The sequence below is a fragment of the Micropterus salmoides genome, unplaced genomic scaffold, assembly GCF_014851395.1.
Source record: "Micropterus salmoides isolate LMB-PRFRI ecotype aquatic unplaced genomic scaffold, ASM1485139v1 Ms_hic_scaffold_13, whole genome shotgun sequence".
In the NCBI taxonomy this organism is placed as follows: domain Eukaryota; kingdom Metazoa; phylum Chordata; class Actinopteri; order Centrarchiformes; family Centrarchidae; genus Micropterus; species Micropterus salmoides.
This window is the reverse complement of record NW_024040374.1, coordinates 28487372-28559460: the sequence shown is the minus strand read 5'-3', so window position 1 is coordinate 28559460 and position 72089 is coordinate 28487372. Positions and strand designations below refer to the sequence as shown.

General features: G+C 39.6%; 1 protein-coding gene across 2 annotated transcripts; it reads left to right on the top strand.

Moving 5' to 3' along the window:
- The first annotated feature begins 13992 nt into the window (after positions 1 to 13992).
- znf644b (zinc finger protein 644b) lies at positions 13993 to 49595 on the top strand. 2 transcript variants are annotated; one of them, XM_038716754.1, is made up of 7 exons: positions 13993 to 14260; positions 21733 to 21777; positions 35984 to 38689; positions 40575 to 41153; positions 43216 to 43329; positions 43643 to 43739; positions 47038 to 49595. In XM_038716754.1, the coding sequence occupies exons 3-7, from the start codon at positions 35998 to 36000 to the stop codon at positions 47213 to 47215; spliced, it is 3660 nt and encodes a 1219-aa protein (XP_038572682.1). In that variant the 5' UTR covers positions 13993 to 14260; positions 21733 to 21777; positions 35984 to 35997; the 3' UTR covers positions 47216 to 49595. The 2 variants fall into 2 exon arrangements, with proteins under 2 accessions (XP_038572682.1, XP_038572683.1); XM_038716755.1 differs by lacking the exon at positions 43643 to 43739 and having other exon boundaries at positions 47038 to 47141.
- Positions 49596 to 72089: the final 22494 nt, after the last annotated feature.

The window sequence follows — 72089 nt, the reverse complement described above, 5'->3', positions numbered from 1 at the left end:
GTTGTTCAGCATTTTCCAACAATAAGGGGAATTTACAGGCGTGCTAACACCTCAGCGCTGGTATAAATCAGACGTGGATATGATGCAGAGCAGAGCGTCGTGACCTTGCGGTAAGAGCTACTAGACACACAGACAGTGTTTGAGTCGATCTGCTAATGTATTACCCAGCTGGACCCACCCCCTCTCACTTATTATGGAGGTCTTGTGTAAGTGGCCCTGGAAGGCTGGTCTTATCAGAATAGCTAATGTGAAGTCTTTTTGACTGAACAAAAATGGTTTTATATATCAGATTTTATGTTGTTATTTATTAAAGTTAGTATATATAAAAATTTTACGTTTCAATTGTTATCTTCTGATGGCTTACTTTTTTGACTGTAGAAAAATTTGAGAATTCTGGTAAAAACTGGTGCAGTCTGTGTTAGTTTTAGCCCAGTTCTTTTCCTTTTCTATCTGCCACAATGTCATTTATTATACTATCACTGGACGGTGTCAAAATAAGACATTTTCAAATCCTACATAATGGTTGTAATAATAAATCATGCCAATGCATTTCCATTTGTTATTGTTTATTTACTAGTGTGTATAAAGTGTATAAATTTAATGGGCTATTGGCAGGACTATTTGGCCCTAATGGAAAGTCATATTCATAAACATGTGCATAATCACCAAAAATAAGAACTGTGTTTTGTTACCTTCGAATGAGCCCTTTAAATCTACAGAGGGAGCAGGACCTCTTCCACTTACATAATCAAATCAGAAGTCCTGCCTATAGTCGACTGATAGTCGAATCATGTGTATTGTTGTGCATGGCGATTGCGAACCAAAGCTTAACTGAGGCTTATTGTTGACCTCTCTCTCTCTCTCTCTCTCTCTCTCACCCCTGCCATTCACCAGTCTTGTGCAGAGTTTTTGGCGTGCTGCACAATTGCATGCATGTTGCGGTTCCTCGCGGGTCTATTCCAAGTAGCGGCTATTTAAAAACGATATAATATTCTTTGTGTGGTTCAGCAATGGTGATAAATTATGTCCCGCGAGGTGCGGACAACTCAGCACAACACTGGTGAAGCTGCTCAGTCTCTTCAGCAAGTGTTCCTCCTGCCACACACACACACACACACACACACACACACACACACATATGCTACGCCTAAACATGCCACTGACGATCCAGGGTTAGAGTTACAATTTTGGATTTATTTATGTACTTTAAAAACATTTATTGGAAGTTTTTTTTTCTTTTTACTTGTTTATTTACAGCATTAAACACTGAAATGTATATTGTAATAGGCTGTTTATTAACTTTTTTGGAGAAAACTGGTCGTTCAATGTAAAATCAGACTTTGAGCTTCCCCATATCGCCAAAATGGCACGATCCTTGTGTCATTGGGAAGCTTCGACTGTGAGATTGACAGTCGAATCAGGCTCTGCCCATAGAAGCATTGAATCTTCGACTATTCAGGGTCAGCCCTAGACTCAACAGTGATTTCTTTTTGCACAATCCCCAACCTTGACCATGAGTACAACTATAGTTGGTCAGGAAAGCATTTAAAAAACTGAAGTTTATTTATGTGACATAATTATTCAGAGAGCTCAGAAGGGTTTATGTTTGCCCACCCACGCTTATATGCTCGCGTCACAAGAAATATTTTAGGCCCAAGCTGACTTTTTCTTCAGCTAGATCCACTCACTGGCACAACATTCATCCATGAAATGTGTAATTCTCCTTGTAAAGTTGCCTGTGTTACAAACCCGCAACATCCCATCATGTGGAAAAAAGTCTAACCTTGTAAAATGTTCCATCGCCACTGCCAGTCCAGTATACGATAGCATTCATTTTTAAATATTTCAAATTGTCCTTTACTGGTGCTGCTCAGGACTTAAATGCGAGAACATGGATGAGACAACCTGTTAATTCCACTGACACCTGGATTCTTAATTTAGACGCGTAATGTGATCTTGGTACTCTCCTGCAAATTTGTACATGAAAACATTTAGTACTATTTGTGCAAAACTCAAATGGATATGATTATGTTTCATGTGGCTATTATTGAATTATTAACTCCATTACCATTGTGGAAGTAAAGCTGTGCTTCCTGCTATGATGTCTGTCTCCAGATGCTGCGGTAAAGCAGTAAAACGTTATTACAGCCACTTTGGGTTTAATTTGAATGTCCTACCTTGCCACCCCCAAGATATTTTTCTTGGTCTCAACATTATTTCAGTCTTTTGTTTTTCTTTGTATTATAAATAATTGTTGTACACTGGCCAATGCACTGGTATACCTCATCAATCACTGCGTCCCGCCGTTAACAAGAATAAAGATATAATAATAATAATACTGAAAAGGTACCTTATATCAAGTTGGCATGGTTAGCTAATATATCGGATAATCAAACAACAACCTACTACGGATTAAATAAAAATCTAAAGAAGTTTAGAATTTACCAGCATGTGAACTTCGTTTGGCCCACACTGACATTTCCTGATAGTGTGGGCCTCCAGATTGATGTATGTACTGTATGATGTGTACTTGAGAATTCAAAGCAGCCCTTTGAGGCAACACACAGAGCTGCAAATGCGGAACTATAGAGCGGTGGGCTCTGTTGTCATCGGGGACATGGCCAGTCCACTTTGATATGTCAGGTTCACTGCTGTTCCATTGGGGTGTCTGTAGTTCCTTAAAGAGCTCAATCAGTGCCCTGCAGGAGCCGAATGTATCACTCCTTCTCTTCATCTCTTGCTCTGCTGGTGATCCAGAGACTTCAGTGGTCAGTTACTCACAGATGCAAAGTTTCTTTCATGGACGGTATCAAACATTCAGCAACTATCCCCCATATTCCATCCAATCCATATGAACTAAATTTTTTTTCACTGATGTGAGACTTTGTTGTGACATTGGTCCTAAAAAGTAGGTGTCCCCTTTAACTTTCTTTACTTTTCACAGTTTTTACTTTTTGAATTCATGTACAGAAAGAAATGTTTTGATGTGCATGCTGCACATAATTAATCTCTGCAGAAACTACAGACCCCTAATAATTCACCCCTAAGGCTTAAAAAAATCTGCTGGGATGAAAAGCGATTTTTTTTTGTTTTTTTTTGGATAGCAATCCTTTTTTTGCCAGCCTCTGTGTTATTTGCAGGCCTGAAGGGTATTGAGCTAAGAAAAGAAAATAGTAGAAAGATGCTATCTGTATATGGCGGTCAGATCCTGAAATAAATAGGCTTTTAGTTGATGTATTTAAGTGGGACCCTCACATCATGCCAGTTTAACCCAGGTCTGCATCACAGACGGCAGCCTCATTATAGCATCTGTGGTGCCAAGGAAATTAGTGTGTTGTTTAAAAAGGCAGGCTGCATGCTTATGGTGGGCTCAGAGCGGATAGGGACCTTCTTTGCATGGTTAATGACGCTAGTGTCGCTTGTGTGGTAGCTGGGCCACACCAAATCTTCATTCCCAAGAGTAAGCATAATCACATGGGCAATCGTTAACATTCAGGCTCTGTTGTGATCAAAACTGTGGCGTACACACAAAAAGCTCTCCCTGCTCTTATAAAGCATATTTAGACCATTAGATAAGCCACAACTGATAATTAGGCAGTTGGCTGGCTCTCCCACACACATTTTCCTGAACCTGGTTCAAATTTTAAATACAATCTTTGCACGGAGCGAGCAATGGGCTGCCTTATCAAACGCTTTAAGTCGTGATAGCTGCTAAAAATGTTGATTTTTTCTATGTCTATGTGGGTAATTAATCCTGACACACTGTAAATTGTGCAATTGTTATTGAGTTTCTTTGTGTGCTGTGCATGTGTAGACCATCTTATCTGAGCCAGATGTTTCCAGGTTGAGGCCATTTTAGTTTGTGTAACTTAAAGGGTGTTAAGTAAAGGAAATTACATCAGCTGTCTTCAGTATCACAGATATACTACTGTCATATGCATCCTCACATCCAGCCCAGTAAACAGGAAATTGCTCAAGAGAATAACAAATCATTTTAATGAGCTCCATGAGTTGCAGAAAACTAAACAAAGGTGCATTGTTTTATCATTCCACAACTCACTGGGAAAAATGAATTGTTTGAACAAAATAATATCCAAAGAAAAGCATTTCTGTTTATAAGTTGTGTTTTTTGTGAATGGGGCATCTGTTGTAGGGAGCTTTCATGGCTTTGAAACAGTATAGTATTTTCCCAGACTGTTCCTCTTCTGGAAGCTGTGGTCTACCTGCTGTCCGGCAGCCACCTGCTCTTCCCTACAGAGCAGCAAAACATCTGGGACCTGGAGGGACTTGGCTGCCTGGTGTAAGCCCAGTGAGCAGACACCAAATCATAGAGGGGGGAGGGAGAAAAAATATGGAGAAATAAGGAGGGACTCACAGATGTTGCATTGCAGATTAATGTTAATAATCCTACTGCAAGGGCAGGGGGGAAAAATGCTCAGTGATCCAGATGTGTGGAGGAATCGACTCCCAGGGGAAAACTCCTGTCTTCTCTAGACGGGACGGAGAGAAATAATTCATCCTCCCATGAATGCTGCAGTCTCTGCTTGCATTGTGTTTGGGCCAAAGGGTCGTCGTGGAAGTTATAGTGCTCAGCCTCAGATAAACCTGGCTGTCACCTCCGTCCATCCAGTGTCACCTTATAAAAAGAGATGGGGACAAAGTAAAGGAAATACCTGCCATTCCAACTTCCAGCATGCTTTTTGCCTTTCTAAACCCACTGGAGCAACTACAAAAGTGTAAGGAAGAGATTTGTGTGTTATTCTGCTCTTATTGTTGGCATGTCTTTAGGATATAAGTTGGTTTGCATCAATGGTATATTATAGCTTTTAACAATGCAGTACAGTGTGGATACAGACTTTTTATTGAGATGAGCATCTGGCACTATTAACACACACTCAAGTCTGCAGTGTAGTTCATACACTTCACTGATGAACCACACAATTGTAGATTAACATTAGGCTTTATTATCATAGATAGTTTTAAAGTCATGTTGACACTTCTGTCCTTATTCAAACGCTCCCTCTCTGTCACTCCTGCATGAACTCTGTCTCTCTCTCTCTGTGCTGCAAGTCTACATCACACTTTTCCATCAATTGATGGTGTTACTAATGCCTAGTTTTAGGGGTGCTGAAGGGGTTGCAGCACCCCTTCTTCTTGTGTCCATGTCTATTCACATTGAGTGAAATAAGTAGGCCTAGTTAAAAGTGGGCGAATTATTCAATTCTTGCATGTCAGTTGGGGCCCCTTGGAGAGTGGGCCCCGTTTCAGTTGAAACACGGCTAAGGCTGCCTCTGCAAAGACCACATCATTAACTAACTGTTTTAGTTTGTGGGGAAACAGAATATGTTTTTTAAACGTTTACTACCATTTTCTACTAGCACATTCACTGTATTTCTCCACACCTGTGGAAATCCTGGATGCTATCATAGATTAGGCTAACGTCAGTGGCTCTGTCCTGCTGTTTACTGGATTTGGGCAAATAGCAACTCCAGCCAATCTTACCCAAAATCATATTACATTTTGGGTTAGTCCTCATGTCCTCATCCTAAAAGCCCTTTTCACCTGCTACATTGAAAGTTAAGTTTCATTTGATATGAACAAGCAGCGTTATGTAAGCTATAACAGGGTTGTGTCTGAAGGAAATAACAGTCTAAATAATATCTCTACACAGCAATACAAGAATAGGCGCCGTTTCTTTTTTTCCACATGTATTCTACATGGATCATTAGCTTGTAAAAATGCTGGGACATGCAGCTTTTGGCTAAAGTCTTTTAGCATTATATCATGTATGTAGCCTTTATGTCCAAATGTAAAACTCCCTCTACTGGAATAAAAACAAGTCAGCTGGAAAGATTAAAAAGACAGCCGGAGATAGCACTGTGAAGTAACTCACTGAGCGTTAGCTTAATTAGCTAACTAGCTATATCTAATAAAATCTGCCAACGACAGTCAGTCTGCTTATTTTCTCTTGTTGAAATCAAGGACACATTATTTTTTATAAAAAACACTAAGAATTTTGAGTGGCACATTTGTCACCCTTAACACAGTAAACTGATAATCGTGCTGTGTTCGAATGAAAAGCTTGACAGGTGTAGGGAGATTCTGGCACAATGTTTTTGACAGCTCAAGCCACCAACATGATCAACACACTAAATGTTACTGGAGTAGAATTTCAGAGACTTGGAGAATCTATGACACGCACTCTATCCTGGGTTTGATGTTTATGTTATTCTGGATATGAAGTTTACATGGAACATGAGATGCCAGGTTATTCATATCTGTATACATGATTCTGCAGCTCTCCAGGTTTCTGATAATCTGTGCACAGTTGTGTCTTGATTTCTCACTGTGTCAGCCACTATGTTCTGTACCAACGAAGAATGTTCAGAAACCTGGATATGGTGTTTACATGTACAACACATAACTGGGACACTCCAAAAAGCAGATCAGAACAAGGCTACTAGTGTGCATGTAAATGCCAAGGATCACTGAAGTTGTACTGGAGACTTGTGCTGGCTTGACACTTCATTAGGACACTTTTTGTTGTTTTTTAACCCGTCTTTAACCCGTCTATGTCCATACGATGGTTGCAACTTCCTCCAACTACTCCAAGGGCCAGCTAGGAGGAATCTTTCCACCGAATCCTGGCTGCAAACCAGGGTTTCCATTCAGTCAGTTATGCTTGGTATACCTCCAATAAAGAAGTGGCATCATTCAACACCTAAAATTATCTAATAATTCTAGACTACAGCTGGTGGTCACTATTCAACAGCTTAATGAAGCTCAGGGAGGTCAGGGAGGAGCATGGCTCAGTTTCCAACACAAACAAACACACGTCCTGTTTATTGATCATTTAAGACTGTTCATTATAATGGGGCAGTGAAGCCATTACTTGTTCTTGCTTGCCCATAAAACCCCTTAGGATTACAGATGGCACAAAGTGTAGTTTCTGCCGCTGCCTAAGATGTGTTCATTGGCACTGCAGAGGGCCACGGTAACACTCTGTAGAGGCGGAAAAGGTTTGTGCTGGATAAGAACCAGCAGAGAGGGTTGCGCAACATTAGGCTGAGCTCACCCTGCGCAATATCTGGAGAGGGGAGAGGCCAAGGCAGCAGACAAACCATCAGAGTGAAGCTAGGAGAGGAATGGAAGGGAAGAGGGCCCAAGCGGACCAAGAGGATGACTGGTCCAAATCCTCTTTTAATAAGAGGTGATGATTGGAGTGTAACTCAGATTTGTTGTAGAGACTTAGTCAGAATAAGCTGAAACTAGGGCTCCAAGTGTGTATAAATGTGTACATGAGAATAGGAGTGATTATCAGGAGGTGAAACTGTCACAGTGAGCTCATTTTCAAGACAAACTGGAATAAGATAACGCACACAACATCATATTTCTCTTTGAAGTTGATGTGCTGAGGTCAGTTACACTATACAACTGTGTCATCACAAGGGAACTCAGGAGTGCCGACCCAATTCTTTGTAGCTGCACACACACATGCTTGCCAGATGCACATACAGTACACTGTATATGGCATACATTTGCACATGCATACATTAAACCAACAGACTTGTGCACCATATGAACTGCTGCAAGTGTGCACAGAGATCATTCAGAGATGCAGAAGTTATTGCATATTATACACTGTCTGTTAACTACATGTTAAAAGTTTTATACATAATTAATGCAGCATTATTAATGACAAAAATAACATGGCGTCACATTTTGCTCCAGGCTCCTCTATGCATCTTGTTGTGAAGATAACCATTGACTGGAAGCATAGCAGAGTGAAGTCAATCTGCAGTACCCTCTAGTGGACATATAATGCCATTAGAGCCTACAGCAGGATAACTGAAAATGCCTCAGCTGCTTAATTCAGTAAATCATGCACCATAACAAATAGCATTATCAGAATGATTTTAATTATAAGTATAACACAACACCAAGGATTACATCTGCTGATGACAAAAGAGAGGTTAAAAGTGTGTATATATTTGTATTAGTGTACATGTTGTAGTGTATGAATGTGTTCATATACATCTGTCGCATTGCTCTTAAAAAAATATATTTTTTAAACTTTTTCTAAAAGGGGCAGGAGGAAATTCTAGTGTTTATATTTAGAGTGAGTTAGAAATATGTGCTTGAAAAATAATTTACCCAATCTTCATTATATCATTAAAAACTGTCATTATATTTGGTCAGACTTTTTTCCAGATTCTTTACACATCACAAATTTGGTAAGAAAAGAACCAAGCCAAAAGAATTTTAATCTGGTCAAACAAAAATGGTCAAGTATAACATTTTATTTCCAAAATTCAATAGGGCAGTTCTTCGTTTAAACTGTTCTTTGAATTCATGCACACAGTGTACTAAGTCTCTGACTGAAATGCAAAAACAAAATGATGCAGTATGCTTTGAGATACATCTGAACTTGGTTGAACCCCTCCAGCACAGATGGACACTTCTGCAGTGAGAGGGATGAGTGCGTGGAGGACTGCAGACTGCGACCCGGAGCCAAAGTCTGCATTCCACAGCAGTACAGTACAGTCCGGAGAACTGCAGCACATTTATTACAGCAGCTGATGTACAGGAAGCTGCTTGGCTCGTTGCGCACGCTCACCGTGTCAAAGTGTTGGCCGAGGCCGCAGTGCAAAAAAGCACGTCATATGTTGCCACGGTCCTGATAAAAACAAGTGAAACTCCTGCACCACTACTGTCTGGAACACCAAAGAATGAATCTATGATACTGAAATTGACATGGAGCAGACAGCTGGATGCCAACATATTTATCCAACTGGGATGGGATTTCACAGAAAAGATGATGACTATGAACAACTTGCAGCCTCTACACTGTGAGATCAGAGTGCAAAGAGAGTCACTTCACTGTGGATCCAACTTTTCTGCTGGGGGAATCATTAAAACAGTCCCATTGCTTGATTTCCCCTATGGCAGTGTGGCCCTTATATCCAATTGTTTCTCAATTAAATTCAAAACGTTACAGCATGCAAGTGCAACTGTAAATAATCCAGCTGCATGAAAGCTCAAAGACTGTCAATCAATTATCCCATTAGTGAAAAACTTTACAAGAGGGCCCACACTGGCCTTATTTGTCTTTTGTGATTACTAACTCAAGCAGACTAGCATGTTCCAAAGGGCCACATTCTGTGAAGGACTCATCTGGTCTATCTGAGCCAGCGGCCCATGATAACAAGGCGGATGGGGGGATCCCACCATAACCTCACTCTTACCCAAAGCAGCATCTTCTATTTTTTTGTGCAAAAGCATTAACTTAACAACAGAGCCAGGGTCATCCACTATTCTCTTTATAGAGCAATCACGGGAGGCCAAATAGACTTATTGAAATAATGAGCATGCTCATACAACATCTGACACAGACTCACAAGATTTTTCTCTTGCTTTGAAGAGAACAAACACATCGGTGAAACTTTAAGCATTCTCTTTACTTCTCTTCCTCAGATATGTTGTGAAAAGAAAACAAATATCATCGCAGACTCCAAAGCACTTCTCGTCTCCAGTGTACAAAACTAATCAGTCTGTGTTACTTGCCCAAGGTCTTCCCATTTTTCATTAGCAGTGTTCAGCCCGCACAGTGAGGCAACATGAAAGAGAAAGCAGAGTGCTCAAAAGATGGCTTCGTCTTTGCAGTTTATGTCAATCTCGCTTGCTTTAGCGTGTTTACAGAAAGATCAATTCCCAGACTCCAAGGGCCAACATTGTCAAAAATGAATAATTTAATAATGATAACCTTAAACTTTCTGTCTTGCCATAATTGCCTCTGTAATATTCTTCCTGGGTTTTTTTCTGTGCCAAATAGACATGACTGGAATCAAAGTAGTGCTGCTTGTTTATTTCATAGTGGTGACAAAAAACTGTTTTTTAAATTATGTTGACCTTCAGCTGTTTGGAAAGGAGGCTTGCAAAGCTTTTTCCTGTGAAGCCCTGATGTCTTCCAATCTATTCTAATGTCTACGCAGACTTTGCTGGTTGATTCTTAAGCATTTTAAATGAATACAAAGTTCACACAGATTAGTTTAGTCCTCGCCCCCCTACTTAGCCCTTTCAGTCTGCCACCCCAGTGAGGCCAGCAGCCCAGCACCATACTACTCTGTTATATCCATTCCACAACTGAGAACTGTTTAAGATCTTGCATAAGCATTAGGATGTGCATATCTGCGCTCCACATGGCTCATCAATGAATTATGGTCCACTGCTCTCCAAAAGATACCACAGATCTGCTTAGCCGATGAAAAATTACATCAACATCAAAGAAGTCCTCTTAAAAGAGCAAGTTTAGAAGAATTAATATTTGATAATGCTGAAACCCTGCATAAGCACACAGGCAATGAGTGCCTGATAATCTCTTAAGAATATTAAAAGGCCTAATATGCCATATTTACTGATATTAAGGATTAAAACAGCATATAATATGCGTTTAAAAATCGTTTTGCATATCAAAATACAATTTGTGAGCTTTGATTTAATGGTAGTTAATAAGACTGATTTCAAAAGGCATACCAGGAATGGACACAGCAGGCCTCCATCTGCCACCTTGTGGTGCTTTTATACTACTGCAAGGATGAAAAGAAGATGGGGTGGATGGAGTACTACTCAACAAGCTTAATGTCTGGTGGAGCTTTAACAAGTCTGAGAAAAAACCTTGATAACATCATCATGGTTATTTCTGTGTGGGCTTGGACACTACAGATTTGCACGTTACAAACTGGGTGTGTGGTGTTTGAAAACCAGGAGCATGTACCAGGAAGTGAGACCCAAAAGTCAGTATATTTTAAGAGTGGACCTTTGCTGGTTTGATTTTAACAATACTCTTTTCAATACTTACCACATTACTAACTGGAGAACCACTTCAAGAATCTATAGGCTACCATTTGAATACACAAAATTGAGTTATTTTGAATTTATGATCATTAGCATGTGATTATAGCAACAATATATTGATTTGGTTTTAAACCAAAACCAATACTGTAGAAATAAAGTACTATATTTTTCTTATCTTGGTAAGGACTTCAGTGGTAAAATACTGTATAAATATACCATACCAAAGTTCAATTTTGCATTTTTATAATTCTTTATACTTCTACTTTGCTACATCTCAAAGGGAAATATTGTACTTTTTACACCATTACATTTATTCGACAGTTTTAGTTACTTCGCAGGTTATGATTCTACATACAAAACCATTTCTAAACTATGATGCATTGTTAAAGATAAAATTACAACATAACATACAAACATTTGTTACAATTCACTCCCTCACAACCAGCTACAATACTGAAATGCTGCTTACTGTACAAACATACATAATGCATAAATAATCATCAAATAATATGATACATATTATTACAACACTGACAGGGGGCAGGGGGCATTCTCCTGCATAATTAATAATTTAAATACATTTTGCTGATACTTATCTACTTTTACTCATAATAGACTGTTTATATTTTCGCAGTGGTGGTCTCTAAAATGTACTAGTTCTTTGCTAGGTTTAGAATACACTATTTCACAGATTAAACTCGGCCTGTCATCTGGAATAGCTGCATCTTGTGTGTTTTATATAGGGTAGCATTGGGCAACACTCCTCTGCTGACTTTAAAGTCTATGACCACAGGTGACTTGATATGCTTAGGGATTATTTGCTTTTGAAAGAAAAATTTTCTGTCATCTTTTTAAGTGACAGATAAATCATGTTTTTACAGAAAGTATCAGGCTTTTTTTCTGGTAAGAAATGCTGACATGTCACAGTAGCAAAAGCACAGGTGTAAATAATGTATTAATAAAAAAGTGCTCAGCTAGTGCAGTTAATTTATAATAGAAAAAAATAATTTTGAATAGTGAAGAGTGGTCAGGTGCTGACCTTGAATTCAAACCGAAGTCCGATAAAGTCTTCGTTAGTGAGCCGTTTCACCTGTGCGACTGGAGAGAGAGAGGCTATGAATTGCTACATCTGAGTTAGTGAACTCAGTAATTCCTCACACTGTCTTGTGCCCTGTGATTTAAACTGGTTCTCTGCCTCTCTTTGTTAACTAGCTTCAGTATAATGATGTAGTTTTCTGTGATGTTCCAACACCATAGCTGGAGGCAGGAGTTTAGTCAGCAGCGTGCAGGATCAAGAAAAAAAAGTGAGCCACTGAAAATGGAGAAAAATGGCTTGCAGTACCCCAAGGTAGGAAATAAATTGCAGACGATAACTAGTGAAGCGAGGCACAAACAGCATAATAAATTGTTCGAGATTTTTGCTCTCATTTTGCACCGCAAAATCAAACTTTGGAATGCACAGTTGGCAGGCCATTAAAAGAATTACTTCATGCTCTGAAAACAGAGGGTTTGTGTCAATCCCTATATCTCACACAAAAAGACAACACAGTCCTTGGAATTGCTTTGTGTTTTCTGCCATCTAGGTGGGTACGGTGATAAGTTGAGATCAGTGAGGCAAGCACAAATATAGTAAGTGACTTGGAAATAGCTTTGAAAGAAATATATCTCTGTTGAATAAGGAACTAAACCTGGAGTTAATACACACTGGCACGGAGAAGATAAATATTTATGCACAAATATTTATGTCTTACAGTTTCTCAATATTTTAATATTAATGATTAATGATCTGCATTCCACACATTTAATAATTTAGCAAAAATAAATAAGTCATATTTTACCCACTTTATAAATATTCAAGAGATTTTGAGACATTTTTGTTGTCTGCAGATTATTTCTTGTTGATAATAGCAATCACTGGAGCAATGTACATTCAAAGATGTGTTAGTTGTTTGCTTAATCCAATCAATATTTTATATGTCTATGAATTTGAGAATTACCACTCCAATCAACCACTGCAGACACCACACACAGACTATGTTTTTCTCAGTGCGACAAACAAAGACATATACACAATAAAAGTCTGTTATGGTTAGGAATATCTGCTTTCACCTTATTGTGTTTTATGCAGAATAATAATAACAAGGTATATAGTTGCATTTAATTGCAATGTAATTCAATGCATCAGGCTTCCAGTTTCCAGTTAATTTAACCTTTGATAAAAAACAATCATCCAATCATGATCCACATATTTTAGATGTCTTATAAAATTATGAAAGGGACAATCAGAAATGAAGTTATCCAGAAAGCTTGTTTTCCCGGATAGTTCGATGGGAAGCATGTTAAGTAAGGGTTAGGATTAGGGTTAGGGTTCAAAGCAACTACCAGCAACATTAAAAGAAATGATCATTGCAAAGCACCTGCTTTAAAAACACATCAATGATAACATGATGGACATTATAAATATAAATGATTTCCACCCCCCTGACTCATGAGGTTTGAAATGCCTGATGGTTTTCCTGTGGAATCATGGGGAAAAGGGAAAAGTCAAGGAAAAACATGCAACACCATTAATAATGCATTTTCAGCATGTATTCTGCATCATTATCCTACAATTTAAATGAGGGTTAAAGCTCACTGCTTTACTTGTACACGAGCAATTGAACATTAAATATACAACACTAGCATATATTCACCAGTGAAACTTTCATTACAACCATTTTCAAATGTAGTTCATGGTCACATAAGACATTTTTAACCATTTCTGTCCGGTCCGGCTTGTAGTCCAACTTCTTGTTAAACTGTGGATGGCACTCTTGTGGTTTGTTAAACCCAGAAGAGAGCAACAGAGCAACTATACACTCAAGCCAAAATGTTCCCTGTTTACAGTAATGTGGGTTGCAATAGTAGGCCTATTTTATTTGTATAATAAATATATTTTTTGTCTGTTTACCACTATGACAGTGATTACACTAAGTATGTGTCTCTGTCAGAAAGGCTAAATGTTTTGATATAATATAAAGCAGCAGTCAGTTCAAGGTCATGCGCTAGGTATACCCAAACTTTAAAACATGTTTTGTCATCACATTCTGTTCTTCAGTTTCAAATTTGGGTACATATTATATATATATATAATGTCGCTCTAGTATTGTAGGTTAGTTATTAAGGTGAGCTGGTCCAAATGTATCGTTTCGTCGGACAGGCGGGGAGCCAAACTGGACATAAGGGGGTCGGTGTGCAGTCAGGGTGACGCTCATTTCTCTACCTCCGCCGTGAACATCCTTCTCCTCTGGTCGAGAGTGCAACCTGCGTGATTTTAAAGCAAAATGGCGACAGTCTAAGAGAGGGGAAGACGAGCAACGGTGTCAAGTGCAATGACAAGCTTGAGGACATGAGTCGTCGTCCTGAGGTAGGTGTTGCAGCCTGCTGTGCAGTTTGCTGTGCGCAGGGATACGCCGTAGCCAGGTGTGGTCATCACTCAGCTATGTGTCGCTGTCGTGGGTCGCTGTGAAGGTATAAACCGCTGCAGGGACTGAATACTAAACTGTGAAAGGGTTGGCTAGAGTCACCTCAACTTAAATTGGTGCGCTGTGAGAACATAAAGTATTTGTCCGAGATATTGTAGATGCGGTTTTCTCTTTGTGGCTCAGCCTGTGTGACGAGCAGCTAGCTGACTGTCGCATAGCCTGTCAAAACAAAGTCACGGATGCGAGAGGTAGCTCTTCGCAATCCAGTGTTTGTTTGTACTGAAGAGGGCAAGAGAAGAAAGAGCTGTTTACTACTCTGAAGACCAGATACAGCTCTTTGTTACAGCGGTCATTTTTGTAGGATGAAAACCATTTGACGCAGAGCTACAGTGTTGCGTGTAAACTTTGTTTCTCAAGTTATGTATCTCTGCTTTCCCTTACTGAATTTAAGTGGCCATTTAAAAACGTGTAGTGATTATTGCAGTGAGGCGAATGCAACGTGTGGTAGTGGGGGTAATTTGTATGGAAGTTCATAAACGCCAAAAGTATTGCCAGTGGCCTGTAAAACAACAGTCACTTAAGTCAAAATTATTTAGTACTGCAGGAAGACGATGCCAACTGCAGAACAAGGACAGAAAAACATGACAAGCATCTAAGCACATTTTAACATAATGAAAGCGTGGACTTGATGAAAATATAAACACATATAATCTTGAGGAAGTTCTTAAGGCAAAATACTTATACACCTCCCATGATATGTCTGTATATGTATATTATACAACAAAGTGAGTGAACAGAAGAAAAATCTAAATCCAATATTTGGTGTCATCATCCTTTGCTTTCAAAACAGCATCAATTCATCTAGGTAAGACTGAGCACAGCAACAAGACACAAGTTATACTGCATCAGAAATGTCTCTCCCAGGCAGACATTTCATGGCAGACAGGGGTTTCCAGATGGGCTGTCCAAGCTCTTTTGAAGAAGCGCAAAGAAACCAGCAACATTAAGGATTGTAGACGCAGTGGCCGGCCATGGAAACTTACTGCGGCAGATGAAAGGCAATGCCATCAGCTCAGAACTGGCAGTGGGACCCTGGTAAACCCATCTAGTATTGGAGAAGTCTGGTCAGAAGTGTCCTTAATGTAAGGCTGCGGTTAAAAAGTCTTTTTTTGCTTAGGAAGGTTCCTAACTGAGTGAAGAGACTCAAGTGACAAGTATTGAAGTGGTAGCCATGATAAGAACTGGTTGAATTCTCTAAAAGCTAACAAAAGGTGTTTCGGTACTTCCTTTCTTATCTCCTTTAGCATAGGGTACACCGGACCATCCTATACGAAAGGAAAGGAGATAATGCCGTCCCACAATTCCTTGTGGCCTCAACATTTAAAGCGCCGCACATTCTTAAACTCAAACGATAAAATCCATCGACCACATTTAGCAAAATCCTTGCAATACAGATGCACATGATATGATACTTGAATAAGACACTCACAATTTCATTCACAATGTCTTTCTTTTGGTTTGATTTCTTTTGGCTTTGCTGTAATCTAATGTTTGGATTGTGGAAATATGTGAAATAAGTGTAGTATTTGAATTTTGTACAAAAAATTAAAAATAAAATCATGGACCATGACAGGTAAAGGACATCGATCACCATGTAAGTTACCATTGGCAATTAAGCCTTTTCTCTCTTATGCTATAACACGCTAATATGCATATGTCTTGGACTGTCAACAATAACTGAGACCCATATGCATGTTGTTACTAGTCTTGTAAAATAATCAAAGTGAGCTCATGACCTTTTCCATCGAGGTCAAGGAAAAGGAAGGAGATTTTTTATTTATTTATTTTTTTGACCGCAGCCGAACCCTTGCAGCCAAAAAGCCATACATCCAAAATGGAAACAAGGCAAATATTTGGCTGTAGCCTTCAGCTACACGCGAATTCTCAGGCCCCTCCCTAACCGTGACGTAATTGCAAGGCTCTGAGGTCTATTATCTATGTTGCCTGTAGTAGCGGCTGCCAGCAGATGCAAACTGCTAGTTGCATTAGTAATGGCAAGCCTAATAAGCGCTGGTGGAAAAACCACATTGTACAACAAGATGAATTCCTCTGCAGTGGCAGTAAACACAACTAATGGGCCGGCTGATAACTGTTGAGCTTTATAACACATTTAAGGCTGACTAACCACAACGTTAACTGTATGGCTACAGCTGACACACTAAAGAGCCTCTCGTAGTACAGCTGCTAGCCCAGCTACAACACAGGTACCCACACAATTACTCTCTCAAAGGGCCATAAATGTGCTTCTAGTGACTGTCAAAGCTCCACTTGGTTCCCTGTCTTTCCAGTGGAGAAACAGAGTCTGACAGTAGCTTCTCATGGCTGGTTAGCTCTGTCTACTAGCTCTATGTTGCTGTCTATGTTAACATTGAGCGGTGGTCAGCCAATTCTCCGCTGTGTCCCCTGACCCCTGGCTTAATATGTTATGTGGTAGGGCTGAACGATCTAATCTAATTGTGATTTTTTTTTGCAATGCAAATATTTTTTTAATAAATGATGTACTGTTCCTCTTTGACACTGAATTTCTTTTATCTGCCACTTTTGAAACGTATGCACTAAATAAAGGAATAACACTGATCTCATTTAGGCATCATTTAAGGTAATAATGTAATTAAATGTTCAATCTATTTACACAAAAACATTCTATATGCATGTTTGCATGCACCAAAGGACCTATTTCTTTTAGTACAAGACAATCACTCCACCTTACTTAACAACCAGGTAATTCAATTGAAGATTGATTGATTACTGTAGATGTCAGACATGATAAGAAGAAAGGAGGTTAGAAAGGGATTGAGTAAAATAGGATGCTTTATGAGCAATGGTGGAAAAGAAGTATCAAGTTATTATACGTACCTATAGACGCCAAGAAACACAAGTTCCCATGTGTATTATACAGTAAGAGCTCAATACAAAATCCACAGTTCAACCACTGATTACTGAGTCCTTATCTCAGTTTAAATCTCCGCAAGACTACATATCTCAAGAAAAATCTCAATTTCTGAATCCCAGGTTCAATTCTAAAGTTGGCCAACAAAAATAAAACCAAGTGACGCCTCTTAGGTCTAAAGGCTTGTGCAGACTACATGACTGTCAGCGTCGGCCGATGGCTATTCTGTACAGACTACACAACTTGCCGTGTTAAGATGGGAAGTTTGAAGTCGTTGTGGCGTTCACACTACGTGACTGATCGATGACAGGGGGTCACACACTACGCGAGCTGAGAGCGGCTCTTTCACCTGACTGCTGGTCTCCAAACCACATTTTGTCAAGAAAACACGTGAAATGTGAAACTGGAAATGATGCAAACCTACACACGAAACAGCTGTTGTTTATTGTAAAGATAGCAATTATAAAGACAAAGAATATGGGTGAAAGGATGGATTAGCACACGCAGATAGCAGGGATTGTCTGAGCTACAGAGAGAGCTGGAGGAGAGTGAAGATCTATGAAGATTCTCAGTCATCCAGGTCATAGTTATCCAACGAAGGTTAAAATCAAGGGCAACTGGACTTGGTTGAAGATACTGGAAGACGTTTCGTCCCTCATCCAAAGGAGGAGAGTAAAAAGTTTTTTGCAGTGAAAAAGTAGCCGTCTGCTCTGCCAGCTGCCTGCTCTCATTGGCTGGATGTGGATGTCGAGTCGGAAGATTTCTCCAGATATTTGGCATGCTAGATATCTGGCTGGCATTGTGATGTGTCAGTGATGTGTCGGGGAGCCGTTTTGATGAATAGGTCGCCAAGCTCGCCGACCGGCAAATCAGGCTAGTGTCAACTAGGCTTAATAGACAAGCTTAGTGATTCTCAACACCAGAGTTCCCCACAGGGTTCAAGCAGAATTTGAGGGTGTAGTTACCCTTTAATAACTCGCTGACTATTATAATATGTCATTATTTTAAGGATGCACCGAAATGAAAATTCTTTCCGAAGCCGAATATAATCAATATGCTGAATACCGAACAAGTAGGCTACATTCACATTTTCCCATTTATTTTGCAGTTGTTGTTTTTTTTTTTACCATTGCATAAATTAAATAATCAAAATGTGCTTTTTACTCACACAGGATTTGGAGAGACACATTTGGAGAATAACGTTAAAAATTACACACAAGGATCATGACATTTTAGCGATATGGGGGTGCTCAATGTCTGATTTTACATAGAACTCCTAGTTTTCTCCCAATAAGTTAATATACAGCCTATTACAATATACATTTCAACGTTTAATGCTGTAAATAAACATGTAAAAAGAGTAAAACTTTCAATAAATGTTTTTGAAGTGCAAATCCAAAATTGGAACCCTAACCCTGGGTCGTCAGTGCGCATGTGTAGGCGTAGCGTGTATGTGTGCAGTGGCAGATGAGAACTTGCTGAAGAGATGGAGTTGTGTAGAGTTGTCTGCACCTCACGGGACTTTCTGATAATTTATGACCGTTGATCACATAAAGAATATTTTATCGTTTTTAAATAGCTGGCTACTTGCAATGGATCCGCGACGTGCATGCAGTTGTCAGCAGCGATAATGCACGTAAAACTCTGCACAAGACCGGGATATGGCAGGCGAGAGAGAGAGAGAGAGCGCCTCAGTTTAGCTGGAAATTTACAGTGTAAGTTGAATGAAAAGAGTCTGCAGCTCTGCAGTTTCTCAAGATTAAAGCGTGTGTAACCCCCCCCCCCCCACTCGCAATCGCCACGCACAAAAAAACACACGATTTGTCGACTATAGGCAGGACTTGACGATTCTGATTCGTCTGTAGCCTGATGATGTAAATCCTTAGTCGGAGACAGCCCTAGTATGTATTTTTATATTGCATTTCTGTCAATAAATGAAAATTAGTTATTCAAGTTTATTATCTTTAAATTGTCTGTTTTGTTGAGATTTTAATGGCTGTTGGGGACAACACACTTCTGGGGGATTAACCATTTCCGCAGAGGCACTTGACAAGGGACAGAACATCCCTAACACATCAGCTTATAGAGGAGATGGGTTTGTTTGATGTGGGTTTATATCATTGGTTCTGAACTACATTTTATTATGTAGCTTGGTAAGGATTGCTATAGCACTCTTTAGATTTTCCTGTGGAAATATTGGGATTGCTAGATAGCACAATTCCTCGATGATACAAGTATTTTATTTTTGTGCAGGGTCAATAGTTTTGTCATTGAAGAACTTCCATAACACTGGCTCTGAAAGAGTGTATTTACATTGTAGTTGTTATTAGCTCAGGAAAGGAGGTTCTGTAAAAAAACAAAAACGTGTAGACCTACATAAGTGAGTCCATCATTCCCTGCAGGTGTCTAAGGATGAGCTTGCATAGCTATAGGAGGAAGTCAGTGGCAGATTAACAGCCTAGTGTAGGTTTTCCTGCATTATACCACAGAGAGTAAAAGAGTCAACTACTCGACTAAATAAATCAGTTGGTTGAGGCATGTTATCCACAAATTGATTATATGTCACTTGACAAGGTCAAATATTTTAACCAAGATGCCTGAAGTCCCTGAATGCTCAGCATAGCAAACAGTTATGTGTTCTCGGTTGGCCTGGATGGCTGCTTACACAGCTATAAATGAAGACTCCTGGGACTACTTAAATGGAAGTACACTGGCCTGAATTAGCAACTCAGCTGAGGAACAGCTGCAGAGATGAGATATTTTAGTAATCAGGTGGATCTACCAAGAACATTGAGGTCTGCAGAAATATAACAGAGGTGAGGAAATAAGGACGGCATGTTTTCATTGAATCACATTGACATTTGACTCATTAAATCATCTGCATGAAATTAATAACTCAAGCTGTTTCTGTTGGTGATGAACATGAATATATAAATGCCGGTTCCCAGTAGAGCTTCAAGCAAATATAATTTGCATTATTGGGCTAAATTGTCGGGAAATAGTGAAACATGTCAGTCACAATTTCCCATAGGCCAAGATAATGTCAGTAAATGTTTGTTCGAACAACAGTCCAAAAGCCAGTTTATGCTTAAGACAGAGAAATGCAGCAAATCCACACGTATGAGAAGCTGGAACCAGACAATTTTTGTTTATAATATGCCGTAAAATTATCATAATAGTTGTGGATAATGTTTTTGTTGACTGAGTAAGTGATTAATTGACAAGTAATTTCAGCTGTAGTTTCCAAAATATTTACATTTTAAACCTTAAGGTACATTTCTGTTTTTGATGTTCATATTGAGGTTTAAGTTAATGAATAAGCAGGAAACATTATTGGCTGTCCCTTACAACTTTTATGATGGTGCTTACTATTTCGGCTAACAAATTATACTGCTGCTGTAACATACAGCACTGTGGCAGTATGACAAGGGCTGGGACTAATTATTATTGTATCTGTTGATTATGTTTTCAGAAGTGAAAAATTAGCCTAAGGGGACATCTTCAGATTACTTGTTTTGTCTGACCAACATTCCAAATTCAAAGATATTAAATAAACAATTTATATAAAGCAGAGTAAAGCAGCAGATCCTCACATTTGAGAAGCTGGAACCAGCAATGTTTTTTTTTTTTTTTTTTTTTTTTTACATTTGTGCTTGATATATGAAGAATTGTGACTACAGAAAATTATGTTAATACTTTGGCTGGGGTCTCAGAGACTTTAGCTGCAATATAGGATTAAAATACAACTGATTTTAGAAAGTATTATAAACGCAGCACTACCCTTCCTCTGCATAACTCTGTTTGGATTTCTGTTATTGGAGTTTTATATTTGTTCAGAATACGTCTAACAGGGAGTTCGACCTCTTTAGAGGTAAGTAGCTCCAGAAATATTTATTGTCACTATGGAGGACAGGATTTATTTGTCTATCAATGACTTCTTGGCAAACAAAAGGGAAATATGTATTTTTTTAAAATATGTTTTCACAGTAATACAATGCTTTATGGTCATTTCCATATTTTGTCACTTTTACTTTAATAGACACTTTTTTATTAAAGTTTTCTTAAAATTATTTAAATAAAAATAAGAAAAATATTGAATATGGAGGAAGTTGGTTGATTTTCTCAAAACTATTATTTTTACACATACAACAGGTGGGGCCTATTGGACCCCAAACAATTACAAATGTTAATTTCCTAAATTGATTAATCAACTCATCATTATAGCACTAATCTGACTTCATATTTCCTTTGTGTTCTTGTGTGGATGTATTTTTCAAGAAATAATGTCCTCAGCTTTCAGTTATGGATCGTAAAACAGAGTCTGAAAGGGACAGATTCCCCGAGGCAGGGTGTGTCAGATGTAATCACGAAATCGTACTGAACCTGAAATGTTTTTGTAAAGAAAATCAAAGCTTCATTATTAACAAAGTTAAAGAACATTTGTTATTTGTCTCTCTGTTACAGGTGTGTAAGAGCCATGTGGTGGAATCAGTGCTTCAACATAGACTGGTAACTACATATTGACTGGCTCTGTTTTATTTTGTTAAACATTCTGCATGATTATGGAGATCCACTTTCTCAAATTTGACAAACACAGGTGGTATTAGTAGAATATTGCATCTTATTAGAAGTGATATTATCAGCTCATGATTTATGATTCAGACAAGAATCACAACAAGGTGACCTGCCGTGAAGCGACACACGCTTGTAATTAGTTTCAAATAGCCACTGAACTGAAATGAAGGTATTTGAGCGGGTAAAGCTGAGCTCGAAATGAGTGTTGATTGTATTTTAATGGAATAGCAAGACAGTGTGTGTGTTGTGTGGAATCTAATGTTTGTCTTGTTAGTATTATCATTATCATAATCCCAAAGGCAGAGCATAAACCTAAAATGTGACCGTCTCTGAAGAGGTGTTATCATTCAGAGGCACAGTTGTATATCTCCTTACCGGCTTAACACCTGAAACTGTAGCTCAGATGTGTGAAATGCTCTGAAACTATAGCAGGGTGTGATTACCAGTCAAATTAAATCTGAGATGTCAGTTACATGTGTCAGTGCTTCCACTCCTACGCTTGGCAGGTTGTAGGGAGTGACAGGCTGGCTGTTGATTATTTTCCAGTGTGAAACAGAATCACTGACACACAACTGGTGTTTACAATACTCTAGTCTTTGTTTAATTTTCTAATGGTGTGAGCTACTATTGTTGATTAACTATATGTTGAAATTGTATATTGGTTGGTTTTAGACTGTTTGTTGGACTAAATAAGCAATGTGAAGATGTCACCTTGTCATCCAATCCTTTACTTTTTGTAACACTTTACAGACCAGACAGTTAATTGAGTAATCAAAAAAATCAGATTAATTAATAATGAAAATAATAAGTAATTACAGCTGGGTTTTTTGATTTCAGCCTCTTATACAGTGCAGTGTAATCTAAATAGATGTATCCAGTATTGAGATGTTTTCATATTTGCGTAGCTACAAATACATTCAAATATGAAGAAACCAAATAAATTCAGAACCATGAATGTACTTTGAAATGTATGTCATGCAGTTTGAGAGAGTATGGAATGGCTTGGGTAATCTTAATGCACTATAGGACCTCACCTCCTCATACATTTGGGCTTTCGGAGCCTTATGTTATTTGCTCCAGCTCATAAAAGTCCTCATGCTTTTTGAATCCAGGTGTTGTATGAGGGAGGATCAGGTTTCAAGCACCAAGTTCTAATACACTTAACCACTAGTAGGATTTGAACAAATAGATTTTTTTTAGATATTTCATTGGTTTTACACATGAACGTGCAATTACATTTAATTTTAACCCTTATACTGTAATTTCAGCTCTCATATTTGGCTTTTTCCTGCTTACATTTGTATTAGTGAACATTCACTGCTGCTGTAGCAAACCGTATGGAGATACGATGCTCCTTAATTTGTGACGGCAGCTTTACGGAGAGGGATTTGCAGAAGCATATTATGGATGAATTTCCAGGGATGAGGGTTCAGCCTCTGGTTCTGATTCTCTGACATATGATGCAGCCTGATTATATAAAAACCCGCAAACAAGCAGCTTTTGAAGCCAGTTTATGTCATGACAACATCCAAACTTTGATTCCCAATCTTTATAGTTTCTAGTTTGGAATATTATTCATGTTCACAAACCTAAATTTACATGCAAATTGAGTGGCACTCTGCTTTTAGAGAGCCATGGGAGTGACTTCTTCTTGGAGAGGAATTTGTTTAAAGGAGAGACAGATTGTAGCTACTTAAATCTAAGGGACTGGCAGGTGAGGTTGCTTTGGTCCATCAAAGGCTGAATGAAGCACTAAGTCACGAGCTGCAGATGTCCACAATCCAGCCTGCTGCTCAGGCACTGCAGATCAGGCCTCCTATTATGCTGTTTCACTCAGGTTATGGACCATTTCCTCCACTAAGGGGCAGAATATGATCACTGATACTCTCACTTCTCGCTCAGAGGGATGATACATTGAAAAGCAGCATCAGTTAATGTGGTCTGTGTTAAATTGAATAGATGAGATGAAAAGAAGATTAATGGATGGACACAAATAATAGCTTATTGTTTAAAAAACTTAATAGGAAAAATCCATATTAAAAAGATCAAAAGTACATGCAGGTATGACTAAAGACTATACTGATATATTATAATAATAATATGATAGTGCAAGTCATTTATGGCTTTTTTTTTTTTAATCAATCTAATGCACTTCCATTATTTGTATCCAAGGTAATTATAGTTCTAATTATAGTACTAAATCTAATTAACCAGTCTACTTTAAAAATACTCGCCGTTTCATTTTTGGTATATTTTAGGTCTGTTCCAGATGCACCAAAGTCAAATCAGTATGGTCTTGTATTTATCCCACAGAACATTTCACAAGTCCAAACAACCTCTGTCTTTGAGAGTTTGGATTAGCAGGCTTCTATTGTACATGAGCTGTGAGGCGGCTAACCCTTTCTGTGATACCTATCTAAGGTTGAGCTCAGCACTTTCCTCATTAATTTCCCACTTATTCTCAGAGCTGGATGTGATATTTTAGAGATTTGAGCACGCGGGGCACAGGTTAGGTGCAATTATGCTGACGGAGGGCTTTTACAGCTATGCTCAATGAAATCTGGAGTATAGGATTATACATGTAGAAAGTTATATAGTGATTAACCTTCATTTCAGTCCCCTTGGTGATCTCTGGGAGGCAAATCCTCCTCCAATCAGCTGCCATAAGATATATTTCTCAACCTTGATAAATGACCTTCAGAATGATACATCGAGGCATTCCCTCTTCTTATGCTTTTGAAGCATTTGTTTGCTCTTTCAGGTAGTTCAAATGCTTCCTTAAACTACATACCATGGCCTTATTGATTCAGAGGTAACTTAAAGGTCCCCTAGTTTTTGAACTCTAGTGGTGCAAGGAAGCAATTTTTGGTGTGGGTGGGAAAAGTGGGCCCAAAGTGGGAGAAAAGTGTTGGGAAACTTGTTTTCCACATAAGTGTTTAAATTTTTTGTATTTTCGATGGCTACAGGTGCCATCTGTTGGTGATTTTTGGTATTGGAGGAGGTTTTGGTGCACTGGATATACTGTATTACAACAATGCTTTAACAAATGTAAAGAGTGAAACAACTGCAAGAAAAAAAGTTTTCTGTGTGATGGCCTTCATAGGTTTGTAGTTTAAGGGGAACATCAACCCCAAAAAATCCAATTCATGTATTATTAGCTTGCTGTGTCAATGCTGTTTAGTGGCTTGATTTAAATAGAGGGCCATGTTTATTAGATACAAGAAACTAAAAGTGTGTTTAGGCACTGCAAAAAAAATCTGCCAGTGGGGTGAGATAATTAGTATTATTTTTTAAATAATTTTACCCCCATTAACAGACTTTTTCACTCGTTTGAGAAAAATAAGTTTTTGGGGACTGAGGATTTTCACAATACATGTTTGAACATGTTGGGTTTGTTTTATTTCATTAGGTTTCCGGCATGGTGTCAGCAGCCGCAATGAAATACTGTTTTCATTTTCAGTGAACCTACTGTTCTTTTAAGTGTTAATCTGCTAATCATGTAGAAAGAAATTATGAAATCTCAGATGTCACAGTTGTTAAGCAGCATTTAATTAATTAAATGTATTGATGCCATCATTTAATAGTTATTATGCAAAGATATTTAACACTGTTACGGTTTAAATGTATATTATTTTATGTCCCAGCATTATAATCATCAGTAATCCTTTTTTCCTAAATGCACCATGATTGATGAAGCTACTTATCTAATGCTAGCTTTTTGTGCGTTTGTACATCCACGCTGCAGAAAGCAGGCTTTCACAACAATGGCAATTCCCTCCCTCACCCCTTCAAGAAAGGACATTTTTGAGCCCCTTTGATTTGGCCCGATTTGTTTTGATGTGAGGAGTGAGAGGTTTTTAAAATCTCCTTAACTCCCCAGGCCTGGCCCAGTCTCCCACAGGGCTAATGACCGTAGCCTGGCCCATGTTGAATAATACAGATGCTTCCGAGGTGGAAGTGGGGAGGAGGGCATGGGGTGAGACATGGGCCCTCCTTCTACAGTACACCTCCATTGATAAGATTGTATTAATTGGTATGAATAGAGAGGTTTTTCTCCCTCTCCTTGTATACATTTACCATTATACTCATTAGCTTCCCGTTGCCTCCCAGCGAGTTCCTCCTTCACATCCCCCGGGGTCTCCTGGGAGGCAATTTGCATCTCTCCATGGTGTCTCTCTGGGGTTATTGAGGAAATATTAGCCCCTTTTCTTCTGTGGCCGACCCTTTGATTTATTTGGAGCTGGAGCTGATAGAGTGGCACTCACATGTTAATGACTGGCGCTGATACAGGCCCCTGGTGCAAGACGACTCATTGATCCGGGTTGAAAAGGTACAATTGACAAGCAGTACTGAATAATCATCTTACATGCGTCTGTGTGTGTGTGTATGTGGACCTTGGGAAATGACAAGGGAATCCCACTGCTGTCAAGGCTACTGCGCTCAAGCTGTCCACTTTCCCTGATAGAGTTAGATAAATAGGCTTTTGTTGGCCTCTGAATTCCTCGTGGCTTTTTGACAGCCACAGATTTGGAGTATTCTCTTCAGAGGCTCGCTTCTTCTTTGTTCACTATAGGCTCTGCTATTCATGTCATCCTTTTGACCCCATGTGATCATAGTGGTGCTCATTTTAGCCACTTCTAAGTCTCTATAGCCAATCAGAGGCTGCAAACGACAGACTTGATCCAGTTACTGTTTAGAGTTGTTTTTCCTGGTCTAATAAAAGAATTGAAGGTGACTACTGAGGACTCACTTTGGTTGCCATTAGTGACTACGAGGCCCCTGCTCCCTGCACCCCCCCCTCCCCCCATTCCTGCTGTGGTGCTCTCATATTATGTTGTAAAGTAAGATAATGAGAGATTTCATCCTAATACCTGCGATGCTTGACATGCCTCCGAATTTAAGCTCACTGATGTCTGCTCAGCAATGTGGAGCCTGTCCTCAATTTAGAGAGCAGTTTGACACCGACTCCCTTTCATCTGAATGGTCACATGTCTACAGCAAAGCGGCAGCAACAAAGTATATATATATATATATATATATATATATTTTTTTTTTTTCCCCATCTCAACTGAAGAGGAAAGCATCTGAAGCATGCCTAATCATAGCAACAACCTCTGTCTTGCTTAGTATTTGTATACTTTCAGCTATATGGTAATAATAACATTTAATAAAAGTCAACATCCTAACTGGCACTAAACAAAAATACCCATCACCGCAATGGCTGCATCTCCTCTGCATACTTATAACAGATTAGAGGTTATGTATATCAATTGCGCAGCTCATGCATATTGTTATGAAGGGGAAATGCAAGAAATGGAAATGTGCCATTTCAACGAGCTGGCACAGCTTGCCAAAAGCGGGCAAGTGGGTAGTGCTTGTGGTGATGGTCGGGTTTGTTTTCCTCTCAGTGTTGGGAGATGAGAAGTCATGTATCTAAACAGAGCAGATATGATGTTTATGAGAGCCATCTGCTTGGCAGCCCTCCTGTGCCCACTGCCCTCCTCAACGTGAGAGCCGCCTCATTAAAACGGTCACATGCCTGAGAAATTTCTAACTGCTGTTTTTTTTCTTTTCTTCCCCCCCTTTAAAAGGAGTAGAGTTTAAAACTAACAAAGCCTTGGGAAATCCCCATCAGACATCCCTCCCTTAATCCATTTAATTTTGAAAGGTATTGTTTAAAGCTTTAAAGTTTATATCGTTTAATCCCCCTCCAACACTATGGGCAGCAAATGAGGCCGTGTCAGCAGCTTGAACAGATATAATCTACTCCACACAACAGAAAATCCTCCTTCAAGACAAGGTTGCATGGGTTTCCTGTGAACTCACTGTTTGATGTTTCTACCTGCTATTGAACATGACTTCTGTCTTAACCCAACTGTCACTCGCTCCCTGTCCCCTTTTATCACTCCGAATGTTCTCGCTTCACCTTTTTTCATCAGTAAATCTACCATCACAGCTTCTTCACTCATTCCCCTTTTTTTTAGGAGAGGGGGGCAAAGAGAAGTTTGTTGTGGGCAGGTTTGGGGGGATTCTTTGCTTGTGCTGAACCTTTGCCACAGGACAGGATTGTTCTTTGGTTTTCAAGATTCATTCTCAACCTGTGGTTCAAAACCTTACTCTTGCCACTTTAACGCTTAGGCTATACTTTTGGTTTTAGTCTCCATTGCAAGTGAAAGTGTTTATTACATATGTGCATATTCCTCCACAGATTTTGCATCACATGCTTTTCTATACTAACATTTGTAGTTAAAACTATATAGTTCAACAGTTTGGGAAATATGCTTATTCGCTGTCTTGCCAAGACTGACCAGCAGCTGGAACCATGGCTGAACTTGGGGAAACAGCTAGCATGGCTCTGTCCAAAGGTAACGAAATATGCCTAACACAACTCGTTTACATTTTTTTTGTATGCAATAAACAAAACAAGATATGACATGTTAATTATGAGCTGTAGAGCTGCTGGACATTAAGTTACCTATGGACAGAGCTATGCTAGCTGTATTCCCCTGCTTTCAGTTTTTATGTAAAGCTACTTACTTATATAAAGTTAGCTGGCTGCTGGCTGTAGCTTCATATAAGTTGGAGCCGAAGTCCTGTCGTCAGGTATGGGCTAGCCTCTGTTCCACTTCTATAAAAATGAAACTTGTCCCTGTGGTTACTATGCATATTCACAAGTTCACATTCACTACAAGACTTGTTACTGGAAATAAAAACCTTCATTATTTTAACAAAGTTGAACAACATTTACTTGGTGGGCATTCAAACTAATGTCATTGTAACTTAGTTGTGCCCATATCCGACACACTATTCTAATGTAGTCCTAATTTTTAAAAACCTTTTAACTGTAATATCTTCTGTCAAAAAAATATGTACACCATTTGGTCCTCTCTGAACCAGTCACGGTCTCTTGACTTGTCCATGGACACCGTCCGATGTGAGCTAATTGCATTTAAGTCAGTCTTCGATTATAACAACCGATAAGTGATGATTATAAAAGAAACAGAGAGGCAGATCCTTCAATCATGCCAGGAGTGTTGCATAGTTTGCCCACCAGGAGCACTCTGCAATTCCCCTGTTCAAAACAGGCTATACATCCACCTCATAACAATCAGCTGACCGAGTCTACCGAGTAACTGAGCTTGCGGTGAGTTAGTCATTTGTTACGTGACTTAAATAATATTACAAAAGCCCTCATCACTTCTCCTCTCCTGAAAACTTACTTGCTAACTCTCCCGTTTTAAAATGCCCTCCCCCAGTTTCCTCCCGGGTCACAGCAGTATGTTTAATGTCACAGTAGTTGAGTAGTGGAGGCTACGCTGTTGACAAACTTGATAATAGATTTATGTCTGAGACAGTGTAGCCGCTGTAGCAAAAGGTCGTATCATTTCTCCCTTGTTCATCACTTCTAAATATTCTCTAATATTGCTTACAGCAACTAACGCTGCCGATGGCTAAATTAGATTACCCACAAAGCTAGCTGATGCCATGTTTATCAGTTGAAGAGAGCTAACGTAAATGAGCAGTTATAAAATAAATAATATAAATAAACGTGAGCTGAACAACTATCTAACAAGTTGCAGATGCATTCAAGAGCAGCATTTCCATTGGGTCACTGTATCATACATGGGATGTTTTAGAGCCAGATGGTGGTAGAGAAATGGTTTCTTGTAGTTTTGGAAAGAATTAAAAGAGTTCTGGTAAAAGGAAAAACTAGATATATGTTACATTGAAAGTAGTTTTTATGTCAGATTATGTGTACGGTAAAATACACATGCTTATTTTTTCTCACTCTCTGCATTACAGATTATTGATTTTGTTCTATTAAGTATTTATTGATGTGAAGTTGTTTACATGTTCAGTTGTTGAGACTGGAATCTAGGGCATTTTTAACAAATTCATTCAGGAAAACTTATTATAGCCCACTACAGAACAGCTTTCATATCAGCCTGTTCAAGTGTAGTTTATACAGTAGAGGGATCTACTATCCAAGTCATTATTAAAATCAAAATATCGACTTATGAATCGGCTCGTTTTCACTTTAATATCTCCATCGGCCTCCAAAACCCATATCTGTCGGGCTCTAGTTATGTTCCAAGGCTCAATTTTTAGTTATTCGCATCGTTTCATTTCAGTGGTGTTTTGAATGAAGTGTTCTTACTTCTGGAACAGCACCTGGAAGTTCCTGTGACACTTCAGATCTCTATTATGTACATGTTAATATCCCTTCACAGATAACCTACCACATTATTAATAAATCACTATTATTTTAAGTTACCATATCCAGTGGTCTTAAACTATGAATCTTTTCTTTAATCACTTGAATGGAGACCAACATTCTTGTTGTAAAGACATGCATTAGCATTTCTATTTGTTCTTACTATAAAGAACAGAATTTTCTTTGCAACATACCACCTATGGTACATTTTCCATTAGTGTATAAATTGAGTCATGTAACTCCGGTATATATTTTCACTCAAGCAGTAAATTACATTGTTTGTTATCAAAGGCTTTGTGTAATTACATTTGTGCAATTCAGGATGACAGGGCTGATAGTGTCTGCACAAGACGCTGGCATACATAATCACAGCCAAAATCCCATTAGGGAGAATGGAGACCATTATTATGGAAATGACCTTCGGGTGATAAGAATTCAGTGGGATAAAAGAGTATGTAATCCAGACAAAGACATTGTGTGAAGCCACTCTTTATTTTCGCCTGTGCAAATGTAAGAAATTGACGCCGTTTTATGGATCTGTTATTGTGTTTTTCAGTTTAACGTTGTTCTAATCACATTAAGGAAAGTGAGATTTGATTTGTGGGGTATTGCTAATTTCTTCCTGCTTTCCTGCTGTTTGATGCTGTGGGTATAACTGTAGGCCTGTGATAGCAGAAGAAGAACTTAACAGTGTGGGTTTTTTTTTTTTTTTCACTGTGGCACCTTCACTGAGAAAACATACTCACCTTGGGATTACTGGAGTGTCGAGCTGAATCTCTATCTGTTTGTTTTGAGCCACACTTTGATACTCTCACACTTAAGAGGCAGCTTCATAAATTCACATTGTGTCAAATAAATCAATAGATCCCATTAGCTGAGGAAGTTGTGTAGAGCAGTACTTGAGGGACTGGGGCTCCCCTTGTTTAGACATTTCTCCAGCAAAGGCGAAGGCAGAGGAATATAAGGTTGGCTGTTGATCCATACAGACAGCTCCAGCAGTTGAAATGGTTTGGCTGACTGGTCCCAGTTGGTTTTTAGTGCTGTCTCCACTGTGCTGCCAGCCTGGGTCTTCTGTAGAACAGGAAGAAGGAATCTGCTTAGACATTCACAGCCTTACAAGCCTACAGCGCCAAACTCTTCTTCCACAATCTGTTTGTTGTCCTTATAAGACTTAGAGTTTGTGTATTTCAGTTGTCCGCATTAGATAATTGACAATTGAAGATGAAGACAAATGTCACATGATATATTTATTTTATGGAATGTTCTTTGTAGTGGGCAGTTGTCTTGGATGTCAACAAACAATTATTTTCATTCTCAATTATTCGTTTTGTCTATGAAATGTCAGAAATTAGTTTGTCATCACAATTTTATAGAGCTCTAAGGGGTCCAAATGGCTTCTTTCGTTCAGCCAACAGTGAACAAACCCAACATTTTCAATATACAATTATATAAAACAGGAAAAAAATCATATACTCACATTTAAGAAGCTGTTACAAGCAATTTTTGGCATTAAAATGATAACGGACTCAGCAATACATTTACATACATTTTCAATTACTAATCAGTATCAGTTCTTAACTACTTTTGTATTAAGTGTACTCTGCTGTTTTGCATTTCCAAATAACATATTAACAAATCAACAAAATGTATCGTATTGTGCAAGAGTTATTGGCAGGAGTGGAAATGTTACTATCAAAAATAAATTATATTTATCAATTAACAAAATACAAAGTGAATGCACAGAAAAACATTAAATCCATGTTTGGTGTGACCACCCTTTATCTTTAAACAGCATAAATTCTTACAGAAAACACTTGAAGGAACTTGGTAGGTTGGCCCAAACATCTACCCACAGAACTACCCACAGTCCTCAGTTGCTTCTCTCTCTTCATGTAATCCCTGACAGACTTGATGATGTTGAGATCAGGGCTCTGTGGGGGCCATACCATCACTTCCAGGACTGTTCTTCCTGAAACTGTAGTTCTTAATGACTTTCGCTGTATGTTTGGGGTTGTTGTCATGTTGCAGAATAAATTTGGGGGCCAATCAGATGCCTCCCTGATGGTATTGAATGATGGATAAGAATCTGCTTGTACTTGTCAACATTGAGGAGACCATTGATACCAAATCACCAACTCCATTTGCAGAAATGCAGCAAAGAACCTCCACCGTGCTTTACTGTTGCCTGCAGACACTGATTTTTGTACTGCTGAATGAATTGTTGAATCATATTCCTGTGTTGTTAAGCAGACAAACTACCTTCTGCTGCAGCCTCAGCATCAGTCCAGAGAACCTGCTGCTATTTTTCTGCACCCAATTCATAGTTTCCATGTCGAGGTATGGATTTTTGGCTGTCTTCTATGAAGGCCACTTCTGATCAGACTTCTCTGGACAGTAGATGGTGTACCAGGGTCCCACTGTTTTCTGTCAGTTCTGAGCTGATGGACATCTTCTGATTGTGAAGGGAAGTAAACACGATGTGTCTTTCATCTGCTGCAGTCAACCACTGCATCTACGGTCCTCAGTGTTGCCCGTTTCTTTGTGCTTCTTCAAAAGAGCTTGGACAGCACATCTGGAAACCCCTGTCTGCCTTGAAATGTCTGCCTGGGAGAGACCTTACTGATGCGGTGTAACTACCATGGTCTTGTTGCTGTGCTCTGTCTTGCCATGGTGTCTGACTTCTGAGAGTAAACTGTCTTCAGCAACCACACCTTGTTAGCTGAGTTTAGCTGTTCCTCACCCAGCTGTATTCCTCCAACACAGCTCTTTCTGTTTCAGGTAATGATGGTGTTTCAACCTACATATGAATTGAATTGGATCATTAGCACCTGTTTGGTTTAACTGTTGAATCCAACGAAGGTTAAAGTCAAGGGCACTGGACTTGGTTGAAGATACTGTGGTTCCAGTATCTTCACCAAGTCCAGCTGCCCTTGACTTTAACCTTCGTTGGATAACTATGACCTGGATGACTGAGAATCTTCATAGACAACTGTTGAATCATATACCTGAAGATATGCCTACAAAATTCTTGACTTTCTGCAAGTGTACCTGGAAGAATTGATGCTGTTTTGAAGGCAAAGGGTGGTCACACTAAATATTGATTTGATTTAGGTTTTTCTTCTGTTCACTCACTTTGTATTTTTTGTATTCTTTCTTGACAACATTTTCCACACCTGCCTAAAACCTTTGGCCATTATTGCATTTAATCAAGTAAATTCTATATACTTTGAGTCTTTCTATGTATATGTAGCTCAAAGGCCACTTCAACATGTGGGCAGTAGGACCCAGGGATTGAACCATCGACTCTAGCATTAATGGCCCACCAACTCCCCATGCCCCCATGTCATATAAAGTCCCACGATAGTAACTTATCTTTATTGTTAGAGGTTTATATTAATTCAACTGTTACTTATTCTCTAAACTCTGAATAATTAAATAATTATTCTAATCAGTTACATCTTATGGTCTCGTAAAATGAAGATTCTGCTGTTTTGAGAAGCCAGAGCTCCTGTGAGTCAGTGTTACAATGCAACAAAGGAGATGTGACTAGAAAAACCAGGATGTTGTCTTCACCCTTCCATAGATTTAAACCTTAGCATAGATGGGTCTTAAAATGTAGATAGAAAACAATAAAAAAATTACGCTGTTAGGTCATACAAGAATGCTTAACCATTGCACTCAGTATCTTTGTGATGGAAGTAGGTGGCTGACTTTGACTTGTCTCTACCATTATATAAATATCGCTTTAAAGAACACATGTAAAATGACTACTTAACACAGTTACCTAGTGTAGTAAAACAAGTAATTCAGGCAAAACATTTTTATAGACGACTGTTCTGGCAAATTAGATTGTGCACAGTGGAGAATGACACAAAGATGAAAGCAAATTGGATTTGACATGCAATGAGGTTGGGAGCTAGACTCAAAGCCATACTGATTTGAGTATATGGCATGCTTCCCAGCCCACCAACTATTAGAGAATGCCGCTTGAGATCCTTTTAAACTCTATAACTTGAAGTGATTTTATTTTTGCTGTTGGTACAAATTAAAGCTTTTATTTGATGCAGTTTACTGTACAATTCAGTAGGATCCAACACAACAACCAAACAATGAATCAATTTTTTGCTGGCAAACAAGGTGCTGATTCTGTCTTGGACCTCAGAATATTAGAAAAACCTGTCAATATAATGTAATCCTGTTGTGTTGGATTGCATTACAATGCACAATTGTACCTAATAAAGTGGCCACTGAGTGTATATACGTTTCTAATATTGTGAACACCCAGGACAGATTATAAGAAACACCGCTTACTATAACCATCTAAGTTTCCCAAAGAAAGACATTTTTACAGGGCTGTTTTTTTTTAGATTACATCAGATGCACCTAATAAACTGGTAACAGTATTTGCACCAGATGTTTACAGAAGAAAAATACAATTTGCAAACAGAGAACAGGAAGTAAAAAAATCCAAATACTGTTCAATACATAACTGTGAAGAGCTGATAGTTTGTTTTCTATTTTGTAACATTAAACAATGATGATGACCAAACTGAAAAACGAGGCAAGTGTCTTGGGGGGAAATACCAGGCAGGGTTAGTAAAAAGCTCATAGCAGATTGATCTGTGCATACAGCTTAACTGTATTAAAGCTGATAATCCCTGTAAATATCTTCAGGCAAGGCAAAGTCAGCCTTTTAACATTGACTAAATGAAGTAAATAGAAGCAAATGAATTTTTAAAAATTACATTTCTGTTGAACCCCTGTTATATATAGAAGCTTGCTGTGTGAGTTGGCTGCTAATGAGGCTTACACATTTTGAACCAAGATATTTTGATGGTTTTGCCACCCTGCCGTTTGGGGGTAACAGTGAGGTTCGATTTAAATGTGGAGCGTCTGTTCCCCTTTCGAACCTCTAACACCACAACAGATGGGGAGAATATGGAGCTCGGAAGGTTTTACCTCAGAGGTGGTAACAGTGAAGCCACTCATTAACACTGAATTTACCACTTCGTTAGCAACGCAGCTTCCTGTAGAGAGCGACCAGCCCTGGATGTCAAATCCACTGAGCATGCATATTAAACTAAATCAGCTCTGGACAGAATAGTGTCATCTGCTATAAGATGTAGTATATACATGTTAAATTGTATGCTGATTATAATCCTTGTTGAAAATTCAAGCAGCAAGGTTTATCTAAATAAAAATGAAATAAAATAAACTAATTTATTGTTGCTTAAATTCAAGTATTCCTAAAAGAATTAGCAAACCCATCCATGTGTATGCGCAAAGGCATATGTTTTCTTTGTGTGGGTCTGTGTTTGTGTTTTAGACAGATTGTGTGCCTGCCAATTTGTCAGGATTCAAGTAACAACAGTCTCATGCTGGGATCTGTCTTGGCACCATCACAGAGTGATAAGACGCAATATGATCTCATTGGAGGTGTACTTTGTTCCCATGGAAATTGGTCAATTTTAGCACACGACTGAGAACTTTAGGTGGAGAAGCAGGAAGGTTGTATCCCAGAGGTACGCTCACATAATTAAGCATCCTCGCCAGGGTATTCAGGGCTAACAGCAGGGTTTGTTGTGAATAGAGGTGGCGAAAGAGGGTGTTGGAAAATCATAATGCGGCACACAATAATACCACTTTCATTTTATGGGGAATAGCCCCAAACATTTTTTTTAACAGCACCACATTATGTGCGTGCATTAAGAAAGAGAACCAGATTGTATTATACCTGTTGTGCAACAGTGTTTCTGTTTGTAATTTACATCTGCATTATTTCTTTCAGCAAATTTTCTTCAGATTGTTGAATACTGCGCTTGAATAAAGGGAATTATTATGCTCGTGAGACATTGCTTGCTTTACATGGCTTGATTAGAAATATAAAGAACATTTAATAATTTTGTGATATTCTTTATATTTCAGATAGTTTTGCTACTATGTCTGATCTGAATCTAAATGCACAAGAGGACAAAGCCGTGGAATCTGTGTCTGACAGCCCAGGTTGTACTCAGGAGCCATTACAGAGTCACACATTCTCCCAGAAGAACAATGCTGCAGGTCTGTCCTCAGATGAACACGAAAACCCTTTAAATGGAACCCAGCCGAATCCATTTGTATACAGCAGTGTCCCTGCTGTTCCCAATGCAGGCTATTCATTGCCTTCAGGAGCACTTGTTAATGGACCTGGTTCACACCCCACCTCAGAGGTACACTGTGTCCTGAACAAAGGCACTGTTTTATCCAACAATGTCCTGGATGCCGCGTGGCAAGCGGAGAAGGACACGAGCCCCGAGGTGTTACCACCACCTAGTGAGCTTCAATCAGACGCTTGGAAGAACACAGCGGGGCCCGTCGTAAAAACACTAGCCACACAGCCAGGTGTCAACACGCCACTGTCTCACTCGGAGGAGAATGAGTCTAAACTGGCCTATTCCACACTGTCAGGTGACAGTGCAGAGCAAATGCACATTAGCCAACCTTTAACAAAACAGACAATGAAAACAAGATCTCCACGGGAAGTAGAATGGTCACAAAGCTCCTTTCATGATTATGATGATGCTGAAGTAATCAGATGGGATCCAATAGGAGGGTGCTTGTTGCGCAATGACAGAAGGCTGGAGACCAAAGTGATGCACAAAAGAGACAAGAAGCACAATGCACATGTAAAAAGCATGTCAGGCTCTCAAGAAAAGGTTACCAACAGCTTCAATCACACATATGGAGGTTTCTGTTTCTGCAGTGGTAATGATGTTGACATCACCAACAAAGCTGATTCTTTGGGAACACAGTCTGATGTTAAACATTCTGTTGTGCCATTCAAAGATCTTTCTAGGAACACCGCTTCAGACTCTGAACCCCATTTTTATAGCACAGCACAGGAAGGCTGTAATGAGGAAAATGACCCTGAAGATGAAGACAATTTTAGACCAAAAGTGGAACAGTTGAAGACAGAACAAGTTGAACAAGATCCACTTTTCTTTTCATGCACAATATGCAATGTTAATTTCAAGGAAAAAAGACATTTCCATAGACATATGATGTATCATTTAGGCAAGCATAATCAGGTGAACAGTGAGAATGTTTCACAGCCCTTTATATGCAGGGAGTGTGGGCGTTTGTTCTGTGATAGCAACTCCCTCATGAGGCACATCATTATTCACCAAGACAGGCTGGAAAAACTTATGGAGGAAATCAAAGGTCTTAAAAACACTGAATTCGAAGACAGGGGCACCACAGTACAGTGCCCGCAGTGTGTATTTGGTTGTAACTGCCCTAAAGTCTTTGTCCAGCATGCCAAAACACATGATAATCTGAAGCACTACTACTTCTGTGAGGAGTGTAACTATGTTACACTGACACAACAGGCACTTGAGGCACACCTACATAGTGCACACCTCAACACACACCAGCCTCAATGCAGAAAAATTACTCATACTAACGATGCAGAGGAAGTGGACCATGTTAAGTTTCAGCGTAAAATAGTTTTTTTCTCTAGCAGAGACAAAGTTATATTGGAAAGACATTCTGAGCTGGAGCGTCAGCGATCACACTATGGTAATTCTAAAAAGGTTGCTGACCAGTCCAAAATTGCCGGGTCTAAACCAAGTCTGTCTAAGTTTATTTTTGGAGAAACAGCCGAATCCCCCCACTGTTCCAGTAAAACGGGGGACATATACGTTCAAAAGTCCAATGACAAAACAGCAAGTTCTCCTCAGTTTAAGTCATGCCATGTTGACTGCACCAAAAACATGCTCTCACCGTCTTTGTGGATGGTGGACAGGCATGGAAAATTACTCCCACAACCAGCAGAAAAATTAGACGTGGCAACTGATCTCACCTGTGTCGAAGGAGATGCTGAAAACAATGACTGCGAGGCTTTTGGCAGCTCAAAGCAGGCAAACTGTCCTGCAACCGCAGATTTTTTCCTATCAGCCAGAAATCCTAAATTAGACCAGATGTTCTGTCAGGGTAGCAAGAACGACCAGGCAAGCGGGAGTTTACAAGCACAAGCAATGAGAAAAATGTCAACACCCTTGCATAACTCTATTGACAGTATGAATGGTAATATATTGCCAAGGCTTAGCCAGAGGCTGAAGAAACAGTCTGCAGATAGGGAGTTAGAGAAAGGCTGTAAGGGCAGCAGCAACTTCAGTGATGACACCAGTGGAGCCACAGGCAGCTTCTTGGAAAGCAGCGAAAATGAAAGGAACCCGTATGCTCGGAGGTATTTCAGAAAGAGGCAGAGGTTTTCGGCCAAACACCAAAGCCCTCATGTACTCAGGGATGAAGATGATGGAGATGAAGACTGTAGTGACATAGAGCAACTCGTAATCAAGGAGGAGTATATCGAAACTACAGTGTGTGATGATTCCCCAGAGTCGCCTTGTACACCTTGTGACAGCCTTGATGTTTTCCCCGCACCAGGAGTAAAACACAAGCCCTGTCCGTACTGCCCTGCCATGTTTGAATCTGGAGTTGGTCTGTCCAATCATGTTCGAGGCCACCTTTACCGAGTTGGCTTGAGCTATAACGCTCGGCACATGGTTTCGCCAGAGCAGGTGGCGTTGAAGGACCATCAGCCACGAATCCGCAGGAGGATCCCCTGTGGCACGAGAAAAATGAAAAAAGGTATGAGTATAAGTTCAACTAATGTCATAGGCAATTAAGCACTAGCAACTCAACACAAAAGGTTTTTAATGAAGGAGATGTAAAAGGTAGCCTACTGTGTTTTAGCGTGATTTAGTATTCAGTTACAGAAGAAACCGCTTGATTCCAATTTCTGGAGGCTGGGGTATTGGATGGGTGTGTAGCACATCAAACAGGAACTGTGAGTTTGCAAACCTGTCAATAACCTGCAGTTCATTTTTTAGCCATGCTAGTAGTTCAGCTATAGGGATGGCAATGTCAGAAGGTCAGTCAGTCATTCCACTACTTTGGTCCAGACTGAAATATCTCAAAAACTGTTGGATGGATTGCAATTCTCTAAGTTTGTACAGACATTCATGGTCCCCAGAGATTAACGATTAATTTCAGGGTTCAACGTTTATGTTTTTTTAAATTGGCTAGTTGGGCAAGTGGGTTGAAATCTACTTGCCTGGAGTGCATTTTTACTTGCCCTTATACAAATTGAACAACAAAGACTGCGAAAACTAACCCTGTTTTATCTGCCTTGCTACTCAAACTAGCATCAAACTGCACAATACAGAGTTTTAGCCACAGTTTCAGTGTCAGTTTAGGGGTCCTCGTGAAAAAGTTTTAGAACCACTGCTCTAATGCCATCCGACTAAACTCCTGTTTCCATGATAATTCAAATGCTCGCTTGAGCCTCTATAGCATGGTATAAAGTGCTTCAGGGCGTGTTCAACTCCACTTCTGCTAGTTAAACGGCGCATAAACTGGTGCATTGCTATTTAAATAGCTGACGAATGGCACATTATAAAAAAACTAAATTTGATTAAGAAAAAGCATGGCGCTGGCTGCAGAGATGGTGAAGGGAGCTCATGTGGAGGAGCAAGAGAGAGGGAGTGTGCAATATGGAAAGAAGTGTTGACGTGAAAAACTTTCTTTCAGGAAGCCTTATGTTTCTCTACAGTTCTATGGTTTATCAGTGAAATGTATGAGCTACCCTGCAGACTGGAGTCTCTGTTAACAGTGACAGATAGACAGATCATCCTGAAATACGCTCATCTGCTCTATGATACGTCTGTATCCTCACTGCACTGCATTATTATAAACTATGATGAAAGTGATGTCACAGCAGATATCGTGGGACATTTCAGCAGCCAAACTAAAAACTGTAGTTAAAAAAACTTGACAGGACAGAGGAAACTCCAGACTAAACAGAATGCCACTTTTTGCTTCTGAAATACATAGTTGGACAGCTCTGATGGAGCTCAGGATTTATCTGGAGGACGGCCACTTTACTTCAAAGAGTTTCTCTGTGTAAACCTGGACTATGGGTGCGACCTTTTGGGTGTGTAGAATAATAATAATAATAATAAATTGAATTTGTATAGCGCTTTTCACGAACTCAAAGTCGCTTTACAGAGCAGAGAAAGAGAAGAACCAGAACATAAATTAACATCAGATCCTGACCAATCCTGTCCTGTTTTAATAAATCAAGGTATGCTGTGGTTGCAATCCATTCTTTGTTAATTCGCCCCTCAGTCTGTTGTTTGAGCAGGTAGTGTACAGTCAGTTTTTAGAGCTACGAGAGCAATGAGAATGAACCAAAATAGTAAAGTTGTGGGCTGGACAAATAAACGATGAGCTGAAACTTGCTATACAGCTCCGTAAAATCGAGGGGAGCAGCAGATTCTCTGTAGGTTGATTTTGTTATTGTAAAAATATTGATTATAACATTAAATGTACAGTGTACTGTATTTGATAAAGTTTATGAAGGCTTGTACATTATAAAACAATCCAAACAGTAGGCTGTACTATTATGAATATTAGCTTTGTGTTTTTGTACATTTATTTTAATTTTTATGACAAACCTTATTTGGTATTACAGCTGTTAAACCAGAAACCCAAGGAGAGCACGCATGCCCCCTGTGCTGGGGTTGGTTTGATACTAAGACTGGCCTTTCCAACCATGTGAGGGGACACCTGAAACGAATTGGTGGAAGTGTTACCAGCACCAGTAAGTCCCCGCTCTGCATCCTAAATGAACTGCTACAGGACAAAAAGGAACATCGGAACATCCTCCAGGTCCTCAACAAGAGCCAATTCCCCTCACGATCCTTTGTCTCTCCGAATTTAATCAGCAGCAATGGCCTGGTCCTGATGCGCACAGGCATCCCAGTGAAAATCCAGTACGAGATGAAGAGCCCACGTCCTATCTTGGACAGCTTTGTACCAAAACAGGAGGCAGAGGCCTTCTCAGAAAAGAAGAAGTTTCTGGTAGAGGCACAAAGAGGCACTAAGGCCTCCTCAAGCACTTTAGTTGAACTGCTCAAGATGAGACGGGAAAGTATGGAGCTTTCAGCGAGAAACAACCAGGAAGCCTATGCAACCAGGAAGCTCTGTGATTTAACCAAAGATTACATGGAGGAGACACAGATGACCAATGTGCAATCAAACTGGGCTCATGGTATGTAGCAATTTCATGTTTCTTAAAGGGTCGTATGGGTGGTTTTGCATGTTTTAGCCCATTAATAGTCCTGTACAATACATCCAAAGCAAATGGAAGTTTCAGGTCTCTGCAAGTTCATTTTCACAGGAGGGGGTATAGTAGAAAATAAATCTTGGATCCTACAACTGATTTGTAGATATTTGGCAAAACCACTTCTAAGACATATCATTTCAAGACACGCCCCTCACTCTTTAAAGTATTTTACTACTGAGTTGGATCATTTATGTGATCTTCTTGTACAAATGTGCCAAATTAGTTTTTTGCCCTGACTGCTCTATTGCAGCACATAAATTAGTTATTCTCGGCAAATAGACCCATATCCCCCAAATGATCAGTCCTCCCGTGGTGTAAATTTGATTGAAACATGTCCAGAATATGTTGGTTTTGGGACGTATGGATAACTATGACTTTGGATGACTGAGAATCTTCAAAAAGAAGGTTAAAATCAAGGGCAACTGGATTTGGTTGAAGATACTAGAAGACATTTCGTTCCTCATCCAAAGGACTTCTTCAGTTCTGACTGACTGGTAGAGAAACTCAGCTATTTAACCTCAGTGGGTACCGCTGGTTCATGTGTTCCTGGCTGCTGTAACAACAGTCGTTACAGTCGTTAGGACTACCTGAGGCCAAGACTGAACGACCATCGTTGGCATCCTCACCTGAGGCCAATAGGTTAGTTTGTTGAGTTTCCTGGGAAGTGATGAAAGGACCACATTGTAAGTGGGGGCAAAATTTCACAATATAAAAATATGTTTAGGTAGAATCAAGTTGGGGAGTATTTTAGCTTTGTTTGATAGCAGAGAAGTCCACTATTTATTGTGTAGATGCTAACAGTCAGCCCCCTGATTTTCATCAATATTCTATTACAAATTTTCAGTATGTTTTTACAAAGCCAGTTAAGCAATGTAAGAATAGTTCACAATCATTTGATTTGTGGAAAAAGCACATACAGTAGATTTAATTTTGCCAAAGTGCTTTTGAAGTTCATATAAAAAAATCATGAGATCCTCTTGATGTTTAGTTGGAAGCCGATCATCCGTGTTTACACAATTTCGTTTAATGTCTGTCCAAATCAAACTTTCATTCAGGTACTGCGAAAGATGTTGGTAAAGATTTCAAATCAAATTGCTCTTTGTTGAGTTCTATTTTAAATGGAACGATATGGTGCTTGCCTCTATTATTGTGTTACAGTGGCAACTGCTAGGTACTCCTAAAGATGACTTTCTGCTGTGTGTCCTGTCCTGAAAACTGATGTGTTTTGTAATTCATAGTATACCATTAGAGTGTTAATGAGTTGTAGTTCACACTGCACCATCACCTCACGTTCAAGACAACTCACAAATTAGTCGTTAAAAATGAACATCAATATTTATATTTTTTTCCCGTTAAGACATTTTTGTATTGTTGTGAAATTGTTCTTAGTTTTCTAAACTAAAATTAGATAAGTAAAATTAGGTTCTTTTTAAATTTTGAAATATTTTCTGGGAACTACTTAACCATTCCACTTCTGAATATTTATTAACAGGCAATGGTGGACAGCAGAGACATTGCCACTTTTCTGTCATATGACTAACTCTATCTAAGATCTATGATTTTATGTGTAGTTTATGAATCCTCTGTGACTCTCATGAGGTGGTGTCTGTGAAAATAGCCCCCCTGAAGACACAAGATTGTGTTAAACTTCACCAGTAACACTTTTCAAACAGGAGAGTGCAAATCAGATGCTTAGAATGAAAACGGGTGGAAGAAGACACAGAGCACGGTGGGAGTAACAGTTTTGCCTGATAATAAAATTATGCTTTTCTCCTTAAATACTACAGTATCTAACTTCTGATGATCCTAAACCTTGATTTTAGACATAAGTATCATCTAAACTGTATTAAAATGAACATCGTCCAATCAAATTTTGCATTAAAGCTTTAATGGAAAATATAATCCCATAATTTCAACCTAAACGTTTTGATCTATTTGCCTTATTAACTTTGAGCTTCATTTCGTTTTTCAATGTATTATCTTTCAGGGGAATGTGATTCGAATAAGATTTGTATTCAGTGTAACAGCACCTTTCCCAGGCTTCCCGGTCATCTTCAAGCCTATACACACAGGAAGAGGATTGCCATTTTTGAAGGACCAGGTACGTTTGTTACAATATACTATTGCAAAATGTTGCAATGTTTCCTGCGCCATGCAATCAAAATTGTTGCTTAAGCATAAGAATCATGTGTCTGTGTGGAACCAAATTAAAAAGAAACTGAATATATGGTCGACATTAGATGAATTAGTCACCTGTCACATGTCTTATTTCATACAAAAATGGTTGCTGACTAGAATAGTCGATATCAATAGTGAAAAATAGTTTGGCTTTGGGATTATGTATTTATACCTCTTGCCAGTGATAACTTAATACATCCCTTTAGATAAAGCAGTGCAGTGTTTTGTCTTTTTAGGCTATGGTTATAAACAGAAGAAGCCAAGACCAAGGCCTGGGTTAAAAAAGAAGATTTTACCATCCTTGAATGCTGAGATATACACACTCACCTGCAGGTACATAAAATGGAAGGTTACATAAGTAACTATTCTCTTAGCAAAGAGTGAGTTGAAAGCGCTCTCTACCCAGTTACATATTTATTATCTGTAGGCCCTAAATGAAGAGATGAAAAGATGCATAAGCCAGAACACCAGTCAAAACTCTGACCATTTGTCATTCCTTATCTGGAACCGCCCACAAATTTTTACGAGTAGCTACCGCTGGGCAATTCACAGGCCATGCTCACAGCAGCCTGTTCTCTAAGTTATTTTATAATCCAGATTCCCTTATGTTTTGGGGCAGTCTAAAGAGGTAGTCTATATTCTTTTGCATCTATGTTTCCACATCTGAAGGGGCTGCAGAAATGAGACTGGCTGTCCCTCTATCCCCACATCTAACTGTGAGGGGCATATGCCCAACTCACTGTGGGGCCCACCTCAAAGGCCTCAGGTACTGTTTTTCCATTGCCAGTACCAGCTCAGCTCAACTCACCTCGCCTCGACTCGTAATTTAAAATTTTCAATGCGACACACACACCAGCGACCCACACACAGCTGTCTCTTGATTTAAGTTAAAACGTTTCATCATTCCTCAGAATGTGAAGACAGAGAAGCGGTATGAAAAACCTTACAGCTGTGTTTTCCTCTGCCATTGTTGCTGCAGCGCTCTGTGTGACAGTGGGACCAGAGGGCTCTGTGAGCGGGCGGCTTCCTCCGGTGCCACTTGCAGAGTTCCTCAACTCCTCAAACTTTCAAGCGCATTTTTGTTCTGCCATCACTTTTCATAAATCTGTCAATATTTGAATATACACAGTTGATTTCTCACCTCAAAACTTCTCAGAAGTGGATTTAGTGATGAAGCGCGTGCAATGATGGTGCAATGAATAGTGACGATTCTGTCTGACAAATCAGTAGTCTGCTGTGTTTTCACATCACATTTTGTATCGCTCAGCTCGCTTGGAAACGAAAAAAAGTACCTGGTAGCATGTATAACTTTTCCACAATGAAAACCAAATAAAGGCAAGTAGAGGCGAGTCGAGGCAGGTTGAGCTGGTACTGTGCAGTGGAAAAGGGGCTTTAGAGAAGGGAGACTACTGAATCAGCTTAACAGTGAGAAGGGAGGGATACTGTCAACACACAGTGTAGACAGTGGACCACAGCTTCCCTTCTTTAAGTTTAATTAAGGGGGCCATACCAGTGTTGTATGATCCACTTGCCAGAGTAATCCATTAGCCCACCAACTTTTACAGAAGCCCCACTAGCGACCTCTTCAGGAGAGAATCAGCTCTCTTAAGCTGGGCATACACTGTACGGTTTTAGAAGTCTTGTTGTTGAATTCCAACTCACACTGTACGAGTAAATCTTCTGCAGTGTAAAGCCAAAAGCTCAAGGTTTACGTCACACTGTACAGTCGGATGGTCAGCCACGACCTGAGTGCTTACACTGTACGTGCATAAAACCAAATTCGAAAGATACAAGGTAGGTAGAAATTTGTTTGCTAAGCAATGCTGCTAACAAGCAGCAAACATGCTGCCTTGATCATCGGTGTCATCCTGTGTTCCAACCTTCTAAAACAGGAGGCGCTGGTGTAAATGGCATACATGTTACTTTATAGCTAGCGACGTGTCGCCATGGCACTTTCAGACACCGTTCACCACTTCACACAGGCGCTGTGAGGAACAAAGGCACCGATCGCAGGGAATTTACTTGTGGCTCTACTTCAGCCGTGCGACAGCCTGACAACGGCCGATCAAAATTTCTGACATGTTAGAAATTCATCCGACTGTCCAGCAGCCGTAAGTGAGCAGTTGATTGGTGCTTCGTCGAATCGACGGCGTAGCCTCTGTGTAGCCCCGTACCATACGCCAAGCCTGACAAGCACCTCCTCAAAAATGTAACTACACGTTGGGGCGACGCAGACCATAAGAACTGTGATTGGTCGGCTGGGTAGCTCAGCAACGCCTCCAAGCTGACTGGAAGTGCCCCGTGCTTTTGAAGTAAATTCTACTAGCGGCTAAACCAACGGCTTTAACAAACTGGATCCATATATTTGAGCGTCACAACCCAAGCGAAATGACTCGTTTCACTATCAGAATGTGATCCATTTGGTCGATAACATTTGAAAAATCTATAACAGCCAGTATCTATAACAGTATATAAATTTACCCCCATTCAAGTTAGCGGATTGCTACAGTGGATGCTGTAGCGCTACCACCAACAAGCGTTTGGCGGTGTAATTGCTGAACGACGGAGACACCGACACACAAGTATATATCCATGCAGGGACGTGCACAGGGGGGTTGCTCTGGTTGCCCGGGCAACTGCCCGTTTGCCTTTCCTGACTCAAGTTGCCCTTCCGACTCGCCCTTCCGAGAAAAAAAAATAAAATAAAAAAATAATCGCGATCGCAAAGCCTCATTCACTTCCATTCGGGCACCGAAAGTGAAAGTCAGTAGGGGAAGGGCAAACTCTGTTTAAGTGGCTGCACTGCTGCAGCGCTGCCTGCACGTCAGTCGATTCTGTTCCCTACCGGAATTCCTGTTTCCTTCCTTTATGCAATCATACTACAACAAATCATGCGTAGTTTTGCCCAGTTACCATACGTGATACGTACCAACAGAAGTGAATACGAGCTAGAAGCGCAACTGAATGTACGGGAAGCCAAAAGGTTAAAAAAGGATTGTATTTTTTTCCGAAATCTAAGCGTTTTTTTATTTAATATTTTATTAGAAGCGAGTTTTCCCCATCTGTCAATTCAATCTAGATTATTTATTTTCAAATAAAAAAAAAAAGGAAAAAAAATAAAAATAATAATGATTAAAAAAACAATAAACAATAATATAAGGAACTCTTTTTCTCATATGTATTTTGGTGACATTTATATTGTTAATACATTTTGGATACTGTGTTTAGTGCCTTTTTTCAGGTCAGAGCAACTGCCCTTCAAAATTCCTGTGCACGTCCCTGTATCCATGGCTACCCGATGCAGAAGTAGTAATCACGCTTTACAGTGTATTCCCAGCTTTATACTGATAAATTCTAAAGGCTGTAACCTCCCACAAACATCTCTCACAACACACATTTGAACTCCTTGCACTTGTGGTATATGTGGCTGCACACATCACCTCTCACCCCCCCCCTCCACCCCCAATCCATGTACATATGAAATATCTAATTGGGTGCTAAAGAAATGTGTTTACAATCAGTAGAATAAAACAAAATATACAATAAAGCACAGCTTACATTTCACAGCGGAAGAAGGTGGTTGTGCTTTAACTCGAGAAACAGTGACTTACTTTTGCTTCTATTTCTGCAGATTCTGTGACTTAGTCTTCCAGGGTCCCCTGTCTGTCCAGGAGGATTGGATCAAGCATTTACAGAGGCACCTTCTGCACACCAGCGTGCCCCACTCAGGGACAGGGATGGTAGAGGTTTTGGGTCTTCATCACAAAATACAAATGAACATGTCTTGTGAGCACCCAGACCTTGAGTAGAGTTTGGCCTGTCTAGAACTTCCAGTTGCGTGAATTTGCACACTATAATCAATACATTATTTTAGATTAGTCCTGCAGCTCTTTATACGAATATGTATAATAGGTAATCCACACTACTTAATAGTTTACATTAATAATACTGTATATATAAGCAAAAACTGTATTGTAGGACATTTTAATGGTATGCTTTGCCTTATCAACTTAGATAATACAACTTATAGGGTGTATCTTTATTGAATGCTATATAAGTTAGACATAACGGTGGCAAAACCACAGTGGCAGTATGAGCAAGGAACAGGATAACATATTTCTTCAGTACACGTTGGTCTGGCAGTGCAGAACTGCCATTGTAAGAATAACATTGTTCTCCTGTGTTTCTCATGATAAAAAAGTGCCTTGTTATTATGACAAAGCATTTTGTTATTATGAGAAAAATGTTTTCAATATAAAATGAAAAAAATAAACAGAAAACTTCCTCATTATAAAAGGAAAAGTTAAAAGGAGCCACCTACATTAGCCTAAGCATTTCATTTAAGTTCATGTCTCACTTTCTTTTCGAGCCAACATAAAATAAAATTGTGCTTGTTAAGCAGTGTACACGGGGCTGTCATTAGTTTGTGGGTGCTTTGAAGGGTTTCACCTCTTTGTGCCTGTATCAGGGAAAGAATCTCTCCTAATCAAAGTGACATTCAAGATGTGACATTCAAGATGTTGCATTATGTTTAGAGAGCTTGTTCTGCCGTTGTTCTTCTGCTTAACCTTCAACCGTCATCTCATTATAACTGTTATAACAACATCTTTTTATAATGAGAAAACTCTAGTTATAACATGAAACCTTTCCAGTTAGAACAACATATTGTTAGAATTCTTTTTTCTCATTTTGGTGACTCTGTAGCCTATTTTTGATGGGTTGCTTTTTGGTTCTTTAAAGGTTCATAATGAACAGTATGTAGACCACTAGTACTGAGCATTTGCATGCCCATAACCTATACTCCAAATGTATTCCAACTTGGTGCTTATTTTGCAGAGTGGCAGAGAAAGTTCCATACTTTCAGACAAGAAAACAGGATCTGCAAAGGGCAAAGATGACATATCATTTTGTAGCGATGGTTGAATTTCATTGAAATTTTTTCAGGGTCTATCACTGGAAGAAAGCACTTTGTCTTTTGCCCAGGACATTTCTTTTTGTTGTTTTTTTTTTTTTGTTCTGTGTGCACATCATACACAGCTACAGTTTGTCCTTCTTTGATCCTCTTCTTAGCACCTACAGTATGTGGTCAAGTCTTGTTGAACCCGTTGCCAAAAGTCTCACACTTGAATTATTTTTAAGTTAAATATTAGAAAGAAAAACTTTCCTATATACTGTAGCATCTGCATTGAATGAATATGAATGTGTACATATTGCTTTCAGTGATACCTGTCCCTTGATGACTATACACCTGAATATACCTTTATGACTATCAAAGAAATATTTAGCTTTAATGACCAATGCCATTTTAGGTATTTTATCTATGTATTTATCTATTTTTGTCTTGAAATATTGAACTTGTTGCACTGACATTTTAAAATTGTAGACAGGTAGCACTTCCTAACAGTTGTATTATTACAAGTAACTGACAAACATTTCTATAAAATAATCTTATTTCCCTACTCAGGCTTGATAGTTTTTAGACTTAGTATTGCTCAGATTACAGAATACAGCTTTTTGTAGGTAAATGTTTGTATAGAAATCAGTGACATTAATAATAAACTTGCATGATAAGAGTGTCACTAAATCTAAATACATTTAGTGAATTATTATTAATCAGCCAAATTTAGTAGATTTATCAGCAATGCTGTGTTAAATTATATTAGCAATAGGATGTAGATATTGGGGAAAAAGTAACCTTCACACTACACTTTTGCCCCATACGGAGGATATACAGTATAGGATTGAGAGCTGCATCTGACTGGTTGGTAATTTACTGCAGTTTTTGTGGAGTGGTCAAAAGGTTTGACTCGCATGGTTAATTGATCAAGCTGTCTGAGATATGGTAGAACAAAAGACTTAATTTGCAAAATAATGGTGTTTATAGAGCCAAATGTCTGTGGATATTCATGGTCAGGTGGAAAAAGTACTACGGTGAAGTGATAATTAAGGCACGGTCATGCTGATCAGGATAAGAAAATGGACAGAATTTCTGAGCTTCAGATTTTTATTCATTAGGCTGTTTTGGAATGTCAATTATGGAGAACCAACCAGAAACACAGGGAGGAAAAATCTACAATAATTCCACTGCATGACCACAGTGTTTATCTATTTTATGTTTACTTCTGATATATCTGTATTAAAATAATTAATCATATTTTTATGTCAATAAATTCGCATTTACAGTCAACAGTACTGACTCAACCTGAGTTTAAACACAGACATGACTTTGCCGATGTTGCTCCAAACTTTCTGTGACTGTCAGGTCTGCCAGGGGGAAAATCTGATGCACAGGAAGTGATATATTTTATGATTTGGGCAGCAGAAACACCAGTTTTTCTGTTTGCGTAGGATTGACCGGTGCCTTAAGAAACCTTAGCTTCAAAATCATTATCACCATGAAGTAAAAAAATGGTGAGTACTGGTGGCACTATTTGAGTAACATGAGCTGTGCGAGGTACGCTGCAGCAGTGATATGACAAAAGAACTTGGCGTAATTAAAAAGGATGGATTCCTGATAGAAGATCACTTAAGTTTGTCTCGTGTTTTTTCATGTACTCTATTACCCTCTGTGCGTACTTCACTATAAACAGTTGTGATGATGGCCCTGTAAGTTGTAGAAGAAAAAAACTTGGGAAAATTTCATATAATGTTTTGGGTAAGTGCAACGTATCACTTTAAGTGAAAGTTTTTTTTTAAATAAAATTGTGTTCCTACTTTCATTTACAGAGTGCAGACACAACTTCTAGCAGCAGCTGGAGCTGACCCTTTCAGTTGTTTAAAGGTGTGTTATGTGATGATGGACCATTCCCTATCCACAGTACACAGGCCAGTTTTATTTGTTGCAATTCTTTTGGGTGAAACATACAGATTTAAGTGTGACTTTGCACCATTATTCCCAACAGGAAGTAATTTTAGGGCTATGTGCTATTTTAAACTCCGGTTTTTAGCGTTACAGGCTGAGTATTTGATGTACCCCATACAAGATAGCCACTTCTGGGTTTTCTACTTACCAGTGGCAAAGGGGGCTAACCCTGCAGTTTATCTTGGGCAGTATTTAAAGCAGCGATCAAAGCTGTACAAACCAATTGTCATCATGCTTCTCCGGAGGGAATTTTGAAGTACTTTAATGCTCCTTCTTTGGGAAATAATTGTGCCACTCTGTGACTTCATTAGGTCTCCTGGCTGTTTCAAAAGATGTTCTCTCTGGAGGTTGAAAGCCACATCGCTGGCAGACAGCATCCCAAGGGGCCGAATGAATAAAAAAGGAGAGATTATAATGAGATTGAGTTAGCCATGACCAGAATTGGGCTTTTCATTATTCCACTGGCTGAAGAGAGAGAGAGGGACAAGGCTGACATAAAGAAATGTGTTGTTGCAGGACCCACACTCGCCATCTGCCATGGGGGTCCAATGGTAGGCAGCCAATGCGGGCTTATCATTGCCATGGGTATCAAAGGGGCCTCCTCTCTGGAGATTGCTCCATTAAATCTGCTAACGCCAACCCCTGTATGCACAAAACAGAGACAACCTGCATTTTATTCAGAAGTAACACTTGCCATTGACTTAGCCAATTAAAAAGGGAGGAAGCATTAGACAACCTTTGTGTTTTTGGGATCCGTGTTTATTAGACAAATGAATCTTAAGTTATTTCATTTGAGTAGTCATTTGAGTTTTTATGATGCGTGTTGCTGAGAACATGCATTAGGACTTTTTTGTCAGCTAGCCTTGTGTTTTTTTCCCCATTCAGTGTCTGTGGCAGCTGTGATCCAGAGATCAGGACCATTGATCATGACCTGTCCTTTGGCCAGTTATTCAGGAGTGTCACAGACTGCCTGTGTGAAAAAGAAAAAAAAAAAGAAAAAAAAAGAAGAAAAATCAATAGGTTTCCATTATATGGTTGGGCAGTGTCATTGGCCTGTCAATGATCCTGTTACAGCGGTGGTACAAGGGTGACACAGGCCCACACTCAGTCGCTGCTGACAAGAGGAAAACATGCTGACAGGCACCGGGAACAAGTTGGAACACAGATTTGCACTTCAAGCAGCCGTCCAAGGAGGTATCGTGCAGGGCCACCACACGGCAAGGGGCAAGCTCAGTTGGGGCTGGGTGGAGGGGTCGGGGGGAGGGGGGGGGGGGGGATTCTCAACCAGCCTCCCTCTAGTGTCTGACTGTCTAGCTCTCAACCACAAACGCTTTTATCCTCCCATAAATTATTCACCTCTGGATACACCAAAGGAAACTCTGTTGCACTGATTGTGGCTGAAGGGAAATTCATAAAAACCTTAGGCACAGTTGGCATCCACTGCTCGGCCACTCCTGCAAACTTATGCAAACCCCACCTACAGCTTGCTATTTGCAGCATGTGCATTGCACTATACATATACCATCACTATTCACTGACCCTTTCTTTTGCAGATTCTTTAGCAGATTTCCATGCAGGAAGTGTTTGCCACATCTCAATTTTATGGGTAATTATCTATTTCATAGTTATTAACTGACTTATTAGGCCGCTGACATATTAGCTCTTAACCTACAAAGAAAACAAGAGTCTGCCCTCATCAGTCAGTCCAGATGGCCAGTCAGAAATTAAGAAAGACATCAACTGTCTCTTGAAAGAACATGAATCAATATATTTTGACAAGGATCAAATGTGCTTCAGATGAACCTTTTGGCCCTCCCAAAACAGTCTTTCTCCTCATGTCAAACCTCCTTATTTTTGTTTTTCTACATGCAATGATATGATATCTCATGACTCATGATTTTTTTAGATCACTTTTAGCAACATGATTTAATAGTTATGACACTGGTAACTCCTGTCTGACAATATCTTTATTTTACATTTGACGTTTTACCATGAAAAGAAATAGAAATATAACAGTAACAAACAAATACATTTCAACATGCATGTCTGCAGCATAATGTTTTTTTTCAAGCTTTTATTATCTAAACCAGGCCTTGGGACATTATATGAGGTCACGCTTGTTAACAATCTTATTCTTTTTATTTTTCAATTACACATACTAATTTATTTTTCTTATGTAGGCAATTCAGTATATAATGACTGGGGAATTCAGGTTAATATGTTGACATGGTTTAACAACAGCGGGTCATGTTGCACAACACGCATGGCTGCCTCCGTTCACTCCAGCAGCTGACAGGTCCTAATCATGCGCTGCCCTAAAGGCACTGGGGCAGAGAGGCTTTTAATCACTGAATTATAGACCAGCGCGAGGCTTCAAATTGAGACGTAATTAAACTCAAAGTTGCAATAATTGTTTCAGCTAATTGGGCAGGCAACTGCGTCATGGTGCGACTGCATTATCTGCTGTAATTACCTGAGTCAGGGGATTTTTATTTTTTTTTTTCTGGGAGAAGAAGGGTGCTGTGTGTTTTTAAAAATGGCAAAGGTGTTCGTGGTGCGTTATGATTCAAATAAAACAATATGATGGCAGAGCTGATGGGTGCGTTTTATTTCTGCCTATTTTATGCCAAAAATGCACAATATATATATATACACACAAAAAACAAACGTTCAATATTTACACTTTCTAAATAACGTTACCCTTAATTTTCCCTCTGCCTATTAATTCAGTCCACCGCGCACTGTAGCTAAACGGGCTCTGAGCGTCTTCGTCAGCATCAGTGTGTGTTTACAGTAAGGAGATTAATAATGCAGCCAACAATATGCCCAGTCTTGACGTCCTCGGTAGCGATGCCGCACCTTCGGCATCATTATTTCCTATTAATTACTCGCCAGCCAAATGCCTTTAGAAACGGAGCTGCAGTAGGTGTGAGGGGGAAACTGGTCAGGGAGCAGCTGCCCTGCATCCCGCCGGGCTCAGGCTGACCTCCTTTTTATTTTTTACATCACTAAACTGGAGGCTTGACAAGCTGTATACGAGTATACGAGCACAGGGGCTTTTGATTTGGATATGGGGAGAAATGTAGAATATGAGCCAGAAATGACGAGTCAGGCAGGATTTCGGGTATAGCCAAAGAATAAATTGACGAAGAGGGGGGGAAATCCAGATCTTAACGTCTATGTTTTTGGCCTAAGTGTCTGTAGTGATCCATCATATTACACAGGAACTGCTGAAACCCCTGCCCCCTTTAATGCGGACTTCCATCCACACCGAATCAGTCATATTCTGTCCATTTTTGCACCACATCCCATCATTTAAAAAAAAAATATTGTGGGTGTGTTTTTAATCCCGCGATCATTCACACATAAAGCGGTTATTTGCGGTTGTGATTGTATCCAGTAATCACTTAGAGGGGTGTGAAACGGCTCTATGGGATTGAAAACTGTCCGGTAACCACAGGGCCCATGTGCTGCATGTGCTGTTGCCACTGTGCTGTTTGACTGTCGGACGGTAGGGGGCGCTGCTCATTTCGTTCTGAGAGCCAGAAGGAGAAACGCATCATGGGTTTCACCAAGTGGTTACACTGAAATTGATAACAAACAATAATAATGAAATAAATGAAACAAATAAATAAAATAATAGCAGGAAATTAAGATTTTAAGTAGCTATTACCACTGTAAAATGTTATATTTGTTAGGTTTTTTTTTAACCTTTTCCAAGCTGTGTGAGCCATTCCTCCTCAGTTAGGCTAATTGTAATATTTTTCTAGACAATATTCCTGGAATGTTCTCTCACTTCACAGAGCCTCCGCAGCTTGGATGGATTTCCCCTCTTTAACGGGGTGAAGGACAGTCTACTCCGAGCTCTGCTGCAGCAAGCGGACTTCCAGACCTCCTTCAATGCTCCTTTTTGCAGGTGACTCCTCTCCATTTTTATTAACCTGCTGTGGCTACTGAAAGCTCACATCACCGCCTAGCTCTCAGGACGCACAAGTCTGCAGGAGTTGCATAGATAGTCTCAACATCACATCAGTAATCAAACAGATCCCAGAACAAAAAAAAAGAAAAAAAAAAAAATCTTCTTTGCCTTTGTCGCTTTTGAGGGAGAAATTTAATTACAACCGCGGGTGTATGCAGGCATAGAAAAAAAATACCAGGCGACAAATGAATATACAGAGCAAATGACAAAACATGAGGGGGAATAACTGACAGATGAAAAGACAGAGGATGTGCAGCTAACAGGCAAAACGCGCCGGTACAAAGCCGCGCACACCTTTGAGAGCAAGAGTTTGTTTTATTGCACTTCTCCCGGGTTGCATCTCCTGTCGATTTGCAGAAAAAGAAGGGGGGATAAGTGAACATGCCCTGTTTAAGAAACAAACATGCAGATTAGATGGGATTCTGACAACACACAGCTCAGACTTCATGTCCCACAGCTCATATCTCAACAATGAAAAACAGAGGGTTGAAAACCTCACTCAGCGCGGTTGACAACACTTACCGTCATCCTACAAAAAGCAAATGCAAATAATGAGGTAGCATCTGTAAATAAATAGTGGAAGTTAAGACAAACTGATATCAACTCTGGTCCGCTTAAGACCCAATGCGTGGCACTAAAAATCTTTATTTAGACGTTTCAAGGGTATAGACATAAATATAAGATTTTAATATATAGGCTACTATAAATATATATAACTATAAACTTGAATTTGATGGATTTGGCACACACGTTTTGTTATTTTTTATTTCTAAAATAGAAATTAAACCCTAAAAAGTCTGTCTTCATAGGCAGCGGAGTGACGCTCAGTGGATTTGGGCGTAGCCAGCAGGAAGCCTTTCTAAAGAAAAAGAAAAAAAGTCAGACCTTGCAAGTGTAACATTTACTTCAAGTGCAGGGAGTTGTCACCTGTTATGTGGTACCAGGCTACATGTCAGCAGCAGCACTCACAGCCTCCACTCACTCACTCGCTCTCCTTCCAGAATGCTGCTGCACCCTGCACTGGCACAGCAGGCCTGCAGCAGCCACACTCCCCCAGACTCACCTTATACACACCTTCTTATTGCAGCTGGACCGACTCACCAGGCCGGACCAGACCTGCACAAAGATGTGCTTAAAGATGGGAGCAAAATCATAACTGAATGTCAGTTCAGTGGTGGTTATTTAATCAACTTCAGAAATGTTCCACTTATAGCATCAGATGGTCATTGCTTTTGAAGGACAAAAAAACAAACAAACAAACCAAAAACAATTATTTATATGACAATTTTGTATTTAATTTCTGTTACACTGTATGGTCATAGAATTAGAACTCATGGAGGCTTGTATTTGTGGGAGTGGGCAGCTGATCTGCTGAAGAACCCTAATACAAAATAACTTCTCAGGTGTCGCCTGCATCATGGCAACTACTAATTTCCTCAGGCACAGCAGCAAACACATAAATAAATAAACAATAATGTTCCAAATTTGACAAAGAATGTAAATATATCCGTTTTTAGTATAAGCTATATGGAAAGTCATGTGATGCTTAATTTGATGTAGGCCTAGTGTAAATCCAGGAAATACAGATAGGGCCTAAATAGCAGTGTTTTGGGTGTTACACAAAGAAGGCGTAAAATACACGTTGAAACAATCCCTCTTCATTGTGGCTGTGCAAATTGATTCAAACTGCAGGCTGATTAATCTGAGAATATCACATGATTTGCAAAGTTGGAGGCAGGAAGTTCAGAGAAAATGGTTTGCAATTGATTGAGAGTGGTTCCCAACATGGGCCTCAAGACCCCCAACGGGTCTGAAGATTAATCTGAAGGGTCTCAAGCTGATTAGGCATCTGGAAGGGGGAGGGACATATTTCTGCTGCATCTTTTTTGAAACACTGGATAGTTTTACCTGTCCAGGCCTAAACTACTTACTCAAATCAGCCAAAAAGCCAGAAACCCTCTTCAGTTGATCTGCTCACAAGTCACAGACATGAAACTGGCGTAAAGGGGTAACAATTAGACATTGCTTGACTTTAAAGGCCCCCCTCCGCGCAGAATTGTGCTTCGCTTATTGTTGCTACACTTGTTTCACCTTTACTTTGGAGAATGACACAGAGTTTGATACCAGAAGGCTGTTTTACCATTCATCACCTGAAGGGGGAAAGTTTTTCTGTGCTCACCTTAAAGCCGAGTTTGAGACAAGTGGGATGTGGAAACCTGAAACCTCCGGCGCTCAAACACTGAGTGGACTTTACAGTGAAGGAAGAGACAACTTGTCCAGCTGTTATATAGCAGATATAATATTTTGAATATTTGGATTTTCAATGAGGGAGAAAATAGATTTTAAAGAACTAATCAGACACATTATTAGGCAAAATATTTTTACATGTCATGGAGAGGATCTTTAAGTGGTCATAAGCCATGTACTTTGGGAAGCACTGCTCGAGTCTGTGAGAGTGAGCTAACATTAGAGAATAACACATAACAGTTGACTTTCTGAAATAAAACTGCAAGCTTCTCTAAAAATAAGAATTTGTTTTCTTGCACCCCTGTAAACCGCTAATGAAGCTCCCCAAACAATCAGAAATATTTCCTCATAACCTGCAGACCAGTGTGAAGTAGCCTTTATGCTGCACTTTAAATGCTCTTCATTTTTTCTTTTTGCCCAATTTCCCACTCTGTGAACTGTACAGTACATCATGGCACCGTCCCCACAGGCCTGAACATTATGTGCTGCTGTGCATCAAATCTCCCTGGCAGCCTCATTATTCCATTCTCCTCCACTATCCAAGGTTGATCTAATCACCAGATCAACAAGCGGGATGTGTGAGAGAACAAATAATGGAGACAAAATGAACAAATGATTAGTATGCTGTGAAAAGTACAATACGTTTCTTATTTAGCATTTAGATAACTATCTATCCTGAGGAGCAAGCTTCAAAGTTGAACTCAGTTTAGGCGAGGGGGATTAATTCTCTCTACTGCATGCTTCATTGAATCTCTCATTACCAAACTTTGTCTGTATTGATGTTAGATTTGATTGAAGATTAGAGCATTTAGCAAATCTTGCTTTTCCGCATGTATCAGGCTTTTTCAAGCGCGGCACACCGCTCGCTGGTCAATACCCTCACTTTTATCCAGTGTCTGCTTCATTTAAACTTAATCAACTCCATCAATGAACTGGAACAGCGAAACGTCCCCTGGAACAATAGCTTTTGTTGGATAATGCTTTGGTCTTATTCCCAACCGGGTGGCGATAAACCTAAAATTACACTATGATGAACTATTTCAATCAATATGATAATGGAAATTGGCTTGGGTGACTCTTTGCAGGGCTTAAGGAGGCAGGCTAAAGCCTATGTGACATTAATACATCTCCATGCTCTCTCCCTGCTGTTGCAACCCCCTACCTCACTTTATTGTCCCATCTTTTCAGTGACATTGACTACACCATATTGCAAAGCGCCTGGTAGTTTAATGATCTATCTGCACCAGGGAATGCTTGTGTCGCAATGGATGCACAAGCTGATGGTCTCATGCATTGTTTTCCTACTAGACTAAATTATAGGCCCCATACTTTGTTTCCTGTAGTGGCTCAGCGGGGTGTAGATCAATCATCAATGGCACTGTTGTAAAGCAGCTACAACACGACTTTTGCTGCTCATTTGGACATTTGTGTGGGATCCAGTGCCTGTTATAGGCTACAGTTCATCATATTTATACTGCTACCAAAAGACCAATTTCACAAGCCTTAGCAAGGAAAACGCATGCTTCCCATCTGTTGCATACTAATAAATATGCCACCTTCTGGGACAATCCAGGAGTGATCATGATGATCAACTGCCAAGTGATATGACTTACCATAAACCTGTTTATTTGAAAAGTTTCCCCTCTGCCAATAATTGTCAAATTTATTTCAGCATCTATTATCATTTTCTGAAGTGATTTATAAAACAGACTGAGATGTTTTCCTTTACACCTTTCAGAGTCATTTCATTATCATTTCTGAGGCCAGTGTTGCCACACGGTGCAAGATAGATTCCTTTGTGTTGTTTTACACATAACTGAGCAGTTATTACTGAAGCATCACAGCTGTCTTTCAGCAGGGAGTCACTGATCAGCTATCAGCTGTCTGGATTGTGTATGAGTGACATGTACTGATGGAGCCATTGGTTATGTTTTAATAATCACATTTTCAGTTATTGTATTTAAACCAACATCATTTAAAGAGAAGCAATGCAGAGAGAACTTGTACATATCAGTCAAGGTTATATATAAACAGCAGTACTAGAGATTAAAACAGTATTCTCATTTATATCTCTTTGTGGAATGGGGATGAAAAAATGTCCAAGTTACGGAGATAAACATGCAGGACTAGCAAAATTAAAGGTCTTTTCTGTTTTTTGCATGTTGTAGCCCATTTGCTACAAATCATGTACATACTTTACATCCCTGCTGATCATTTGCCAAGGTTTGTGAAACCAGACTTTCAGTCAGGAGGCCGGTGTTCATTCCCCGTGTGAAGTAGTAGTAGTATTATATTGAATGGCTAGTGTGAGTTGAAATTTGGGCAGTACTGCTACACTTTGTCAGAACCTGTGCGCTACTGACAGTCATGTCTGCAGATTTTTCTTTTCAGACTTTTCCTCCAGTCATAACAGCAACTGATTTCATACATTAGTTCTCTCTGACCTAAGGTGCTGATTGGTGACATAAGTTGCTGTGGAATTTGGTTAAAAATGAAAATACGGCTGATACTAATTGTTTTTTTGATTAACCTATTGACTATTCTTTTGATTCATTTAGTCTACAAAATGTCAAAAAATAGTAAAGCAAAATGACCATCACAAGTTCCCAGAGCCCAATTTGACAAATACAACTTGAATTCCCACCTTACAATGACACAGAACCGTGAAAAGCAGCAAATTCCCACATTTGAGAAGCTTCATAGAATGTTGCTTGATGAATGACTTGGATGATTTATCCGTTCTCAAAATTGTTTTGAGTAATTTTCTGTGGACTCCATTGCTCCGTGTGATGTTTATCCTTCTTTGCAATTGCACATTTGAAGCCTTTAACTATTTATCCACAGTCGAGTTATTTTTGCTGGGGGACAGTTCTTGACAGAGATGGATACTCTGTGCCTCTGTAACCTCTCTCCTCCTGCACCAGCCAGTGTCAATTAGCCTGTCCTGCATCTTAACTGAGTGAAGCTGCTTCCGTGTCACCATAATCCAGCTAACATGAAACACCAGATGTGTCGTTTGACACTTTTGAATATGTTGTTTGCCTTTGTTTCCATGTTTTACTCCCAGTGCTGGAAATGATTTGAGAGGACAGACATGCACAACAGATACAGCACCTTGAACATCAAAGGCCCGCACCGCGGTTTTCGCAACACTGTGTGTGTCTGTGTTTCTGCTGTAACTCTGCACACGCTCACACACATCCGTATAGCTGCTGTTAGTTTGCGTGCACGTCAGTGTGCCTGCCGTAGGAAAGCATCCGAGACAGCCCAGAATATAAAAATTTACAGGCCTTTTTCCTGCTTTGTCTGTCTTCTTTCCCATTCTCTTAGGTGAACGGGGCCTGAGTGATAGACCCAGAACCTTTCATCTCACCCAGTGAGTGTAAATAGCTGTCATGTTTGATTGACGGTCTGACGTGCACATGTGAGGCCCTGGAAGAGGGGAAAAGATTCGATGAGAACACAGTACACGATGGTTCTCCTGTCTTCAAACCAAAGATGTAATGAATGAGTAATTACACAAAAACCAACAGTGTTCTACATTTCCTCAGATGAGATTTCTGGGTTCATGCAGAGATATTTGCATAAATTCCATAACAGCTTATAGTGTACGAGATTAGATCCACATTATTGGCTTTAAATCATATCATATGAATATAAATTGTAGAATTTCCTAGTTACTAAACAGAATAATTTCAAAACTGGCTTTATGTTCAATGTATTGCTAGTACAAGTACATAAAACAGAAAATCATTACTTTCTTTATTACTTTCTGTCTGAAATACTATCATAATTGAAAACTATGATATGAAATCTGTTACACCAAGCATATTTACATTATGAGATTAACTGATTCTATAAAATATCCTATCTATTGGTTCTGTCAACAGATGAGGGACACCTGAATTGCAAACTGCATGTCGCACAGGTAGGTAGGTGGAGTTATTAATAGGCAGCAGATTAGGGGAAGCATTCAGCTGAGTTGTTGTGAGATAGACAAAATACCCAGTCTGGCAGTACTTACATTGACACTTTTCTGTTGTTTTGTCTGGACCACTTTACAATTTAACTGGATCCAGGTTCTGTGCTTTAAAAGTTTGTATATTCATGGTTCCCAGACGATGAATTCTTATAATTTTGGTGATCCCTGACTCTTCTTCCAGTGCCACCATCAGGTCAATTTTTTAATTTGTCCAATACTTCAGATTGTGACCATATACATGTCAAACTAATGAAATTCCCATCAGCTTCAGCTTCTGTTCAGTGCTAATTAGGTAATGTTAGCATGCTAACAAGCTAAACTAAGACAATGAACAAGGTCGACATTACCTGCTACAGCAATATAACATTTGCATTTTAAGAATGTTAGCATGATTCTATTAGCATATAGCTCAGTACAGTAGGCAAAGCCTCAAAGAGCTTATAGTATGGCTGTAGGCTCTTTGTGAGTCTTGTTTATGGTCGCCTAATTTTAAAACAACAGAGCGTTATTGCACAATTTACCTCAAACTTAAATTAAGTGATCACATTTAACATTTGGTTACAAATCCTTCACAGAAGGCTACAGCATACATAAATCAGCAGACACCTCTTCCCTTGTGATGCTCTACCACATCATTTTGGCTGAGGTCAGGGGACTGACATGGCCAGCCAAAAAGTAACTCCATTGTTGGTGTGTATATATGATGACCATTACTGTCCTGCTGCATTGTTCTAAAATCGTGAGACGGTGTATAATGAAAATCATCCAATATGGATATAAACACCTTCAAACACACATAAGGCAGTACTTAAACTCTATAGTCATTGTTTCTGTTCTGATCCAATGTGTTGAAGTGCAGCACCGACACAACAACGCGTCACTGTCCAAATACCTATGGACAGCCCTCTGCACATTATGCAGTGAGCTTTGTGATGGCGTGACACATATTCCTTTGTTTGCCTCAGTATGGTAATGTTGATGTATTTTACAATGGGCTTTTGCTTTGATTTAATACCCCAAAAAGCATATCACTCTTATCTGCACTCCAATGGGCTGGAACTGGCGAGAAGAAAAAAAACAGTTTAACTAAAGAGAATATATGCATCAAATGAAAAGCAGATGAAAAAATATGCAATTATGTTCCTGATTGGGTTAAGTATTTCTCTGCCAGCAAATGCAAGCTACCACTAGAACCTGTCCCAAATGGGCGGCTTCCAGGCCTGGGCAAAGCCCCAGAAAACGTCACATCAGTATGGTACCGTCTCCCGCCACAGCTCCCTTTCCTCAGATCCACAGCCAGTGCGTCCCCCCGTGTTACCCTCCCCTCTTTGATACGTTCAGCACCTCCCTGCGTCCCAGATAATGGAGCTCAGCTTCTGTCTGGCAAAGGGTCCGTGGCTACCCGGGAGTAATGACCTGAGGGGGTACTTTGTGACAACCAGGGTATAATAATGCCTCCAGCCACGGACAAAGCAGACCCTTGGGGTCAATTTTTAAATACTTTTATGTTTCTCACCAAGGGTAAGAGTCATTTATTTTTATTGTAGGCCATATACTACATATACACTGCAGAAACAACACATTTATTCCAAAGAACAGGGGATATAAAGTGTGGTTAATTTTTTCAACAGAATGTGGTTAAGTTTTGGTGGAACCATGCTAGTGCTGACCTATCGCTTTTGATTAAACATCTTCTACTTTTCAACAGAATTTATCCGGGCAAATGTCTGTAGGCTGTAGTCCTTCAGATCAAGATAGTGTTATTGAGGCACGCAAGGGAGTATAGAATCACCTGAGAATGAAAGGCTTCTCCTAATAGGTTAATTGTAACAAAAGCACAGGGTCTTGCCCCATTGAACAGAAGAGGATTGTGGAACACAGGCCTGTGGAAATGATGTCAAGCAATGTGCTTCCTGCTTTCCCCTGCAGGGCCAGAGTTTGTCTGTCAGCAGTTAAATGCTTACCTCCTGCCCCTCCCCTAACACTCAACAATCAATTTACCTCCTCGGGGTCTATGAACCCAAAGATTTGACCTTGCAGACTCAAGCTTTGTTTCCCCCCTCATCTCTCACACCTCAACGAGTACTTATTAGAACACAGAATAAATGGATTTTGAAGTTATTTTTTTGTACAGAAAGAGCAGATTTTGTCAAATGTTGATGAATGAAGCCCAAATTTCAAATAAAGTGACACTGTTATTCTATTTTAGTTGCCTATGACTGGAAAGAGAGAGAAACATCTAGCTCTGTCCTGCATATAATAAAACCACAACGTGTCTCTTTTACACTTTGGTTTTTGTACAAATAAAACAATAAAGATATAATGTAATAATTGGTGAGCTTTAGAGCTGTTGGTAGACATATTTTATTACCTTTGGACAGAGTCAGGCTTGCTGTTTCCCTCTGTTTCCAGTCTTTATCATAAGCTAAGCTAACCGTCTCCTGACTGTAGCTTCTGTAGCATACAAATATGAGAGCGGTATAAATGTTGTAATCAACAAATTTCTCAAAATATCAAACTATTTATGAAGTAAAGGTGGTCACAGCAAAGACCCTTTTATTATGGCGATGGTTGTGCTGGACAGTGGAAAGAAGTCACTACTGAGCCTGCTAACCAGGTATATGTGCAATGAATGTATAGTATACTTTATAGAAAAACAAAGTCAATTTCTGATGAATAAGTATAAGTAACGATCTTGTAATCTAATATAAATTAAAGAATTTCACTGATAAAAATGTATCACAACAGAACAGCAGTTTGTAGTACCTTTCCCTGTTACTTTTGATGGGTACACAACCCAGGGATGTCCCTGTGTCAATCAAAGACTTCAAATCTCAAGATTTATTTAATCTACTATCCATTTGTACAGTAACCAATTGTGGGAGTGCACACCCAGCAAGGTGCTAGCTAATTGGGCATACTGGGAATAAAAAAAGGAAAAGCAGCACCTTTTGCTCTTATGTGATATTTATTGAAACTGCTGAGGGTTCAGTGCAAAGCTTTCTTTAGGGTGCATGAGGAGAGCTTTGTAGTGAAGCATCATCTGTTCATTATCTTGTCTGATATATGGTGTTTCTGCTTTTCAGTTTATGGTGTTTTAGATTATAGCAGACTGAAGTACACAGGACATAGTGTGAGAGAGGGAGAATGATAGGCAATACAAACTCACGGGACCATTAGTACAGAACCTGAGCCCAAATGACTTCACTTCACTTACTGATCCCAGACACTGAGTTGGGATACATTTACATTTCACTCTTAATATCTCATCAGCTATTAGAGGGATTGTCAATGAATTTTTTAACAGACATTCATAGTCCCCAGATGATGAATCCAGGGGCGTAGGTACAGACAGTGCAGCTGCACTGGGGCCCGCACTTTACAGGGGGCTCGTGACGGGACCTACTGCCACATTACGAGCCGGACTTTGTGAGTTACATGGTAAAAATGCATGTATAGGCATCATTTAACAACAGACACCTAGTTCTGTGGCTCAGGGGATGTTGCATGAGCGAGGGAACGAGGGCTCTGGTGTTAACGAGGGCCGTGGTGTTAGCGAGAGGTGTGGCGTGAGCGCGGGTCTCGTGTAGGTCAAAGTTCATAAGACTTGAAAGCGGGATTTTAAGAAGAAGACTGTCGTAATCGTAATGGCGCAGCAGGTAGGTAATCACAGCTCAGTGCAGCAAAAGATGAACTTTGATGATGTTATTGGACAAATACGTACAATTGTTTTTTAAATAAAAGTTATTCATTTCAGCTGTTTAATTTTCTAATTTCTAAATAATCTAAATAATCCTATAATCTTTAAAAATAAGCATTTTATTAATGTTAGTCCAAAGTTTACTGTTTCCATTAACATCCTTACCCACATGTTTTATTGTTCTGTGTTTTTTTTTTATTTAATTTTATTATATTGCAGTATTTTAACATTTGTTGACATCCTCAATAAACACCAATGCACCAATCATGCTAGTTGTGTCATTATCTTATCTGGTTTTCCATTGCCTGCTTACTATGCCAACATGCAATCGGACTATTGCTACTGCTTTCCTTTAATATCCAGCTTTCACTGGTGTGGAAACATGCATATCAAGATCGGAGTTTAAGTTTAAAAATGTGTAGTCTAACTGGTATATAAATGTATGTAGTATAAATGGAAGTTAATATTATTATTCTTTCATATCAATCGTAGCCTACTATTGACAAGAAAATGCTTTATGCTAATGCCTGAATTCCCTGTGTATTTGTATAATATTATGTTGCAAATAAAGCCAATCATTATTGAGGGGGTGTGGCTTGAGTGAAGGGCGTAGTGTAAGCGGGGTAGCAATTCACCTCAAACTGGCCATTTCAATGGAGATCAAGTGGTATCTATAGGCTATACTCAAATGTGCATTTCCCCCTTTGCCGTGGTGTCTGACACCACAGACTTTTGTGGATAAAAGTACTGAATGCAGTGAGTAGTTTATAAGGTATACAGCAAGCAGTAGGCTATATGGTATGGTATAGTATAAGTAACAAATGTGATTCCACAGATCTAGAATTAATTTAGTCTTATTTTCTTTGGTATTCGTGTCACAAAGCTACATCAGTGATGATTGCTGGTTAATATATGTATGGCTGGCCAATCTTAAGTTTCTATTTGATCATGTGACAAGACGACAAGACTCTAGAAACCAGGTGAAATGCAAAATCTGACAAGTAGACTAGCAGAGCACATGCGTCATGCTATTCAAATATAAAAGTTGTTTCAAGAAGAGACAGGAGAGAAAAGAACAGGAGGAGAGGGTCACAAAGCTCCCAGATAAGATTGTTTTGGATTACTGAGGACACTGTCAATGCAGGCTCGTCGGATGCCTTTCAAATAGGTGAGTAACTGTACGAGTGCGGTTTCAGTGGATTTGGTGTGGCTGCAGTGCCGCTGTTTTCATTTCGGGGACAGGTCGCTGCAAAGCACCTGTTTGACATTGTGGATGTGCTTGTGGGTATTAAACTGTGCGTGCGCAGTAGCTGGCCTGTTTTCAGGGTGTTTCTTTTTTATTCACGATAATTTCTTGGCGCTCTGTCAGGAATGTGGTTGTGATTCCGGAAGTTTTTGTAGGCCTACTGAAAAGCCCATAGGCTCATTTCAGCACAGTGGGTACCTCCCTTACACTCAACTGTTTGTAGTAACGTTTCAGGATTTTGACAATGACATCACTGGCCATGCTCCTTAGAACTTACTCTTTGAGGTGACACTAAAATCCATTACATGATGGTACTCTAGACTGCAGCGTCAGGGCGCACGCAACACAGGCGCAGCAGCAGCGGGTGTGTGTTGGAGAGAGACTCGCACAAAGAGAACTTTTGAATTTAATATGGAAATAAATCGATTTTAGGAGCTTTAAATTAAGTAGGTTAGGTATTTACTGCATCTAATCATCTTATCAGTTGTTAAACCTTGCACAATAAGGAAACAAGGCACACGCATTTGCCAATAAAGGATTCCTGTCTAGACACCGGACAGCAGTGTGTGTGTGTGTGTGTGTGTGTGTGTGTGTGCGCGCGTGCTTCGTGGAGCCCAAGGGCCCATCATAACAGCCTGCACTGGGGCTCTTTGTTTCTACGCTATGCTAGGCCTGCTTGATGAATCCTAAGGATTTTCATAATCTGCTATATTATTGTCTAGCACTTAGGTTTTCAGTTATTCAGTAAAATAGATCATCATCTAGGCTACTGGATGGATTGGCACACATGTGTACATATGCATGGGTGTACAAACCTTTATTGTTTCAGAGGTAGCGTGGGTACATGAGGGTGACCGACCCAGGGCCCCAGCTGGCAGCAGGCCCTCCACTTGGACTATGAAGTTAGCTCAGCTCAGTTGATTGTAGTAGACACTGATTAACAATAACGGTACAACAATACGCTACACTGGGAGAATTCAGCAGGTCTTATCAAATGAAACAGTCCCTTCAATTCTGGTTTCAATGGTAAACCACCACAAGAATGACAATCACCAACAAACACACTAAATTCTCTAAGGAGACGCGTTTTAATAAACATAAATCATAAAGTACCATTTGTATTTCAAACAAATGGCAAACTTATTAGCACATTTTAACAAAACTCCCTTCACCCTCATGCATCATGGGAATTCTGAGGGAGTGACGTAGGCTGCGTATGCGCAGCGGTTTATCTATAGCATCAACTTCCACTGGAAGCCTCTCAGAAGCGTTTCAGCAGCGCAGCCTGTAGCCTGCCCCACGTTAATGACTTGTTTTTAATTGTCCTTTTTTTGCTTCTACCACATTCTTTAAAGCTCTCTGTGGATCGCTACTACCACAGGGAGCATTTCAGAATAAGAGCGCTTTACCTGCCAGACTTTGCCGACATGTTTAGATTTTATTGAGATCGTGATTAGTGCTTTCTTTTTGTGCTTCTACTATGATTAAGTAGGCTACGTATTAAAAATGTTTCTTTTTTGTCTGATTTAACTGTGTTTATTGTTTATATACGATCGGAAGTCTGTAACGGGTATTTTATTTTGAAAATTGACCGAATTCTCTGCTGTTTCTGTGTCTGACTTCCTGCCCGGTTTATCTGCGCTGTGTTGCTTGACGCTGGGACACTTCCTGGACGCACCCAGTCTGTGGACGCACTGCAGCGCTTCTGGTGTAAGCACAAACATTTAGTAGGATGGCTACTCTGGCAGCAGCGAAGCAGACTTTTGGAGTGAATCTGGGGTCATGTAAATTTGAATGATGAAGCTCCGCCCCCACTGTGAGAGTCTAGCTCCGTCCCTGTTCAGAGGATAACGCCACACTGACTTTAATGATCTTCTGACAACTATCGGATGATTGTCATGACATTTTGTACAGACAAGGCAAGGTCTCTGCAGGATGAATTGTGATAACTTTTGTGTACAGGTGGCATAAGATGAAAAGTCATAGGTCTATAACTTTTCATCTAATGCCACGATCAGGTCAAAATTTCATAGTGAGCAATTCTTTGGCTTATGAGCTAGAAAACTACTGACATTCCATCTGACATCAGCTTCAGCTATACTTTCTGTATAGTGCTGATTAGCAAAGGTTAGCATGCTAAAATGCCTGCTAAACATCAGCGTGTTAGCATTGTGATGTTGGCATGCTGAAATTAGCATTTCGCTGAAAGCAGTACAACAGAGCTGCTAGTATGGCCGTGTAGCCTCTTAGTCTTGTTTTCTCAGTAAATTAACTCACGACATTCAAAAAGAGGAATTCAAAATGGATAAAACAGAAAATATGCTAATAGCATATAGCAATAGTGAAAACAATTTAGGTCATTTTACTGGTCAGTCAGACCTCAATAGCCGATCAGTAGTTAATATTTAAAAAGTAGCCTACAAACTCAATTTCTTGTCTTTCTCTGCTCTTGTAATTGAGGTGTTACCATTGGCTTTTGTCTCACTTGTAGATATATAATAAACATCAACTTCTTCCATTGTACAAGTCGATGTGTGATAGCCTTAAACAGATGCTTTGGAGCTCGCTCTCTGGCCTTTGTGACAAGGCTCGGCTTGTTTTTCACCGCTGCATTAACCATTAAGAGAACACCATATTGTATGTGTTGGTGGAGTTTTCATTTGTCGGGGGGAGTAGATGAGGATGTATACACGTGGGGGAAGAGCTGCAGTAACAGAACTCAGCTGGAGTAGTTTACTTGAGGGTAGGCTTCAGGAGCTGGAACAGAGCCAAAAGAGCGAGGAATCATACTTCACTTTATTGATTTTGTCGATGGTCTTAAATGAGGGGCACTCCAGGCCAATGGCTCACCTCTGTATTTTCTCTCTGTGTGCCCGCGCAGCTCAGTGGACAACAAGCAGTAGTTACAGGAACTGGAAGAGAAGAATTATGTGGGAAAGGTGTGTGTGTGTGTCTTTGTGAGTTCATTGTAGTGAAGTTCACTCTCAACTCAGCTCAAGTTAATGATTCCATAAAGTGTTGGATATCAACCTTTTGTCGTTATCTTACAATTTTCATGTAGGCTGTCTGTGAGGTGCGTTGCTTCAAGTGTCTAGTTGTGGCTTAAAGAAGCCTATTGTTTGGAACACATGCATCATCTTGAAGTCCAACAATGAGCTAGTGTGTCCATAAAACACACCTCACCTACACCGCCCCTATCACGGATCATGACCTTTTGCTTTACACTAGAGATACATTCTACTATTTGTGACTTATTCATCAACTGTGACTTGGTTATGAATGGCTTCTCCAGGCAAATATTGATTAAGTCAAGTGCAACATCACTTGGCTTAAAGCAAATGTCCATAAACAATTATGGCTTGTAGTTTCATAGTATTTTCCATTTTTGCTTCAGCTGACATGCTCATTTGTTTTATATTCCCATATGTCCTGTCAGGTGGGACATGTCAATAGTTGTTCAATAACCAGTACCCTGCACATTTTACCTCTGACTGTAAAGACATTTGAGTCATTTGATGTTATTTTTTTTTGGTGAGACTTTAAAAGATTGTTTTTTGAACTAAAAGAATATTGTAAAGAATTATATGAACATATTAAGGGTGGATGATATGAATAAAATCTTTTATCACTGTATATGTTATTTTGTATTTATTTTTTATATACTGGATATTGCGATACAGTACATATGCATATGTATATATAATGAAAAAATAGTTTTATATATTGCTACTTGGCTTGGCTTGGATGTTTGATTGTGTAGAATGATGCGGAGCTTGACCCTAGAAGGCCGTTTTCATATTCATCTGCTGAAGGGGGAAAGTGTGACTGTTACCTTGAATCTCAGTTTAATAAGTGTAACCACAAGCAGCATTTTGTGACATCACAAGTGTGATGTGGAAACTTGAAACCTCCAGAGCACATACACTTGTGAATGTACTTTTTAGTGAATTTTGACACATCATGGTAAGCAGTTAGTTTTTTTTAAATGTGGACTATTTATTTATCTATAAAATTCATATTTTGGATATTTCAACGAGGAAGAAGAAGTATGTAACTTTATGAGTTTTGAACAAGGTTCTGAGTATTTTCATTTGTCTGGAGGAGCTCTTTAAATACACTTCATCACATTGCTGCAAGTTCTGTTAAGCCATTACAGCCATATATCAGTTGTGGAACACTGTAGAAATCATCTTGCACTATACATGTATATCGTCAGAGCTTATTAGAACTGAAACAATTTGTTGATTGATTGATTGATTAGTCTATCAACTGAAAAATCATCAACCATTTTGATAATTCATGATTGTTTAGGTAATCTTTTGGCAAATATTATCTGTCTCCAACTTCTGCATGTCTGCTTTTCTTTGTGTTACACGATAATAAACTGAATAATCTTATGAACTGAAGTATTGGACAAAACAAGCATTTTGATGACATCACCCTGAGCTTTACAATAACATCATGTAAGGTTTTTTTTTTTTTTTTTGACACTTTCTCAAACCAACAATTAATCTCTTTGAGAACATAAAAGGCAGATGAACCGTAATTAAAATAATAATTAGCTGATGCCTTGGAGCGTATTATGCTCTTTTTCTATTAGTTCGAGCGATTTGTTGTATTTAATTAAAACACATCACTGAGCACTTACTGTGTGGAAATTGCAACAGAATGGTTCAGGTGAAATCCCTTTTTGTTATTGCTTACCTACATTTGTTCCAAATGTCTTGTGCTTTCTATTGAATTTGACTTTGTTGGTACTGAACAGAGATACCTCTGCAGTGTTGTTTGTTGCCATTGTTGTGGATCATGACATATTTTATAGGCTGGACGTTAGGTATTTTCTTCCTAACAGCAGGTTCAACCTGTCTGAAGTAGTATCTTTGTCTGATCTGAATGTTGGTTTTGAATCTTCCTGTTATCCGTAATGATTGGTATGGGTATGGTTTTTGCAGGGTCTTCCCACTCCATCCCCTTGTTGTTGCTTCCTTATCTTTTGTCCCTCTCATTTCATTACACAAAATCCCAAAGAAACCACCGGGTAGGATCAGATAGTCCCAGCCAGCTCAGTGGTTTTCCTGTTCTTTATTAAAGTGTAATCAAACATCGGTTTAAGTGGAAAATAAATATCCAGATCTAATAAGCTGCTCAGCCGGATCATGTAAATGCAAATTTTCAAGCTGGTTCCCATCCGCCCCACCGAGGGGAGAACAAGCCACAGCAATCGCCTCCTCCGCCCATGATTGTAAATCAAGGAAAATAATGGCTGGATAATGACCAGTTTGCAGTCTCAAGCAGATTGAATGATAACAAACCGCGCATGTTGCACGCAGCTTTTCATTTAACATCCTATCATGGGGAAAGCCGGTGAACAGCTTGGTGTGCCTCATTAAAGGGGTTGTCGATGTCTTGTAAATTTTGTGGAGCAAGGGGTAGAAAATTCACAAGACAAACTTCCTGATAGGGGAAGACAGGGTTTATTCCCCGCCCATCGGGGCCTCCTGCGCCGATGCGGGGAGCCCGAAGATCTGAGAGGACCAGTGAGCCGCCGACTGCATTGCAGTCGTCTGTTTTCTAATGTGAAGGAGTGTGAATGAAAAGAGAAGAAAACCCACTTAGACAAGCGCTAAATAATGATTTATAAGACATAGAAATTGCTTCGTTTTCTTGTTGGGGAGATGCTGATTTAGCTGCTAATTGGTGACAGAAACTGTCAAACGGGTGGCAGATAGTGATTGTGCTGGCTTCTGTCAGGATTAGGTGAGAGGGAAGAGAAAAAAAGAGCTTTCTTCTGGTGAAGGCAAAGACAATATGATGGCAGTCCCCTCCCTTCCCTTGTCTGATATTTACCCAAAACACATTAAACAGATAAAGAAGAGAAAAGAAACAATAAGCTCGGGATTATGGACCCTGTCTCTTGCCTTCGTCTCGAGCTCTCATGTCTTCTTTTTTTACTCTCCTCTAAGCTGTCTCCGCGATTGATTAACGTGTTTGTTTGAAGAAATTCAGAATGTTTGCTCGCACAATAAAACACACACACGGACGCAGGAATACATGCAGGGTTTACACAGACACGAGCGCTTGCACGCACAAAGACAATGAACTGGCTGTAAGCAGAGAGACAGCGAAGGAGACGCATAAAGACTGACTGCCTGATCTCTCGAGGGCATCTTCCTCTAACCCTGCCTTGACTCTCCTCCCTTTTCTCTGGAGCATTAAAATGAACAGTAATTAGGCTTTGATACTCTGGCAAATGAACAGTAATTAGAGTGTGCTACTGTGGATCCTCTGCCTGGGCTGCTCATTGAATATTCACACCATTATTGAACGTTAAGATTAGCTCGCCGCTGTTGTGCACAAACAGTGTGGCATGGCAACGGCCCTTTGCAGATGGTGTTAGGGGGATGGTGGAGGCAGTGTGTGTAGGTGTGTGTGTGTGTGTGTGTGTGTGTGTAGACAGGTCGCCCAAGCCCGGCGGACCCTCAGAGGGGATTTTCTGGTTATTAGATCCTTGCCAGATCATGGGCCAATTATAAAGAAAACTGTCAGTCAAGGCAAAGTGGCTATGTGATTAGCGGAAAAGGACAAAATCAGGTGAGGAGTGTGAATCTTTCTAGAGGCAGCTTTGATTTGCTAATAAGAGGGAGAGGAAAAGGACCGGGGCAGGGTC

Bases quoted from the DNA above. Each gene is read 5' to 3' on its own strand.
- znf644b (XM_038716754.1), top strand. From the start codon at position 35,998: ATGTCTGATCTGAATCTAAATGCACAAGAGGACAAAGCCGTGGAATCT. The intron at 38,690-40,574 runs GTATGAGTATAA...TTGGTATTACAG, and splicing joins CACGAGAAAAATGAAAAAAG to CTGTTAAACCAGAAACCCAA. The intron at 43,330-43,642 runs GTACGTTTGTTA...TTGTCTTTTTAG, and splicing joins TGCCATTTTTGAAGGACCAG to GCTATGGTTATAAACAGAAG.